Genomic DNA, 72,089 nt, shown 5'->3' on the forward strand with positions numbered 1-72,089 from the left:
AATTTATTCTATGGCAGCAGTGTTTGAAATAATGTTTGCTGCTATGTTATAAATAGTTGCAGACACTGCTTTCAGATAGCTAGACACATGCATGCTCCTGAGCTCACTTAGGATTACTCTTTAACAAAGGACAGCAAAATAACTAAGTAAAATTGATGATAGAATTAAATTAGAAAGCTGTTTTAAATGTTATGCTCTCTATTATTTTTATTTTACTGTCCCTTTAAAATTTTACATGTTATATAAAAAAAAGTGAAATGCACTTAGAGCAGATACATATGGGAGACTAAAAAAGTTTAGGCAAATAAGGGAGGTCTCTGGATCTCTGCTTTACATGATACAAATGTAAAAACACACACACAACAAGAATTGCTTGTAAAATACAGCCAAGTGGAAATTAGTAGAGGTTAAGGGTCTTCGATACTAAATCCTAGTCAATGCAAAGCTAATATATTTTTATAGAGCTAGTTACAGAATCAAACCTTACTTCAGGAAGATCTGATGGTTCCTGTAGCTTGGGGCTCCCTAGTTGCATCCAGAGAGGTCTGTGCTGAACATCATCAAGTAGTCATGTGTCTGGCTGTATTCAGCAAATAATAGTGTCAGCGTCATGTGATTGTGTTGGGGGAGAGAAAGCTGGCACTGAAAAAAGGGCATAAACTATCTAGTGGACAAGAGGGTGGACTAGATTGAGTACTCTTCTAAGGAAGGAAAAACATAGTGTACATGACAGAGTAGAGGGAACTGGAGATAATTGTGGAGGGCTACTGATGGGAGCTGGAAGAGGAACAGCAGGAGTGCATATGGCAAGTTAGTAAATCTTAGAGCAGGTAGGACTGTTATTTAAGAATATTGGGAGATAACAGTGGTAGTAACCAGTATATAAGGCCATAGGATAAAAAGAGGGCAGATAGTTCTCTCAGATATCAGAGAGCTGAACCCTGCACTGGCAATGCCTCACCGGAATGTCATCTTACCACCTGCAATGCCCCCCAGACATCACACCCTTGTGGTTTTACTCTGTGGGTTCCTGGCGCTGACATTGGATGTAGTGGCTCTGGTTAGCCCATCTTGGGTCACCTCAGATCATTTCTCTCAGTCTTTGTGGGAAATGTGTAGCTGCTTTAAGGATGCATGGTACTGCAGCTCTGTATTGCATAGCGGTGAGTGGTGCAAAGCTCTGCATGGGAAAGTGGGATTAAAAGCCTATGCAGATTTGAACAGCATTGTAATGAGCTGGTGCAAAGCTACACACAGCAGTTAGTGCAGAGCACAATAGTGAGTTGCTGCAGTTCTCTGAACAGTAGATAAAGGATGGATGTTTTTGCATGTCTAGTTGTAATATCTATAAAGTGGTGATGGTCTTACTTGCACAGTGTTGGTGCAATGCTATTACAATAGAACTTCAACACTGCTATCATGCATTTATGTGAAAATACCAGTGTTTAAAGGGACATTCTAGTCTAAAATGTACAGGTTTAGTTTATTTAGACTAATGTTTAGCCCTATCATAAAAATTGGAGCAAGTTTGTAATGTAACTTTATTTTTAAAAATGTCTATTAAAACCATTATTTAATTCACAGTAGCACCCTTTTTTGTGCCCTTAGGGACAAACTCATAACATGGTTAAATGCTATTTAAAATTACATATAGTCCCTGCTATAAAATGAACTGGTTAAACATTTTAGAGGTTAAATACTGAAATTGATAACTATAAAAATGTAAAAAATATATTTAATAAGACAGCTAGAGAGAGACACTATTACTCTCTCCTCTATTAACCTGAATATGTTATCCTTCTTTTATATCAACTTGCCTGCGGTGCTATATTCTGAAATAACACTGCTCTGGTGTGTGTATGTATGTATATATATGTATATATATATATATATATATATATATACACATACACACAATCTCATAGTTCTGTGTTGATATATTGATATAATACAATCTCTTTTTAGTAAGTAACAAGTTAATTGGATATCTTTAATACATAAAAGGTTGTGAAAGTTATCTCTCAGGGCCTGATGAAAAAACTTTCTACTGCTTGGAGAGAAATTGTAGTGCAGACTTCAGAGGGGCTGAACTCACTGGGGCAGATTTACCATTGTGCGGGCGGACATGATCCGCTGTCATTATTTCTCCAACATAGGTGTGTCCGGTCCACGGCGTCATCCTTACTTGTGGGGATATTCTCCTCCCCAACAGGAAATGGCAAAGAGCCCAGCAAAGCTGGTCACATGATCCCTCCTAGGCTCCGCCTACCCCAGTCATTCTCTTTGCCGTTGTACAGGCAACATCTCCACGGAGATGGCTTAGAGTTTTTTAGTGTTTAACTGTAGTTTTTCATTATTCAATCAAGAGTTTGTTATTTTCAAATAGTGCTGGTACGTACTATTTACTCAGAAACAGAAAAGAGATGAAGAATTCTGTTTGTATGAGGAAAATGATTTTAGCAACCGTAACTAAAATCCATGGCTGTTCCACACAGGACTGTTGAGAGCAATTAACTTCAGTTGGGGGAACAGTTTGCAGTCTCTTGCTGCTTGAGGTATGACACATTCTAACAAGACGATGTAATGCTGGAAGCTGTCATTTTCCCTATGGGATCCGGTAAGCCATGTTTATTACGATTGTAAATAAGGGCTTCACAAGGGCTTATTTAAACTGTAGACTTTTTTTGGGCTAAATCGATTGATATTAACACTTATTTAGCCTTGAGGAATCATTTATTCTGGGTATTTTGATTTAATAATATCGGCAGGCACTGTTTTAGACACCTTATTCTTTAGGGGCTTTCCCAAAGCATAGGCAGAGTCTCATTTTCGCGCCGGTGTTGCGCACTTGTTTTTGAGAGGCATGGCATGCAGTCGCATGTGAGAGGAGCTCTGATACTTATAAAAGACTTCTGAAGGCGTCATTTGGTATCGTATTCCCCTTTGGGTTTGGTTGGGTCTCAGCAAAGCAGATACCAGGGACTGTAAAGGGGTTTAAAGCTTAAAACGGCTCCGGTTCCGTTATTTTAAGGGTTAAAGCTTCCAAAATTGGTGTGCAATATTTTCAAGGCTTTAAGACGCTGTGGTGAAAATTTGGTGAATTTTGAACAATTCCTTCATGTTTTTTCGCAATTGCAGTAATAAAGTGTGTTCAGTTTAAAATTTAAAGTGACAGTAACGGTTTTATTTTAAAACGTTTTTTGTACTTTCTGATCAAGTTTATGCCTGTTTAACATGTCTGAACTACCAGATAGACTGTGTTCTGAATGTGGGGAAGCCAGAATTCCTATTCATTTAAATAAATGTGATTTATGTGATAATGACAATGATGCCCAAGATGATTCCTCAAGTGAGGGGAGTAAGCATGGTACTGCATCATTCCCTCCTTCGTCTACACGAGTCTTGCCCACTCAGGAGGCCCCTAGTACATCTAGCGCGCCAATACTCCTTACTATGCAACAATTAACGGCTGTAATGGATAATTCTGTCAAAAACATTTTAGCCAAAATGAACCCTTGTCAGCGTAAGCGTGGCTGCTCTGTTTTAGTTACTGAAGAGCATGACGACGCTGATATTAATATCTCTGAAGGGCCCCTAACCCAATCTGAGGGGGCCAGGGAGGTTTTGTCTGAGGGAGAAATTACTGATTTAGGGAACATTTCTCAGCAGGCTGAATCTGATGTGATTACATTTAAATTTAAATTGGAACATCTCCGCATTTTGCTTAAGGAGGTATTATCCACTCTGGATGATTGTGAAAATTTAGTCATCCCAGAGAAACTATGTAAAATGGACAAGTTCCTAGAGGTGCCGGGGCTCCCAGAAGCTTTTCCTATACCCAAGCGGGTGGCGGACATTGTTAATAAAGAATGGGAAAGGCCCGGTATTCCTTTCGTCCCTCCCCCCATATTTAAAAAATTGTTTCCTATGGTCGACCCCAGAAAGGACTTATGGCAGTCAGTCCCCAAGGTCGAGGGAGCGGTTTCTACTTTAAACAAACGCACCACTATTCCCATAGAGGATAGTTGTGCTTTCAAAGATCCTATGGATAAAAAATTAGAAGGTTTGCTTAAAAAGATGTTTGTTCAGCAGGGTTACCTTCTACAACCCATTTCATGCATTGTCCCTGTCACTACAGCCGCATATTTCTGGTTTGATGAACTGCTTAAGGTGCTCGATAGTGACTCTCCTCCTTATGAGGAGATTATGGACAGAATCAATGCTCTCAAATTGGCTAATTCTTTCACTCTAGACGCCTCTTTGCAATTGGCTAAGTTAGCGGCTAAGAACTCTGGGTTTGCTATTGTGGCGCGCAGAGCGCTTTGGTTGAAATCTTGGTCGGCTGATGCGTCTTCCAAGAACAAGCTACTAAACATTCCTTTCAAGGGGAAAACGCTGTTTGGTCCTGACTTGAAAGAGATTATCTCTGATATCACTGGGGGTAAGGGCCACGCCCTTCCTCAGGATCGGCCCTTCAAGGCAAAAAATAGACCTAATTTTCGTCCCTTTCGTAAAAACGGACCAGCCCAAGGTGCTACGTCCTCTAAGCAAGAGGGTAATACTTCTCAGGCCAAGCCAGCTTGGAGACCAATGCAAGGCTGGAACAAGGGAAAGCAGGCCAAGAAACCTGCCACTGCTACCAAGACAGCATGAAATATTGGCCCCCGATCCGGGACCGGATCTGGTAGGGGGCAGACTCTCTCTCTTCGCTCAGGCTTGGGCAAGAGATGTTCTGGATCCTTGGGCGCTAGAAATAGTCTCCCAGGGTTATCTTCTGGAATTCAAGGGACTTCCCCCAAGGGGGAGGTTCCACAAGTCGCAGTTGTCTTCAGACCACATAAAAAGACAGGCGTTCTTACATTTTGTAGAAGACCTGTTAAAAATGGGAGTGATTCATCCTGTTCCATTAAGAGAACAAGGGATGGGGTTCTACTCCAATCTGTTCATAGTTCCCAAAAAAGAGGGAACGTTCAGACCAATCCTAGATCTCAAGATCTTAAACAAATTTCTCAAGGTCCCATCGTTCAAGATGGAAACCATTCGAACTATCCTTCCTTCCATCCAGGAAGGTCAATTTATGACCACGGTGGATTTAAAGGATGCGTATCTACATATTCCTATCCACAAGGAACATCATCGGTTCCTAAGGTTTGCATTCCTGGACAAACATTACCAGTTCGTGGCGCTTCCTTTCGGATTAGCCACTGCTCCAAGGATTTTCACAAAGGTACTAGGGTCCCTTCTAGCGGTGCTAAGACCAAGGGGCATTGCAGTAGTACCTTACCTGGACGACATTCTGATTCAAGCGTCGTCCCTTCCTCAAGCAAAGGCTCACACGGACATTGTCCTGGCCTTTCTCAGATCTCACGGCTGGAAAGTGAACGTGGAAAAGAGTTCTCTATCCCCGTCAACAAGGGTTCCCTTCTTGGGAACAATTATAGACTCCTTAGAAATGAGGATCTTTCTAACAGAGGCCAGAAAAACAAAGCTTCTGGACTCTTGTCGGATACTTCATTCCGTTCCTCTTCCTTCCATAGCTCAGTGCATGGAAGTGATCGGGTTGATGGTGGCGGCGATGGACATAGTTCCTTTTGCGCGCATTCATCTAAGACCATTACAACTGTGCATGCTCAGTCAGTGGAATGGGGACTATACAGACTTGTCTCCGAAGATACAAGTAAATCAGAGGACCAGAGACTCACTCCGTTGGTGGCTGTCCCTGGACAATCTGTCTCAAGGGATGATGTTCCACAGACCAGAGTGGGTCATTGTCACGACCGACGCCAGTCTGATAGGCTGGGGCGCGGTCTGGGGATCCCTGAAAGCTCAGGGTCTTTGGTCTCGGGAAGAATCTCTTCTACCGATAAATATTCTGGAACTGAGAGCGATATTCAATGCGCTCCAGGCCTGGCCCCAGCTTGCGAGGACCAGGTTCATACGGTTTCAATCAGACAACATGACGACTGTTGCGTACATCAACCATCAGGGGGGAACAAGGAGTTCCCTAGCGATGGAAGAAGTAACCAAAATTATTCTTTGGGCGGAGTCTCACTCCTGCCACCTGTCTGCTATCCACATCCCAGGAGTGGAAAATTGGGAAGCGGATTTTCTGAGTCGTCAGACATTGCATCCGGGGGAGTGGGAACTCCATCCGGAAATCTTTGCCCAAGTCACTCACCTGTGGGGCATTCCAGACATGGATCTGATGGCCTCTCGTCAGAACTTCAAAGTTCCTTGCTACGGGGCCAGATCCAGGGATCCCAAGGCGGCTCTAGTGGATGCACTAGTAGCACCTTGGACCTTCAAACTAGCTTATGTGTTCCCGCCATTTCCTCTCATCCCCAGGCTGATAGCCAGGATCAAGCAGGAGAGGGCGTCGGTGATCTTGATAGCTCCTGCGTGGCCACGCAGGACTTGGTATGCAGATCTGGTGAATATGTCATCGGCTCCACCTTGGAAGCTACCTTTGAGACGAGACCTTCTTGTTCAGGGTCCGTTCGAACATCCGAATCTGGTTTCACTCCAGCTGACTGCTTGGAGATTGAACGCTTGATTTTATCGAAGCGAGGATTCTCAGATTCTGTGATCGATACTCTTGTTCAGGCCAGAAAGCCTGTGACTAGAAAGATTTACCACAAAATTTGGAAAAAATATATCTGTTGGTGTGAATCTAAAGGATTCCCTTGGGACAAGGTTAAGATTCCTAGGATTCTATCCTTCCTTCAAGAAGGATTGGAAAAAGGATTATCTGCAAGTTCCCTGAAGGGACAGATTTCTGCCTTGTCGGTATTACTTCACAAAAAGCTGGCAGCTGTGCCAGATGTTCAAGCCTTTGTTCAGGCTCTGGTTAGAATCAAGCCTGTTTACAAACCTTTGACTCCTCCTTGGAGTCTCAATTTAGTTCTTTCAGTTCTTCAGGGGGTTCCGTTTGAACCCTTACATTCCGTTGATATTAAGTTATTATCTTGGAAAGTTTTGTTTTTAGTTGCGATTTCTTCTGCTAGAAGAGTCTCAGAATTATCTGCTCTGCAGTGTTCTCCTCCTTATCTGGTGTTCCATGCAGATAAGGTGGTTTTACGTACTAAACCTGGTTTTCTTCCAAAAGTTGTTTCTAACAAAAACATTAACCAGGAGATTATCGTACCTTCTCTGTGTCCAAAACCAGTTTCAAAGAAGGAACGTTTGTTGCACAATTTGGATGTTGTTCGCGCTCTAAAATTCTATTTAGATGCTACAAAGGATTTTAGACAAACATCTTCCTTGTTTGTTGTTTATTCAGGTAAAAGGAGAGGTCAAAAAGCAACTTCTACCTCTCTCTCTTTTTGGATTAAAAGCATCATCAGATTGGCTTACGAGACTGCCGGACGGCAGCCTCCCGAAAGAATCACAGCTCATTCCACTAGGGCTGTGGCTTCCACATGGGCCTTCAAGAACGAGGCTTCTGTTGATCAGATATGTAGGGCAGCGACTTGGTCTTCACTGCACACTTTTACCAAATTTTACAAGTTTGATACTTTTGCTTCTTCTGAGGCTATTTTTGGGAGAAAGGTTTTGCAAGCCGTGGTGCCTTCCATTTAGGTGACCTGATTTGCTCCCTCCCTTCATCCGTGTCCTAAAGCTTTGGTATTGGTTCCCACAAGTAAGGATGACGCCGTGGACCGGACACACCTATGTTGGAGAAAACAGAATTTATGTTTACCTGATAAATTTCTTTCTCCAACGGTGTGTCCGGTCCACGGCCCGCCCTGGTTTTTTTAATCAGGTCTGATATTTTATTTTCTTTAACTACAGTCACCACGGTACCATATGGTTTCTCCTATGCAAATATTCCTCCTTAACGTCGGTCGAATGACTGGGGTAGGCGGAGCCTAGGAGGGATCATGTGACCAGCTTTGCTGGGCTCTTTGCCATTTCCTGTTGGGGAGGAGAATATCCCCACAAGTAAGGATGACGCCGTGGACCGGACACACCGTTGGAGAAAGAAATTTATCAGGTAAACATAAATTCTGTTTTATCATTGCACAAGCATTTCTAGTAAATTGCTTATGCAATGCCGCCCCCTGCAGATTTGCGGCCAATCGGCCACAAGCAGGTGGTGTCAATCAACCCGATCGTATCAGATCGGGTGGATTGCTGTCCACCGCCTCAGAGGTGGCGGACAAGTTAAGGAGCAGCGGTCTTAAGACCACTGCTTCTTAACTCCTTTTTCCGGCGAGCCTGAAGGCTTGTGCGGAAACAGCTGAAAATGAGGCTTTATAAATCGGCCCCACTGAATGCTAAAGAAAAAAAAGGGCGGAACCCTTTAGCACTGGGAGATCTCTTACAAGATTCTAGACAGCCAAATTTTGGTATACTTGTCTAAGGGATGTTCTCTGCATTTCTATATGTGGAGCGACAACCCCAGAGCAATAGAGCACTGCATGATATGAGAGTTTTGTTACACTTGGGTCCTTTCAGTATTATTACATTTAAGCTTTGTATTTTCTATTTTCAGCAAATGATAATGTTTTGAAAGTTATTTTAACAACGTATTACTTTGTATATTCCTGTGTATCTTTGACTTTGAATGCTTTAGCACAGTATGATTATCTTCTTTTTTAATGCAATTACAGCTTAGTTTTCAAATACAATGCCAATTTTTAAAAGTGTGTTTCTATTTATGACTTTATAGCTTTTAATATAAGGCATAATTGACCATCTAATTATATATTAATAAAAAGTAGGCATGTGCATTCAACAGTTTTGTGAGCTGCCAAATGCAGAAGATGGAGACCACTCCTGGCATTCGTCTCTTTTCGGAGCCATATTTCTTCTTGTGACAATGCAACACATTAAGATCTGTGCAAATCCAGATCTTAGTGTGTGGCTCTTTTCGGGCAGATTTCTTCCTGTAAAATTGCAAATCGCCATGAGTGGCTGCCTTCTTCAGCATTTGGTAATTTCTTTTTCTTTTTTTTTTTATATATATATTTTTATTGAGGTATTGATTCAGCATACAGACAAGGATTTGCAATACATACAATACAATAACATTTTGAAATTGCTTGTTACAAGTTACATCTTATGGGTTACTTATAAGGGTTGCACTAGTAATAAACAGTAGTTGCGATCTATATGGCACAAAACAATTAGTGCTAACAATTGCTGCAAAAAGAAAAACAAAAAATTCAGCAACATGCCAAGGCAAACGTTTTAAACCTTCATATCTTTTTAAGAGGTCACATTCGGGTCCTAAATCAACAAAAATATAGTACAACAACTGAAGGTTACACCTATTATAGTAGACCACTTACGGGTCTCTATATCAAGACCTCAAATTTTTATTTTAATATAGAATTAGTAGTGAAGCCTTCAAACTGATACAATGGGTCACTTTTGGGCCCTATCATGGACTTAATAGCTTCGTAGAAGGCAATTGAAAAACACTTTAAAAGTGCAGACTCAACTGTTAAGTTATATTAGTCATTCCTGCTGGGCTAGGTGTGATAGGTAGAGTCAACACTATAGTGACGGTTGCGGCATAGACAAGAGAAGCCGCAAATGTAGTCAAAAGTACAGTCCTCCACTCTGACATCTAGGCATTGCGGTGTGGCTGAGGGAGAGGCGCGCACTTGTCGGGTTAAATAGCCATCTGTCCCTGGCGGCTCTTGGTAATTTCTTTTAACATATTAAATTATTATTTTTAAAACAATGGTAGTCTCTAAATGCTAGGAATCTTCAAGTATTACTGAATATAATGACTCCTGTCTTTTTGTCCACAGGCTGGCAGGTCGCTGCTCTGGTTCTCGTGTTTGGTGCTACCTTAATTCTGGGTCTCTGGTTTGTGGTGTCAGTGTTGTGGATTTGCTATGTGAAGCAACCACTAAGGTTCCGCAGCCTCTCACTACTCCTACTAGTAGCAGGTAAATTACAGTAATTGGACTAAAGGAAAGGGACAGTGAAAAGGTCACAGACTGGATAAGGGGCGGACTGAAAACTTGTATTGCCACCAAACAGATGGATATAAATGCCCCCCACTCATACTTCATCCAACCATGACCTACCCCCATATGTTCCCCTTCATTTATTTTTAATGACACAATGAGTCCATGGATCATATTAATTACTATTGGGAATATCAACTCCCTTCCCTCCCAACTCAGTCATTCTCTTTGCCTATGTTAAGTGCAAGGAGGTGGTAAATTAGGTGTTAGAAAAAGATTCTTTAATCAAGAGTTTATTATTTTTAAAGTAGTACAAGATTGTGCTGCTTTGTTCTGGGGTGTATCCGTAGTCCATATCATTCTCTTCAGTAGAGCAGTGGTGGCTTTAGAGCAATGGAACTTGTGGGACATAATTCTCACTGCGCCTCCCATATATTGATGCTGCCCTAATCCGTATAGCCTAAGTAAAATTACTCAGGCTTTATCCTTTTTCCACAGGACTATGTGAGGGAGAGGACCTTTCAATCCTAGTGAGCTGCTCTGCTGTCGGGCAGATTTTAAAGGTAAGTGCTGACTTCTTATTGTGGGTCGGTGAAAAAGATCTCAGAGGAAGTGGAGCACTTTATTATATTGGGAAAAGAACTCATATATAAAAGGAGGGGATTTCAGTGACAGCACGTTATTAGCAGGCAATGGGGCTGAGGAGACTGATTAGGTGGCTATCTCTGGGGGCCTTTTATCACTTGGGCTGAGGGTAAGAACTCAGTGGGATTTTGGTTACATATATTTGGGCTAAGCTGCGATCTAGAATGCAGTAGCCATATTTGCCCCCAGGTTTGCTGAAGGTTCAGTTAGCTCCCGGTGGCGTAGTTGTTAAAACAATAATAATGGTGACCGGGAGCTTGATTGTTGTAATGCCCACGATGGGCGGAGCTACGTGTGGCGGCAGTTTGGGCTGCGCACTCTTCTCTCCAATTCCGATTCGGAAACGGAGGGACTGCTTAACACAGTATTTAGTGTTTACAGAGAAGTGGGTCCGGAAAGGGATACAGCTGCGTTCCGGACCTTTTATGATCAGTTTGTAAGCAGTAAAGTTTTTTTCTCCAACATTGGTGTGTCCGGTCCACGGCGTCATCCTTACTTGTGGGATATTCTCTTCCCCAACAGGAAATGGCAAAGAGTCCCAGCAAAGCTGGTCACATGATCCCTCCTAGGCTCCGCCCACCCCAGTCATTCTCTTTGCCGTTGCACAGGCAACATCTCCACGGAGATGGTTAAGAGTTTTTTGGTGTTTAAATGTAGTTTTTATTCTTCTATCAAGTGTTTGTTATTTTAAAATAGTGCTGGTATGTACTATTTACTCTGAAACAGAAAAGGATGAAGATTTCTGTTTGTAAGAGGAAGATGATTTTAGCAGACAGTAACTAAAATCGATTGCTGTTTCCACATAGGACTGTTGAGATGAAGTAAGTTCAGTTGGGGGAAACAGTTAGCAGACTTTTCTGCTTAAGGTATGACTAGCCATATTTCTAACAAGACTGTGTAATGCTGGAAGGCTGTCATTTCCCCTCATGGGGACCGGTAAGCCATTTTCTTAGTCAAAAACAAACAGAATAAAGGGCTTATTATGGGCTAAAAAACTGGTAGACATTTTTATGGGCTAAATCAATTGCTTTATTTGTGCATATTATTCAAATTTAGGCTAACAATTGACATTTATAATCTTGGGGAACGTTTATAAAACGGCAGGCACTGTATTGGACACCTTTTTCAGTCAGGGGGCCTTTCTAGTCATAGACTGAGCCTCATTTTTGCGCCATTAATGCACAGTTGTTTTCTTCTGTTAAGTGTGATCAGTCCACGGGTCATCATTACTTCTGGGATATTACTCCTCCCCAACAGGAAGTGCAAGAGGATTCACCCAGCAGAGCTGCATATAGCTCCTCCCCTCTACGTCACTCCCAGTCATTCTCTTGCACCCAACGACTAGATAGGATGTGTGAGAGGACTATGGTGATTATACTTAGTTTTATATCTTCAATCAAAAGTTTGTTATTTTAAAATAGCACCGGAGTGTGTTATTATCTCTCTGGCAGAGTTTGAGGAAGAATCTACCAGAGTTTTTGTTATGATTTTAGCCGGAGTAGTTAAGATCATATTGCTGTTTCTCGGCCATCTGAGGAGAGGTAAACTTCAGATCAGGGGACAGCGGGCAGATGAATCTGCATAGAGGTATGTAGCAGTTTTTATTTTCTGACAATGGAATTGATGAGAAAATCCTGCCATACCAATATAATGTCATGTATGTATACTTTACACTTCAGTATTCTGGGGAATGGTACTTCACTAGAATTACACTGTAAGAAATACATAAAGCTGTTTAATAACTAGAGATTATGTTTAACGTTTTTGCTGGAATGTAAAATCGTTTTCATTTGCTGAGGTACTGAGTGAATAAATGTTTGGGCACTATTTTTCCACTTGGCAGTTGCTTAATCTGTTTTCTGACAGTTTCTGTTTTCCCTCACTGCTGTGTGTGAGGGGGAGGGGCCGTTTTTTGGCGCTTTTACTACGCATCAAATATTTCAGTCAGCAACTCATTGTATTCCCTGCATGATCCGGTTCATCTCTACAGAGCTCAGGGGTCTTCAAAACTTATTTTGAGGGAGGTAATTTCTCTCAGCAGAGCTGTGAGAATTATAGTTTGACTGAGATAAAAAACGTTTATTCTGTAATTTGTTTCCTGCTTTCAGAATTTGTTATCTTTGCTAATGGGATTAAACCTTTGCTAAAGTTGTGTTGTTTACAAGGATTGAGGCTATAACTGTTTCAATTTATTAATTTTCAACTGTCATAGATCTTCTGTGCTTCTTAAAGGCACAGTACGTTTTAATATTATTCTAATTGAATTGTATTTCCAAGTTGCAAGTTTATTTGCTAGTGTGTTAAACATGTCTGATTCAGAGGATGATACCTGTGTCATTTGTTGCAATGCCAAAGTGGAGCCCAATAGAAATTTATGTACTAACTGTATTGATGCTACTTTAAATAAAAGTCAATCTGTACAAATTGAACAAATTTCACCAAACAACGAGGGGAGAGTTATGCCGACTAACTCGCCTCACGTGTCAGTACCTACATCTCCCGCTCAGAGGGAGGTGCGTGATATTGTAGCGCCGAGTACATCTGGGCGGCCATTACAAATCACATTACAGGATATGGCTACTGTTATGACTGAGGTTTTGGCTAAATTACCAGAACTAAGAGGTAAGCGTGATCACTCTGGGGTGAGAACAGAGTGCGCTGATAATATTAGGGCCATGTCAGACACTGCGTCACAGGTGGCAGAACATGAGGACGGAGAACTTCATTCTGTGGGTGACGGTTCTGATCCAAACAGACTGGATTCAGATATTTCAAATTTTAAATTTAAACTGGAAAACCTCCGTGTATTACTAGGGGAGGTGTTAGTGGCTCTGAATGATTGTAACACAGTTGCAATACCAGAGAAAATGTGTAGGTTGGATAAATATTTTGCGGTACCGACGAGTACTGAGGTTTTTCCTATACCTAAGAGACTTACTGAAATTGTTACTAAGGAGTGGGATAGACCCGGTGTGCCGTTCTCACCCCCTCCGATATTTAGAAAAATGTTTCCAATAGACGCCACCACAAGGGACTTATGGCAAACGGTCCCTAAGGTGGAGGGAGCAGTTTCTACCTTAGCTAAGCGTACCACTATCCCGGTGGAGGATAGCTGTGCTTTTTCAGATCCAATGGATAAAAAGTTAGAGGGTTACCTTAAGAAAATGTTTATTCAACAAGGTTTTATATTGCAACCCCTTGCATGCATTGCGCCGATCACGGCTGCAGCGGCATTCTGGATTGAGTCTCTGGAAGAGAACATTGGTTCAGCTACTCTGGACGACATTACGGACAGGCTTAGAGTCCTTAAACTAGCTAATTCATTCATTTCGGAGGCCGTAGTACATCTTACTAAACTTACGGCGAAGAATTCAGGATTCGCCATTCAGGCACGCAGGGCGCTGTGGCTAAAATCCTGGTCAGCTGATGTTACTTCTAAGTCTAAATTGCTTAATATACCTTTCAAAGGGCAGACCTTATTCGGGCCCGGGTTGAAAGAGATTATCGCTGACATTACAGGAGGTAAAGGCCATGCCCTGCCTCAGGCCAAAGCCAAGACTAGACAGTCTAATTTTCGTTCCTTTCGTAATTTCAAAGCAGGAGCAGCATCAACTTCCTCTGCACCAAAACAGGAAGGAGCTGTTGCTCGCTACAGACAAGGCTGGAAACCTAACCAGTCCTGGGAAACCTGCTGCTGCCCCTAAAACAGCATGAATTGAGGGCCCCCGATCCGGGATCGGATCTAGTGGGGGGCAGACTTTCTCTCTTCGCCCAGGCTTGGGCAAGAGATGTTCAGGATCCCTGGGCGCTAGAGATAATATCTCAGGGATACCTTCTGGACTTCAAATACTCTCCTCCAAGAGAGAGATTTCATCTGTCAAGATTGTCAACAATCCAGACAAAGAAAGAGGCGTTTCTACGCTGCGTACAAGAGCTCTTGTTAATGGGAGTAATCCATCCAGTTCCACGATTGGAACAGGGACAGGGGTTTTACTCAAATCTGTTTGTGGTTCCCAAAAAAGAGGGAACTTTCAGACCAATCCTGGACTTAAAGATCCTAAACAAATTCCTAAGAGTTCCATCGTTCAAGATGGAGACTATTCGGACAATTTTACCTATGATCCAAGAGGGTCAGTACATGACCACTGTAGATTTAAAAGATGCTTACCTTCACATACCGATTCACAAAGATCATTATCGGTACCTAAGGTTTGCCTTCCTAGACAGGCATTACCAGTTTGTGGCTCTTCCATTCGGATTGGCTACAGCTCCAAGAATCTTCACAAAGGTTCTGGGTGCTCTTCTGGCGGTACTAAGACCGCGGGGAATCTCTGTAGCTCCATACCTAGACGACATTCTGATACAAGCTTCAAGCTTTCAAACTGCCAAGTCTCATACAGAGTTAGTGCTGGCATTTCTAAGGTCACATGGATGGAAGGTGAACGAAAAGAAAAGTTCACTCGTTCCACTCACAAGAGTTCCCTTCCTGGGGACTCTTATAGATTCTGTAGAAATGAAGATTTACCTGACAGAGGACAGGCTAACAAGACTTCAAAGTGCTTGCCGCACCCTTCATTCCATTCAACACCCGTCAGTGGCTCAATGCATGGAGGTAATCGGCTTAATGGTAGCGGCAATGGACATAGTACCCTTTGCACGCTTACACCTCAGACCACTGCAACTGTGCATGCTAAGTCAGTGGAATGGGGATTACTCAGACTTATCCCCTTCTCTGAATCTGGATCAAGAGACCAGAAATTCTCTTCTATGGTGGCTTTCTCGGCCACATCTGTCCAGGGGGATGCCATTCAGCAGACCAGACTGGACAATTGTAACAACAGACGCCAGCCTTCTAGGTTGGGGTGCCATCTGGAATTCTCTGAAGGCTCAGGGACAATGGAGTCAGGAGGAGAGTCTCCTGCCAATAAACATTCTGGAATTGAGAGCAGTTCTCAATGCCCTCCTGGCTTGGCCCCAGTTGACAACTCGGGGGTTCATCAGGTTTCAGTCGGACAACATCACGACTGTAGCTTACATCAACCATCAGGGAGGGACAAGAAGCTCCCTAGCTATGATGGAAGTATCAAAGATAATTCGCTGGGCAGAGTCTCACTCTTGCCACCTGTCAGCAATCCACATCCCGGGAGTGGAGAACTGGGAGGCGGATTTCTTAAGTCGTCAGACTTTTCATCCGGGGGAGTGGGAACTTCATCCGGAGGTCTTTGCCCAAATACTTCGACGTTGGGGCAAACCAGAGATAGATCTCATGGCGTCTCGACAGAACGCCAAGCTTCCTCGTTACGGGTCCAGATCCAGGGATCCAGGAGCAGTCCTGATAGATGCTCTGACAGCACCTTGGGACTTCAGGATGGCTTACGTGTTTCCACCCTTCCCGTTGCTTCCTCGATTGATTGCCAGAATCAAACAAGAGAGAGCATCAGTGATTCTAATAGCACCTGCGTGGCCACGCAGGACTTGGTATGCAGACCTGGTGGACATGTCATCCTGTCCACCTTGGTCTCTACCTCTGAAACAGGACCTTCTGATACAGGGTCCCTTCAAACATCAAAATCTAACTTCTCTGAAGCTGACTGCTTGGAAATTGAACGCTTGATTTTATCAAGACGTGGGTTTTCTGAGTCAGTTATTGATACCTTAATACAGGCTAGGAAACCTGTTACCAGAAAGATTTACCATAAGATATGGCGTAAATACCTATATTGGTGTGAATCCAAAGGTTACTCTTGGAGTAAGGTTAGGATTCCTAGGATATTGTCTTTTCTACAAGAAGGTTTAGAAAAGGGTTTATCTGCTAGTTCATTAAAGGGACAGATCTCAGCTCTGTCCATTCTGTTACACAAACGTCTGTCAGAAGTTCCTGACGTCCAGGCTTTTTGTCAGGCTTTGGCCAGGATTAAGCCTGTGTTTAAAACTGTTGCTCCACCATGGAGTTTAAACCTTGTTCTTAATGTTTTACAGGGCATTCCGTTTGAACCCCTTCATTCCATTGATATAAAGTTGTTATCTTGGAAAGTTCTATTTTTAATGGCTATTTCCTCGGCTCGAAGAGTCTCTGAATTATCAGCCTTACATTGTGATTCTCCTTATTTGATTTTTCATTCGGATAAGGTAGTCCTGCGTACTAAACCTGGGTTCTTACCTAAGGTAGTTACTAACAGGAATATCAATCAAGAGATTGTTGTTCCTTCTTTATGCCCAAATCCTTCTTCGAAGAAGGAACGTCTACTGCACAACCTGGATGTAGTCCGTGCTCTAAAATTTTACTTACAGGCAACTAAGGAATTTCGACAAACGTCTTCTCTGTTTGTCATTTACTCTGGGCAGAGGAGAGGTCAAAAAGCTTCCGCTACCTCTCTTTCTTTTTGGCTTCGTAGCATAATTCGTTTAGCTTATGAGACTGCTGGACAGCAGCCTCCTGAAAGAATTACAGCTCATTCTACTAGAGCTGTGGCTTCCACTTGGGCCTTCAAGAATGAGGCCTCTGTTGAACAGATTTGCAAGGCTGCAACTTGGTCTTCGCTTCATACTTTTTCCAAATTTTACAAATTTGACACTTTTGCTTCATCGGAGGCTATTTTTGGGAGAAAGGTTCTTCAGGCAGTGGTTCCTTCTGTATAAAGAGCCTGCCTATCCCTCCCGTCATCCGTGTACTTTTGCTTTGGTATTGGTATCCCAGAAGTAATGATGACCCGTGGACTGATCACACTTAAAAGAAGAAAACATAATTTATGCTTACCTGATAAATTCCTTTCTTCTGTAGTGTGATCAGTCCACGGCCCGCCCTGTTTTTAAGGCAGGTAAATATTTTTTAATTTATACTCCAGTCACCACTTCACCCTTGGCTTTTCCTTTCTCGTTGGTCCTTGGTCGAATGACTGGGAGTGACGTAGAGGGGAGGAGCTATATGCAGCTCTGCTGGGTGAATCCTCTTGCACTTCCTGTTGGGGAGGAGTAATATCCCAGAAGTAATGATGACCCGTGGACTGATCACACTACAGAAGAAAGGAATTTATCAGGTAAGCATAAATTATGTTTTTTGAGAGCAGGGCATGCAGATGCATGTGTGAAGATCTAAGAATCTCTGAAAAAGCTTTTAGAAGGCGTCATTTGGTATCGTATTCCCCTCAGGGCTTGGTTGGGTCTTAGCAAAGAATGTATCTGGGACTGTATAGGGGTTAAATTGAAAAACGGCTCCGGTTCCGTTATTTTAAGGGTTAAAGCAGGGCTCTGGTGTGCAATACTTTTAAGGCTTTAAGACACTGTGGTGAAAATTTGGTAATTTTTTAACAATTCCTTCATACTTTTTCACATATTCAGTAATAAAGTGTTTTCTGTTTGAAATTTAAAGTGACAGTAACGGTTTTATTTTAAAACGTTTTTTGTGCATTGTTGACAAGTTTAAGCCTGTTTAACATGTCTGTACCTTCAAATAAGCTATGTTCTATATGTATGAAAGCCAATGTGTCTCCCCATTTAAATTTATGTGATAATTGTGCCATAGCGTCCAAACAAAGTAAGGACAGTACTGCCACAAATAATGATATTGCCCAAGATGATTCCTCAAATGAGGGGAGTAAACATGATACTACATCATCTCCTACTGTGTCTACACCAGTTTTGCCCATGCAGGAGGCCCCTAGTACATCTAGTGCGCCAATACTTATTACCATGCAACAATTAACGGCTGTAATGGATAACTCCATAGCAAATCTTTTATCCAAAATGCCTACTTATCAGAGAAAGTGCGATTGCTCTGTTTTAAACACTGAAGAGCAAGAGGACGCTGATGATAATTGTTCTGTCATACCCTCACACCAATCTGAAGGGGCCATGAGGGAGGTTTTGTCTGAGGGAGAAATTTCAGATTCAGGAAAAATTTCTCATCAAGCTGAACCTGATGTTGTGACATTTAAATTTAAATTAGAACATCTCCGCGCACTGCTTAAGGAGGTGTTATCTACTCTGGATGATTGTGACAATTTGGTCATTCCAGAGAAATTATGCAAGATGGACAGGTTCCTAGAGGTTCCGGTGCCCCCCGACGCTTTTCCTATACCCAAGCGGGTGGCGGACATAGTAAATAAAGAGTGGGAAAAGCCTGGCATACCTTTTGTTCCTCCCCCTATATTTAAGAAATTATTTCCTATGGTCGACCCCAGAAAGGACTTATGGCAGACAGTCCCCAAGGTCGAGGGGGCAGTTTCTACTCTAAACAAACGCACTACTATTCCTATCGAAGATAGTTGTGCTTTCAAAGATCCTATGGATAAAAAATTGGAAGGTTTGCTTAAAAAGATTTTTGTACAGCAAAGCTACCTTCTACAACCAATTTCATGCATTGTTCCTGTCACTACGGCAGCGTGGTTCTGGTTCGAGGAACTAGAAAAGTCGCTCAGTAGAGAAACTCCATATGAGGAGGTTATGGACAGAGTTCACGCACTTAAATTGGCTAACTCTTTTATTTTAGATGCCGCTTTGCAATTAGCAAAATTAGCGGCGAAAAATTCAGGGTTTGCTATTGTGGCGCACAGAGCGCTTTGGCTAAAGTCTTGGTCAGCGGATGTGTCATCCAAGACAAAATTACTTAACATTCCTTTCAAAGGTAAAACTTTATTTGGACCTGATTTGAAAGAGATTATTTCAGACATCACTGGGGGAAAGGGCCACGCCCTTCCACAGGATAGGTCTTTTAAGGCTAAAAATAAACCTAATTTTCGTCCCTTTCGCAGAAATGGACCAGCCTCTAATTCTGCATCCTCTAAGCAAGAGGGGTAATGCCTCACAACCCAAACCAGCCTGGAAACCAATGCAAGGCTGGAACAAGGGTAAGCAGGCCAAGAAGCCTGCCACTGCTAAAAAGACAGCATGAAGGAGTAGCCCCCGATCCGGGACCGGATCTGGTCGGGGGCAGACTCTCTCTCTTTGCTCAGGCTTGGGCAAGAGATGTTCAGGATCCTTGGGCGCTAGAAATAGTTTCTCAAGGTTATCTCTTGGAATTCAAGGAACTACCCCCAAGGGGAAGGTTCCACAAGTCTCACTTATCCTCAAACCAAATAAAGAGACAGGCATTCTTACATTGTGTAGAAGACCTGTTAAAGATGGGAGTGATACACCCAGTTCCAATAAAGGAACAAGGAATGGGATTTTATTCCAATCTGTTCGTAGTTCCCAAAAAAGAGGGAACGTTCAGACCAATTTTGGATTTGAAGATCCTAAACAAATTTCTCAGGGTACCATCGTTCAAAATGGAAACTATTTGAACGATTCTACCCACCATCCAGGAAAGTCAATTTATGACTACCGTGGATCTAAAGGATGCGTACCTACATATCCCTATCCACAAGAAACATCATCAGTTCCTAAGGTTTGCTTTTCTGGACAAACATTACCAGTTTGTGGCTCTTCCATTCGGATTAGCCACTGCTCCAAGGATTTTCACAAAGGTGTTAGGGTCCCTTCTAGCGGTTCTAAGACCAAGGGGCATTGCAGTAGTACCTTACTTGGACGACATTCTAATACAAGCGTCGTCCCTGTCAAAGGCAAAGGCTCATACGGACATCGTTCTAGCCTTTCTCACATCTCACGGATGGAAGGTGAACAAAGAAAAGAGTTCTCTGTCCCCGTCAACAAGAGTTCCCTTCTTGGGAACAATAATAGATTCCTTAGAAATGAGGATTTTTCTGACAGAGGTCAGAAAATCAAAACTTCTAAGCTCTTGTCAAGTGCTTCATTCTGTTCCTCGTCCTTCCATAGCGCTGTGCATGGAAGTAATAGGATTGATGGTTGCAACAATGGACATAGTTCCTTTTGCACAAATTCATCTAAGACCATTACAACTGTGCATGCTCAAACAGTGGAATGGGGATTATACAGACTTGTCTCCAATGATTCAAGTAGATCAAAAGACCAGAGATTCACTCCGTTGGTGGCTGACCCTGGACCATCTGTCCCAGGGAATGAGCTTCCGCAGGCCGGAGTGGGTCATTGTCACGACCGACGCCAGTCTAGTGGGCTGGGGTGCGGTCTGGGAATCCCTAAAAGCTCAGGGTCTATGGTCTCGGGAAGAGTCTCTTCTCCCGATAAACATTCTGGAACTGAGAGCGATATTCAATGCTCTCATAGCTTGGCCTCAACTAGCAAAGGCCAAATTCATAAGGTTCCAATCAGACAACATGACGACTGTTGCTTATATCAATCATCAAGGGGGAACAAAGAGTTCCCTGGCGATGAAAGAAGTGACCAAAATAATTCAATGGGCGGAGGATCACTCCTGCCACTTGTCTGCGATCCACATCCCAGGAGTGGAAAATTGGGAAGCGGATTTTCTGAGTCGTCAGACATTTCATCCGGGGGAGTGGGAACTCCATCCGGAAATCTTTGCCCAAATAACTCAATTATGGGGCATTCCAGACATGGATCTGATGGCGTCTCGTCAGAACTTCAAGGTTCCTTGCTACGGGTCCAGATCCAGGGATCCCAAGGCGACTCTAGTAGATGCACTAGTAGCTCCTTGGACTTTCAACCTAGCTTACGTATTCCCACCGTTTCCTCTCATTCCCAGGCTGGTAGCCAGGATCAATCAGGAGAGGGCCTCGGTGATCTTGATAGCTCCTGCATGGCCACGCAGGACTTGGTATGCAGACCTGGTGAATATGTCATCGGCTCCACCATGGAAGCTACCTTTGAGACAGGACCTTCTTGTTCAAGGTCCATTCGAACACCCAAATCTGGTCTCCCTCCAACTGACGGCTTGGAGATTGAACCCTTGATTCTATCAAAGCGTGGGTTTTCAGATTCGGTGATAGATACTCTGGTTCAGGCCAGAAAACCTGTAACTAGAAAAATTTACCATAAAATATGGAAAAAATATATCTGTTGGTGTGAATCCAAAGGATTCCCATGGAATAAGATAAAAATTCCTAAGATTCTCTCCTTTCTTCAAGAAGGTTTGGAGAAAGGATTATCTGCAAGTTCTCTAAAGGGACAGATCTCTGCTTTATCTGTCTTACTACACAAAAGACTGGCAGCTGTGCCAGATGTTCAAGCATTTGTTCAGGCTCTGGTTAGGATCAAGCCTGTTTACAGACCTTTTGACTCCTCCCTGGAGTCTAAATCTAGTTCTTTCAGTTCTTCAAGGGGTTCCGTTTGAACCCTTACATTCCATAGATATTAAGTTACTATCTTGGAAAGTTTTGTTTTTGGTTGCAATTTCTTCTGCTAGAAGAGTTTCACAGTTATCTGCTTTGCAGTGTTCTCCTCCTTATCTGGTGTTCCATGCAGATAAGGTGGTTTTGCGTACTAAGCCTGGTTTTCTTACTAAAGTTGTTTCTAACAAAAATATTAACCAGGAGATAGTTGTACCTTCTTTGTGTCCGAATCCAGTTTCAAAGAAGGAACGTTTGTTACACAATTTGGACGTTGTCCGTGCTCTAAAGTTCTATTTAGAGGCTACTAAAGATTTCAGACAAACATCTTCCTTGTTTGTTGTTTATTCTGGTAAAAGGAGAGGTCAAAAAGCGACTTCTACCTCTCTTTCCTTTTGGCTTAAAAGCATCATCCGATTGGCTTATGAGACTGCCGGACGGCAGCCTCCTGAAAGAATCACAGCTCACTCCACTAGGGCTGTGGCTTCCACATGGGCCTTCAAGAACGAGGCTTCTGTTGACCAGATATGTAAGGCAGCGACTTGGTCTTCACTGCACACTTTTGCCAAATTTTACAAATTTGATAGTTTTGCTTCTTCGGAGGCTATTTTTGGGAGAAAGGTTTTGCAAGCTGTGGTTCCTTCCGTTTAGGTGACCTGATTTGCTCCCTCCCTTCATCCGTGTCCTAAAGCTTTGGTATTGGTTCCCACAAGTAAGGATGACGCCGTGGACCGGACACAACAATGTTGGAGAAAACAGAATTTATGCTTACCTGATAAATTACTTTCTCCAACGGTGTGTCCGGTCCACGGCCCGCCCTGGTTTTTTAATCAGGTCTGATTAATTATTTTCTTTAACTACAGTCACCACGGTATAATATGGTTTCTCCTATATATATTTCCTCCTGTCCGTCGGTCGAATGACTGGGGTGGGCGGAGCCTAGGAGGGATCATGTGACCAGCTTTGCTGGGACTCTTTGCCATTTCCTGTTGGGGAAGAGAATATCCCACAAGTAAGGATGACGCCGTGGACCGGACACACCGTTGGAGAAAGTAATTTATCAGGTAAGCATAAATTCTGTTTTTTTATGTTAAATAACTTCTGCATACAAAAACAAAGAGTTGGCGTGAAATAAAGTTTGGGTAATAGAAGGGCAGATGGGCACCTCAGCAAGGTTTAGCTGAGGTGTAGATGGGTTCTGCAGTAATTGTGTACTATTTTAATTTCCTTCTGCACACAAAAACAAAAAGTTATATTTTAAAATTTAAAGAGACAATAACGTTTTTTATGTGTTCATTTTTATTAAAAAATGTCACACTTTTCTGAACCTACTCCTAAGGCGTATGCTGTTAGGAAGTCTGTTGACAATGGTCAAGCTATGCCATAAATTTCTCCTATAGTGTCCCAAAAAAATTATGGTCCACATACAGTGCCCTGCTCTTCCTCTCACACTCCACCTGGAGTTACTATGCATTTCATGCATTGTCTGTTTTTCCCACGCTGTAGGAAAGAGTACAAGAGGACATATTTTCAATCATTTAGTGTGATTGATTCAGTAGTTACTTTTCCAAATGTTTCTTCCCTGTAACCTGAAAGAGGAAGATACTTCAGTAGTATCTGGGAGGGGGGAGGGGGGGGGAATACTCACACTCGGATGGGGTAATATCTTTACCTGATCCTGAGGTTGTTGTCTTTCAAGTTTTAGCTAAATACCTCCGTTTGTTACTTGAGGAGGTTTTAGCTACCCTGGGCGACTCCAACACTACGGCGTAGTCTATCCTAGAGAGTCCAGAGAGTCTTAAGTTATAAGGAGTGGGAGAGTCCGGGTATACCTTTTTTTTCTCCATCCCCTATATTTATAAGATGTTTCCCATAGCCGACTCAGTTAAGGAGGCTTGGCAAACAGTCCCCAAGGTGGAAGGAGCTGTTTCCACTTTAGCTAAGAGATCTACTATACCCATAGGGGATAGTTGTGCTTTCAAAGATCCTATGGACAAAAAATTAGTGGGATTACTTAAGAAGATGTATGTACACCAGGGCTTACAATGGCAGCCAACTGTGTGCATTGCTACCGTCACTAGTGCGGCAGCATATTGGTTTGATGCGTTGTCTGATGCTATTAGGACAGAAACTCCCCTGGATGAAATCCAGGACAGGATAAAAGTTCTTAAATTGGCTAATTCCTTTATTACGGATGCTTCCCTTCAAGTTATCAAACTGGGAGCAAAGATTTCAGGTTTCTCTGTTCTAGCTTGCAGAGCCCTATGGTTAAAATCTTTGGTCTGCGGATGTATCCTCTAAGTCTAAGCTTCTGGCAATTCCTTACAAGGGGAAGACCTTGTTTGGACCTGGCTTGACTGAAATAATCTGATATTACGGGAGGTAAGGTTCACCTTCCTCAGGACAAGAGAAACAAACAAAAGGGACGACAGAGTAATTTTCGTTCCTTTCGAAATTTCAAAGGAAATTCTTTCTCTTCCCCCTCCAAGCAGGAACAGGCTAAACCTTCATGGAGACCCAATCAGTCTTGGAATAAGGGGAAACAAGCCAAGAAGCCTGCCATTGAATCAAAGTTAGCATGAAGGGTCTGCCCCCGATCCGGGACCGAGATCTTGTAGGGGGCAGACTTTCCTTCTTTGCGTAGGCTTGGGTTCAAGATGTTCAGGATCCCTGGGCGAGTATAATTAGTGTCCCACTAGAGTTCAAAAGTTTTCCTCCCATAGGCCAGGGTTTCTAGATATATATTTCTCTTCCCCCTCCAAGCAGGAACAGGCTAAACCTTCATGGAGACCCAATCAGTCTTGGAATAAGGGGAAACAAGCCAAGAAGCCTGCCATTGAATCAAAGTTAGCATGAAGGGTCTGCCCCCGATCCGGGACCGGATCTTGTAGGGGGCAGACTTTCCTTCTTTGCGTAGGCTTGGGTTCAAGATGTTCAGGATCCCTGGGCAGTATAATTAGTGTCCCACTAGAGTTCAAAAGTTTTCCTCCCATAGGCAGGTTTCTGCTTTCAAGATTATCTGTAGAACAGACAAAAAGAGAGGCGTTCTTACACTGCGTAAGAGACCTCTCCGACCTGGGAGTGATAGTTCCTGTTCCGAATCAGGAACGGGGTCTGGAATTTTATTCCAATCTGTTTGTGGTTCCCAAAAAAAGGGAACCTTCAGGCCTATTTTAGATCTCAAGAGTCTAAACAAATTCCTCAGAGTACCGTCCTTCAAGATGGAAACTATTCGTTCCATTCTACCTTTGGTCCAAGAGGGTCAATTTATGACAACTGTAGATTTAAAGGACGCATACTTGCATGTTCCCATTCACAGGGATCATCACAGATTTCTAAGGTTTGCCTTTCTAGACAAACACTTCCTTTCTTTCATGTAATTAGCAAGAGTCCATGAGCTAGTGACGTATGGGATATACATTCCTACCAGGAGGGGCAAAGTTTCCCAAACCTCAAAATGCCTACAAATACACCCCTCACCACACCCACAATTCAGTTTTACAAACTTTGCCTCCGATGGAGGTGCTGAAGTAAGTTTGTGCTAGATTCTACGTTGATATGCGCTCCGCAGCAAGTTGGAGCCCGGTTTTCCTCTCAGCGTGCAGTGAATGTCAGAGGGATGTGAGGAGAGTATTGCCTATTTGAATGCAGTGATCTCCTTCTAAGGGGTCTATTTCATAGGTTCTCTGTTATCGGTCGTAGAGATTCATCTCTTACCTCCCTTTTCAGATCGACGATATACTCTTATATATACCATTACCTCTGCTGATTCTCGTTTCAGTACTGGTTTGGCTATCTACTATATGTAGATGAGTGTCCTGGGGTAAGTAAGTCTTATTTTCTGTGACACTCCTAGCTATGGTTGGGCACTTTGTTTATAAAGTTCTAAATATATGTATTCAAACATTTATTTGCCTTGACTCAGAATGTTCAACTTTCCTTATTTTCAGACAGTCAGTTTCATATTTGGGATAATGCATTTTAACATTTTTCTTACCTTAAAATTTGACTTTTTCCCTGTGGGCTGTTAGGCTCGCGGGGGCTGAAAATGCTTCATTTTATTGCGTCATTCTTGGCGCGGACTTTTTTGGCGCAAAAATTCTATTTCCGTTTCCGGCGTCATACGTGTCGCCGGAAGTTGCTTCATTTTTTTGACGTTATTTTGCGCCAAAAATGTCGGCGTTCCGGATGTGGCGTCATTTTTGGCGCCAAAAAGCATTTAGGCGCCAAATAATGTGGGCGTCTTATTTGGCGCAAAAAAATATGGGCGTCACTTTTGTCTCCACATTATTTAAGTCTCATTTTTTATTGCTTCTGGTTGTTAGAAGCTTGTTCTTTGGCATTTTTTCCCATTCCTGAAACTGTCATTTAAGGAATTTGATCAATTTTGCTTTATATATATGTTGTTTTTTCTCTTACATATTGCAAGATGTCTCACGTTGCATCTGAGTCAGAAGATACTACAGGAAAATCGCTGTCAAGTGCTGAATCTACCAAAGCTAAGTGTATCTGCTGTAAACTTTTGGTAGCTATTCCTCCAGCTGTTGTTTGTATTGATTGTCATGACAAACTTGTTAAAGCAGATAATATTTCCTTTAGTAAAGTACCATTGCCTGTTGCAGTTCCTTCAACATCTAAGGTGCAGAATGTTCCTGATAATATAAGAGATTTTGTTTCTGAATCCATAAAGAAGGCTATGTCTGTTATTTCTCCTTCTAGTAAACGTAAAAAATCTTTTAAAACTTCTCTCCCTACAGATGAATTTTTAACTGAACATCATCATTCTGATTCTGATGATTCCTCTGGTTCAGAGGATTCTGTCTCAGAGGTTGATGCTGATAAATCTTCATATTTATTTAAAATGGAATTTATTCGTTCTTTACTTAAAGAAGTCCTAATTGCTTTAGAAATAGAGGATTCTGGTCCTCTTGATACTAAATCTAAACGTTTAAATAAGGTTTTTAAATCTCCTGTAGTTATTCCAGAAGTTTTTCCTGTCCCTGATGCTATTTCTGCAGTAATTTCCAAAGAATGGGATAATTTGGGTAATTCATTTACTCCTTCTAAACGTTTTAAGCAATTATATCCTGTGCCGTCTGACAGATTAGAATTTTGGGACAAGATCCCTAAAGTTGATGGGGCTATTTCTACCCTTGCTAAACGTACTACTATTCCTACGTCAGATGGTACTTCGTTTAAGGATCCTCTAGATAGGAAAATTGAGTCCTTTCTAAGAAAAGCTTATCTGTGTTCAGGTAATCTTCTTAGACCTGCTATATCTTTGGCTGATGTTGCTGCAGCTTCAACTTTTTGGTTGGAAACTTTAGCGCAACAAGTAACACATCGTGATTCTCATGATATTATTATTCTTCTTCAACATGCTAATAATTTTATCTGTGATGCCATTTTTGATATTATCAGAGTTGATGTCAGGTTTATGTCTCTAGCTATTTTAGCTAGAAGAGCTTTATGGCTTAAAACTTGGAATGCTGATATGGCTTCTAAATCAACTTTACTTTCCATTTCTTTCCAGGGTAACAAATTATTTGGTTCTCAGTTGGATTCCATTATTTCAACTGTTACTGGTGGGAAAGGAACTTTTTTACCACAGGATAAAAAATCTAAAGGTAAAAACAGGGCTAATAATCGTTTTCGTTCCTTTCGTTTCAACAAAGAACAAAAGCCTGATCCTTCATCTTCAGGAGCAGTTTCAGTTTGGAGACCATCTCCAGTTTGGAATAAATCCAAGCCAGCTAGAAAGGCAAAGCCTGCTTCTAAGTCCACATGAAGGTGCGGCCCTCATTCCAGTTCAGCTGGTAGGGGGCAGGTTACGTTTTTTCAAGGAAATTTGGATCAATTCTGTTCACAATCTTTGGATTCAGAGCATTGTTTCAGAAGGGTACAGAATTGGTTTCAAGTTGAGACCTCCTGCAAAGAGATTTTTTCTTTCCCGTGTCCCAGTAAATCCAGTAAAAGCTCAAGCATTTCTGAAATGTGTTTCAGATCTAGAGTTGACTGGAGTAATTATGCCAGTTCCAGTTCCGGAACAGGGGATGGGGTTTTATTCAAATCTCTTCATTGTACCAAAGAAGGAGAATTCTTTCAGACCAGTTCTGGATCTAAAAATATTGAATCGTTATGTAAGGATACCAACGTTCAAGATGGTAACTGTAAGGACTATCTTACCTTTTGTTCAGCAAGGGAATTATATGTCCACAATAGATTTACAGGATGCATATCTGCATATTCCGATTCATCCAGATCATTATCAGTTCCTGAGATTCTCGTTTCTGGACAAGCATTACCAGTTTGTGGCTCTGCCGTTTGGCCTAGCTACAGCTCCAAGAATTTTTACAAAGGTTCTCGGTGCCCTGCTGTCTGTAATCAGAGAACAGGGTATTGTGGTATTTCCTTATTTGGACGATATCTTGGTACTTGCTCAGTCTTTACATTTAGCAGAATCTCATACGAATCGACTTGTGTTGTTTCTTCAAGATCATGGTTGGAGGATCAATTTACCAAAAAGTTCTTTGATTCCTCAGACAAGGGTAACCTTTCTGGGTTTCCAGATGGATTCAGTGTCCATGACTCTGTCTTTAACAGACAAGAGACGTCTAAAGTTGATTACAGCTTGTCGAAACCTTCAGTCACAATCATTCCCTTCGGTAGCCTTATGCATGGAAATTCTAGGTCTTATGACTGCTGCATCGGACGCGATCCCCTTTGCTCGTTTTCACATGGGACCTCTTCAGCTCTGTATGCTGAAGCAATGGTGCAAGGATTACACGAAGATATCTCAATTAATATCTTTAAAACCGATTGTTCGACACTCTCTAACATGGTGGACAGATCACCATCGTTTAATTCAGGGGGCTTCTTTTGTGCTTCCGACCTGGACTGTAATTTCAACAGATGCAAGTCTCACAGGTTGGGGAGCTGTGTGGGGATCTCTGACGGCACAAGGAGTTTGGGAATCTCAGGAGGTGAGATTACCGATCAATATTTTGGAACTCCGTGCAATTTTCAGAGCTCTTCAGTTTTGGCCTCTTCTGAAGAGAGAATCGTTCATTTGTTTTCAGACAGACAATGTCACAGCTGTGGCATACATCAATCATCAAGGAGGGACTCACAGTCCTCTGGCTATGAAAGAAGTATCTCGAATTTTGGTTTGGGCGGAATCCAGCTCCTGTCTAATCTCTGCGGTTCATATCCCAGGTGTAGACAATTGGGAAGCGGATTATCTCAGTCGCCAAACGTTGCATCCGGGCGAATGGTCTCTTCACCCAGAGGTATTTCTTCAGATTGTTCAAATGTGGGAACTTCCAGAAATAGATCTGATGGCGTCCCATCTAAACAAGAAACTTCCCAGGTATCTGTCCAGATCCCGGGATCCTCAGGCGGAGGCAGTGGATGCATTATCACTTCCTTGGAAGTATCATCCTGCCTATATCTTTCCGCCTCTAGTTCTTCTTCCAAGAGTAATCTCCAAGATTCTGAAGGAATGCTCGTTTGTTCTGCTGGTAGCTCCGGCATGGCCTCACAGGTTTTGGTATGCGGATCTTGTCCGGATGGCCTCTTGCCAACCGTGGACTCTTCCGTTAAGACCAGACCTTCTGTCACAAGGTCCTTTTTTCCTTCAGGATCTGAAATCCTTAAATTTAAAGGTATGGAGATTGAACGCTTGATTCTTGGTCAAAGAGGTTTCTCTGACTCTGTGATTAATACTATGTTACAGGCTCGTAAATCTGTATCTCGAGAGATATATTATAGAGTCTGGAAGACTTATATTTCTTGGTGTCTTTCTCATCATTTTTCCTGGCATTCTTTTAGAATACCGAGAATTTTACAGTTCCTTCAGGATGGTTTAGATAAGGGTTTGTCCGCAAGTTCTTTGAAAGGACAAATCTCTGCTCTTTCTGTTCTTTTTCACAGAAAGATTGCTATTCTTCCTGATATTCATTGTTTTGTACAAGCTTTGGTTCGTATAAAACCTGTCATTAAGTCAATTTCTCCTCCTTGGAGTTTGAATTTGGTTCTGGGAGCTCTTCAAGCTCCTCCGTTTGAACCTATGCATTCATTGGACATTAAATAACTTTCTTGGAAAGTTTTGTTCCTTTTGGCCATCTCTTCTGCCAGAAGAGTTTCTGAATTATCTGCTCTTTCTTGTGAGTCTCCTTTTCTGATTTTTCATCAGGATAAGGCGGTGTTGCGAACTTCTTTTGAATTTTTACCTAAAGTTGTGAATTCCAACAACATTAGTAGAGAAATTGTGGTTCCTTCATTATGTCCTAATCCTAAGAATTCTAAGGAGAAATCGTTGCATTCTTTGGATGTTGTTAGAGCTTTGAAATATTATGTTGAAGCTACGAAATCTTTTCGTAAGATTTCTAGTCTATTTGTTATCTTTTCCGGTTCTAGAAAAGGCCAGAAAGCTTCTGCCATTTCTTTGGCATCTTGGTTAAAATCTTTAATTCATCTTGCCTATGTTGAGTCGGGTAAAACTCCGCCTCAGAGAATTACAGCTCATTCTACTAGGTCAGTTTCTACTTCCTGGGCGTTTAGGAATGAAGCTTCGGTTGACCAGATCTGCAAAGCAGCGACTTGGTCCTCTTTGCATACTTTTACTAAATTCTACCATTTTGATGTATTTTCTTCTTCTGAAGCAGTTTTTGGTAGAAAAGTACTTCAGGCAGCGGTTTCAGTTTGAATCTTCTGCTTATGTTTTTCGTTAAACTTTATTTTGGGTGTGGATTATTTTCAGCAGGAATTGGCTGTCTTTATTTTATCCCTCCCTCTCTAGTGACTCTTGTGTGGAAAGATCCACTTCTTGGGTAGTCATTATCCCATACGTCACTAGCTCATGGACTCTTGCTAATTACATGAAAGAAAACATAATTTATGTAAGAACTTACCTGATAAATTCATTTCTTTCATATTAGCAAGAGTCCATGAGGCCCGCCCTTTTTTTGTGGTGGTTATGATTTTGTATAAAGCACAATTATTCCAATTCCTTATTTTATATGCTTTCGCACTTTTTTATCACCCCACTTCTTGGCTATTCGTTAAACTGAATTGTGGGTGTGGTGAGGGGTGTATTTGTAGGCATTTTGAGGTTTGGGAAACTTTGCCCCTCCTGGTAGGAATGTATATCCCATACGTCACTAGCTCATGGACTCTTGCTAATATGAAAGAAATGAATTTATCAGGTAAGTTCTTACATAAATTATGTTATTCGTGGCTATGCCATTCGGTCTTGACACAGCTCCCAAAATTTTCTCAAAGGTTCTGGGTTTGCTGTTGGCGGTGCTTTGGTTACGGGGCATTGCAGTGGCACCCTATCTGGACGACATCCTAGTCCAGGTGCCGTCTTTACAACAAGCAAGATTCCACACGGAAATACTGTTATACTTCCTGCGATCTTACGGATGGAAGGTAAATTTGTAAAAGAGCCAGTTTGCTCGGTTCCACCTCAGACCTCTGCAGTTAAACATGCTCAGACAATGGAACGGAGATTATGCAGACTTGTCTCCTCGAATACTACTTGAGGAGGAGACAAGGGATTCTCTTCAATGGTGATGTCTCTAGATCAGTGCTTTCCAAACTGTGTGTCGGGACACACTAGTGTGTCGGCAGCAGTGTGTAGGTGTGTCCCTGCTTCAGCACAATTTCTTTTAAATTTAATTTCTCTTGTAAGGTGTATCCAGTCCACGGATCATCCATTACTTGTGGGATATTCTCATTCCCAACAGGAAGTTGCAAGAGGACACCCACAGCAGAGCTGTAATATAGCTCCTCCCCTAACTGTCATAGCCAGTCATTCTCTTGCAACTCTCAACAAGCTAGGACGTTGTAGGAGAGAGTGGTTAAATATAGCTAGTTTATTTTCTTCAATCAAAAGTTTATTTTTAAATAGTACCGGAGTTGTGCTATTTTATCTCAGGCAGTAAATAGAAGAAGAATCTGCCTGAGGTTTCTATGATCTTAGCAGGTTGTAACTAAGATCCATTGCTGTTCTCATATGTCTGAGGGGATTACACAGATGAGGTAAAACGTCAGCGAGAGAATGGCGTGCAGTTTATTCTGCTATCAGGTATGTGCAGTTATAATTTTTTCTAGAGATGGAAAACACTAGAAAATGCTGCTGATACCGGATTAATGTAAGTTAAGCCTGAATACAGTGATTTAATAACGACTGGTATCATGCTTACTCCCAGGGGTAATACCCTTATGATATTGCAATATAAAACATTTGCTGGCATGTTTAATCGTTTGTATATATGCTTTGGTGATAAAACTTTATTGGGGCCTAGTTTTTTCCAAATGGCTGGCTTAAATTTAAACTAGAAACAGTTTCCTGAGGCCTTCCACTGTTGTAGTATAAAAGTTACAGTTGGTGCAGTTAAAATTACAAACTGTGACATCCAGCTTCCCTCAAAGGCCCTCTGAATGCAATAGGACATCTCTAAAGGGCCCAAAGGCTTTCCAAAGTCATTTATTGGGGAAGGTAGGGCCACAGCTTGCTGTGGCAGTTGGTTGTGACTGTTAAAAAACGTCTATTTCGTTTTTTTGATCCGTTTTTTGAACTAAGGGGTTAATCATCCATTTGCAAGTGGGTGCAATGCTCTGTTAGCCTATTATACACACTGCAAAAATTTCGTTTGATTTACTGCATTTTTTTCACTGTTTTTCAAATTCTGACAAAATTTGTTTCTCTTAAAGGCACAGTACCGTTTTTTTATATTTGCTTGTTAACTTGATTTAAAGTGTTTTCCAAGCTTGCTAGTCTCATTGCTAGTCTGTATAAACATGTCTGACATAGAAGAAACTCCTTGTTTATTATGTTTAAAAGCCATGGTGGAACCCCCTCTTAGAATGTGTACCAAATGTACTGATTTCATTTTATGCAATAAAGATCATTTTTTTTTTTTTTTTTTTAGATCCAATGGATAAAAAATTAAAGGTTACCTTAAGAAAATATTTATTCAACAAGGTTTTATCCTACAGCCCCTTACATGCATTGCCCCTGTCACTGCTTCTGCGGCGTACTGGTTTGAGTCTCTGGAAGAGGCTTTACAGGTAGCGACTCCATTGGATGACATACTTGGCAAACTTAGAGCACTTAACCTAGCCAATTCTTTTATTCTGATGCCATTGTTCATTTGACTAAACTAACGGCTAAGAATTCTGATTTTGCTATACAGGCGGGCAGAGCGCTATGGCTTAGATCATGGTCAGCTGACGTGACTTCAAAATCTAAGCTACTTAACATTCCCTTCAAGGGGCAGACCCTATTCGGGCCTGGTTTGAAGGAGATTATTGCTGATATCACTGGAGGAAAAGGTCATGCCCTTCCTCAGGACAGGTCCAAATCTAGGGACAAACAGTCTAATTTTCGTGCCTTTCGAAACTTCAAGGCAGATGCGGCATCAACTTCCTCTAATGCTAAACAAGAGGGAACTTTTGCTCAATCCAAGACGGTCTGGAGACCAATCCAGACCTGGAAAAAAAGTAAGCAGGCCAAAAAGCCTGCTGCTGCCTCTAAGACAGCTTGAAGGAACGGCCCCCTATCCGGTAACGGATCTAGTAGGGGGCAGACTTTCACTCTTCGCCCAGGCGTGGGCAAGAGATGTTCAGGATCCCTGGGCGTTGGAAATTATATCCCAGAGATATCTCCTGGACTTCAAAGCTTCCCCCCCAAAAGGGAGATTTCACCTTTCACAATTATCTGCAAACCAGATAAAGAGAGAGGCATTCTTACACTGTGTACGAGACCTCCTAGTTATGGGAGTGATCCATCCAGTTCCAAAGGAGGAACAGGGACAGGGTTTTTACTCAAATCTGTCTGTGGTTCAGAAAAAAGAGGGAACCTTCAGACCAATTTTGGATCTAAAGATCTTAAACAAATTCCTCAAAGTTCCATCATTCAAGATGTAAACTATTCGTATCATCCTACCAATGATCCAGGAGGGTCAATATATGACTACAGTGGATCTAAAGGATGCTTATCTTCACATTCCGATACACAAAGATCATCATCGGTTTCTCAGGTTTGCCTTTCTAGACAGGCATTACCAGTTTCTAGCTCTTCCCTTTGGATTAGCTACAGCCCCAAGAATCTTTATAAAGGTTCTAGGGTCGCTTCTGGCGGTCCTAAGGCCGCGGGGCATAGCAGTAGCCCCTTATTTAGACGACATCCTAATACAGGCGTCAAACTTCCAAATTGCCAAGTCTCATACGGACGTAGTATTGGCATTTCTGAGGTCGCATGGGTGGAAAGTGAACGAGGAAAAGAGTTCTCTATCCCCACTCACAAGAGTTTCCTTTCTAGGGACTCTGATAGATTCTGTAGAAATGAAAATTTACCTGACGGAGTCCAGGTTATCAAAGCTTCTAAATTCCTGCCAGGTTCTTCATTCCATTCCGCGCCCTTCGGTGGCTCAGTGTATGGAAGTAATCGGCTTAATGGTAGCGGCAATGGACATAGTGCCGTTTGCACGCTTACATCTCAGACCGCTGCAACTATGCATGCTCAGTCAGTGGAACGGGGATTACACAGATTTGTCCCCTCAACTGAATCTGTACCAAAAGACCAGGGATTCTCTTCTCTGGTAGCTATCTCGGGTCCATCTGTCCAAAGGTATGACCTTTCGCAGGCCAGATTGGACAATTGTAACAACAGATGCCAGCCTTCTAGGTTGGGGTGCAGTCTGGAATTCCCTGAAGGCTCAGGGATCGTGGACTCAGGAGGAGTCTCTCCTTCCAATAAATATTCTGGAACTAAGAGCAATATTCAATGCTCTTCAGGCTTGACCTCAGTTAGCAACTCTGAGGTACATCAGATTTCAGTCGGACAACATCACGACTGTAGCTTACATCAACCATCAAGGGGGAACAAGAAGTTCCCTAGCGATGTTAGAAGTTTCAAAAATAATTCGCTGGGCAGAGATTCACTCTTGCCACCTATCAGCTATCCATATCCCAGGTGTAGAGAACTGGGAGGCGGATTTTCTAAGTCGTCAGACTTTTCATCCGGGAGAGTGGGAACTTCATCCGGAGGTTTTTGCACAACTGATTCATCGTTGGGGCAAACCAGAACTGGATCTCATGGCATCTCGCCAGAACGCCAAGCTTCCGTGTTACGGATCCAGGTCCAGGTTTTCCAAGGCGACACTGATAGATGCTCTAGCAGCGCCCTGGTCTTTCAACCTGGCTTATGTGTTTCCACCGTTTCCTCTGCTCCCTCAACTGATTGCCAAGATCAAGCAGGAGAGAGCATCAGTGATTCTGATAGCACCTGCGTGGCCACGCAGGACCTGGTATGCAGATCTAGTGGACATGTCATCCTTTCCACCATGGTCTCTGCCTCTGAGACAGGACCTTCTACTTCAGGGTCCTTTCAACCATCCAAATCTAATTTCTTTGAGGCTGACTGCCTGGAGATTGAACGCTTGATTTTATCAAAGCGTGGCTTCTCCGAGTCAGTTATTGATACCTTAATACAGGCACAAAAGCCTGTCACCAGGAAAATTTAACATAGGATATGGCGTAAATATCTTTATTGGTGTGAATCCAAGGGTTACTCATGGAGTAAGGTCAGGATTCCCAGGATATTATCTTTTCTCCAAGAAGGTTTGGAAAAAGGATTGTCAGCTAGTTCCTTAAAGGGACAGATTTCTGCTCTGTCTATTCTTTTGCACAAGCGTCTGGCAGATGTTCCAGACGTTCAGGCATTTTGTCAGGCTTTAGTTAGAATCAACCCTGTGTTTAAACCTGTTGCTCCACCATGGAGCTTAAATTTGGTTCTTAAGGTTCTTCAAGGAGTTACGTTTGAACCTCTTCATTCCATAGATATCAAACTTTTATCTTGGAAAGTTCTGTTTTTGGTAGCTATTTCCTCGGCTCGTAGAGTCTCTGAGCTATCTGCCTTATAATGTGATTCTCCTTATCTGCTTTTTCATACGGATAAGGTAGTCCTGCGTACTAAACCTGGGTTCTTACCTAAGGTGGTATCTAACAAGAATATCAATCAAGAGATTGTTGTTCCATCCTTGTGTCCTAATCCTTCTTCGAAGAAGGAACGTCTATTACACAATCTGGACGTGGTCCGTGCTTTAAAGTTTTACTTACAAGCTACTAAAGATTTTCGTCAAACATCTGCTTTGTTTGTTGTCTACTCTGGACAGAGGAGAGGTCAAAAGGCTTCGGCAACCTCTCTTTCTTTTTGGCTAAGAAGCATAATCCGCTTAGCCTATGAGACTTCTGGACAGCAGCCTCCTGAAAGGATTACAGCTCATTCCACTAGAGCTGTGGCTTTCTACTTGGGCCTTTAAAAATGAGGCTTCTGTTGAACAGATTTGCAAGGCGGCGACTTGGTCTTCGCTTCATACGTTTTCAAAATTTTACAAATTTGATACTTTTGCTTCTTCGGAGGCTATATTTGGGAGAAAGGTTTTACAGGCAGTGGTTCTTTCCATTTAAGTACCTGCCTTGTCCCTCCCTTCATCCGTGTACTTTAGCTTTGGTATTGGTATCCCACAAGTAATGGATGATCCGTGGACTGGATACACCTTACAAGAGAAAACACAATTTATGCTTACCTGATAAATTTATTTCTCTTGTGGTGTATCCAGTCCACGGCCCGCCCTGTCATTTTAAGGCAGGTAACTTTTAAATGTAAACTACAGTAACCACTGCACCCTATGGTTCCTCCTTTCTCGGCTTGTTTTCGGTCGAATGACTGGCTATGACAGTTAGGGGAGGAGCTATATTACAGCTCTGCTGTGGGTGTCCTCTTGCAACTTCCTGTTGGGAATGAGAATATCCCACAAGTAATGGATGATCCGTGGACTGGATACACCACAAGAGAAATAAATTTATCAGGTAAGCATAAATTGTGTTTTTGTTAAAGAATTTTTTTTGGGTTTCTGACTTTCCGCCTGCCTGCTATGCATATCACATGGTTGACACATGATTGATACCTAGTGGGTCACAGATCATCTTAACCAATTGGCGCAGCTTAGTGGGAACTGAAACTATTCCCATTGGCGGATTTGGCGGCAAATTGGCTCCTGACTGCACGTGTAGTCTCCTTAATCGGCTCGTGACTGCATGTGTAGTCAGTGAGTGGGACAGCAGTGTGTTTGCAGCAAGGGCAGTAGTCATTAGGGCTCACGGAGCTCTGAGGGCGGCAGCTTAAATGCTTAGCTGAAGTCAAAGGGTTGTTTTGCAGCTAGCTCCCAGTAGTGCATTGCTGCTCCTGCTATTGATATATGGATAGGAAGTGGAAGCTTAAAAATGCTTGATGATGAAATGTGAGTATCTTTAACTAATATTCCACTAAATATTCAGAAATTGTGTTCATCCCATCAACCTCATAAATCCCATTAAAATAGTAAGTAGCTATTGGTGTTATTAAACTTTTTTTTAATTCTTGCACATACATACTGTTACTTATAAATACATATTATTATATAATTTATGTATGTGTCCGTATATTTTAAAACAAGTTAGTTTAACCTCCTTTTTGCTAGTACAACTGAATTAATTACCGTGTCGCGAAATGATGTAGGTCTAAAAAGTGTGTCACCAACATGAAAAGTTTGGAAAGCTCTGCTCTAGATCATCTATCCCAGGGAACCTGCTTTCGTAGACCATCTTGGGTGATTGTGACAACAGACGCCAGCCTTCTAGGATGGGGAGCAGTCTTGGGCTCCCTAAAGGCTCAAGGAGTTTGGACTCAGTCAGACTCTGTTCTACCTATCAACATTTTGGAGCTGAGAGCGATCTTCAATGCTCTTCCGGCCTGGCCCCAGTTAGCCTCAGTCCAGTTTATCAGGTTCCAGTCGGACAACATTTCATCATCGGTCATAGAGACTACGATTCAGGCTCTTAAACCTGTAACTCGAAGGATTTACCATAAGATATGGTGTAAATATCTCTATTGGTGTGAATCCAAGGGCTACTCCTGGAGTAGAGTTAGGATTCCTAGAATTTTGTCTTTTCTCCAGGAGGGTTTGGAGAAAGGATTATCGACAAGTTCACTAAAGGGTCAAATTTCTGCTTTATCTATTCTCTTACACAAACGTCTGGCAGATGTTCCAGATGTACAATCTTTTTGCCAGGCCTTGGTCAGGATAAGGCCTGTGTCAAGCCAGTTACTCCTCCATGGAGTCTTAATTTGGTTCTCAAAGTTGTTCAAGGGGCTCTGTTTGAGCCTATGCATTCCTTAGATATTAAGTTATTATCTTGGAAAGTTTTATTTCTTGTTGCTATTTCTTCTGCTCGCAGAGTGTCAGAGCTCTCGGCTTTGCAGTATGAGTTCCTTTACCTTATTTTTGATTCGGATGAGGTAGTTTTTTGGACTAAATTAGGATTTCTTCCTAAAGTTGTTTCTGATCAGAACATTAACCAGGAGATTGTTGTTCCTTCATTGTGTCCTAATCCTACTTCTCAGAAGGAAAGGCTTCTGCACAATTTGAATGTGATCCATGCTTTAAAGTTTTACCTGCAGGCAACTAGAGAATTTCGTCAGTCTTCTGCCTTGTTTGTGGTTTTCTCAGGAAAACTTAAGGGACAGAAAGCTACGGCTACTTCTTTTTCTTTTTGGCTGAAGAGTATCATAAGTTTTGCATATGAGACTGCTGTACAGCAGCCTTCAGAGAGAGTTACAGCTCATTCCACGAGGGCTGTTGTTTCCTCATGGGCATTCAAAAATGAAGCTACTGTGGAACAGATTTGCAAGGCTGCAACTTGGTCCTCTCTTCACACTTTTTCAAAATTTTACAAATTTGACACACTTGCCTCGGCTGAGGCCGCTTTTAGGAGAAAGGTTCTTCAAGCAGTGGTGCCTTTCGTTTAGGTTCCCTGTCTTGTCCCTCCCGTATAATCTGTGTACTCTAGCTTGGTTATTGATTGCCAATAGTAATTAAGATGATCTGTGGACTCTGTGAATTTATGCTTACCTGATAAATGTATTTCTTTTTTGACACAATGAATCCACGGCCCGCCCTGTTTTTGAGTAGACAGGTTGTTGGTTATTATAAACTTCAGACACCTCTGCACCTTGTTACTTCCTTTCTCTCCTTTAGTTCGGTCGAATGACTGGGTTGGGAGGGAAGGGAGGTGATATTTAACAGCTTTGCTGTGGTGATCTTTGCCGCCTCCTGCAGGACAGGAGTGGTATTCCCAATAGTAATTAAGATGATCCGTGGACTCATCATGTCAAAAAATAAATACATTTATCAGGTAAGCATAAATTTTCTTTTTTGTATTACAAAAACTAATATGTCTTTAATCTTGTTTACATTTTGGCTGTCAGTAACATACCAATTAGTAATAAGGTCTTAAAAGAACATTGTACTATAAAATGGGTTTCCTTTTTATGTGTTCCAAATGACTTGTTATACTCGCTTTAGATACTTAAATATACGATAAATTGTTCCTTCATGTTTATTTTTGTATTCCAAATAGTTTGTTTTGCTCATTAAAAAATCACCTGTTTTCAAAGACATGCCCAAGAAATGGGCTGAGCCTGCAGGTAAAGCAGGCCTGCTAATGTTATCTATGCCTAAACACACAGGGGCCGATTTATCAAGTGTCTGGCAGACATGATCCACTGTAGCGATCATGTCCGCCAAACATAAATAAATGCTGACAGCATACTCTGTAGGCATTTATCATTGCACAAGCAGTTCTGGTGAACTGCTTGTGCCGTCTATCAGGGGGTGTCAATCAACCCAATCATATGAGATTGGGCGTATTGATGTCCACAGCCTCAGAGGCACTGCTTCTTAACTCCTGTTTCTTTTGCATGATGTACCGAGTCCACGGATTCATCCTTACTTGTGGGATATTATCCTTCCTAACAGGAAGTGGCAAAGAGAGCACCACAGCAGAGCTGTTTATATAGCTCCCCCTTAACTCCACCCCCCAGTCATTCTCTTTGCCGGCTCTAAACAGGAAGGGTAAAGTGAAAGAGGTGTTAAGCTGTTAGTTTTATTTTATCTACAATCAAGAGTTTTTTATTTTTAAATGGTACCGGTGTTGTATTATTTACTCTCAGGCAGGACATAGATGAAGATTTCTGCCTGGAGGATTATGATCTTAGCATTTGTAACTAAGGTCCACTGCTGTTCCCACAGAAACTGAGGAGTACAGGAAAACTTCAGTGTGAGGAACGGTTTCTTGCTATACAGCAATGAGGTATGTTCAGTCATATTTTCTGCAGAGACTGTGTTAACTCAGAAAGGCTGACAGTATCCCCATTAGGGGAAGGGGAAGCAGTAATCCTAGTGTTATAAAAGGCTTTACTAGCTTGCATAAAGGGCTAATTTCTTTTGGGCACTCAGTTTGTTTATGAGAGAAATTGGGACAAACGTTTGTGTGTTTTGGGAGTCACGTTTTTTATTTTGTTGTTATAACCCACATGGCTTTCAGACAAGGTTTGTTAGATTTGTGTAGGCCCCAGCAACATTTTCGCGCCTCAGTTGCGCATTTAGTTTTACATTCAAGCAGCAAGCAACTTCTCCAGAGGTCCTGATAGTCTTCTGAGGGCTTAATTGAAGCTTTAATCCCATATTTTTGTTCTCTAAGGGCAGGTAGGGCCACAGGCAAGGTGCTATAGGGGTTTTTAACCGGTTTTAGATAATTATCAATCCGGTTTGTTCATTTGGGGGTTTATTGCTTATTTACTTGTGGTGCAATCCTTCTAAAGCTTAGTGGGTATACTGTTAAAATTTTGGAAAATGTTAACCTGTTTTGCAGTTTGTGTATGCCTTTTTTTCTCTTAAAGGCACAGTACTGTTTTTGCAAATTGTGTTTTTTTCATGAAATAAAGTGTTTTCCAAGCTTGCTTGCCTCATTACTAGCCTGTTAAACATGTCTGACACTGAGGAAACTCATTGCTCAATTTGTTTAGAAGCCATTGTGGAACCCCCTCTTAGAATGTGTCCCACTTGTACTGATCCTATATTATAAAAGGCCAAGTGTGTTTGTCTGAAGCCGTCATGCGCAGTAGAGACTGCGTGCGGACAAACACACCTGGCCTTCAGCTGCAGAGTAGTGCGCACTGCGGAAGCTGCCTGGTGGGGGCGTGACTGGCGTCGGGCGTGCCGTGATGGGGGCGTGGCGGGCTTGACAAGGGGCGTGGCCGTCGGGCGTGACAAGGGGGTGTGGCCTTGCGGGAGAGCGCGGGAGGGGCGTGGCCGGCGGGAGAGACCAAAGAAAGCGAGCAGAAGAGGGGGGAAGAGCAAAAGAGGGAGAGAGAGAGAGCGCAAGAGAGTGGGAGAGAAAGAGCTCAAAAGAGAGGGGGGAGAGAGCGCTTAAGAGAGGTGAGAGAGAGAGCGCAAAAGAGAGGGGGAGAGAGTGCAAGAGAGGGGGAGAGAGAGCGCACAAAAGAGGGGGAGAGAGAGAGCTCAAAAGAGAGGGGGGAGAGAGCGTAAAGAGAGGGGGAGAGTTTAAAAGAGAGCGCAAAAGAGGGGGGAGAGAGTGCAAAAGAGGGAGAGAGAGAGAGCAAAAGAGGGAGAGAGAGAGCAAAAGAGGGAGAGAGAGAGCGCAAAAGAGAGGGGGAGAGAGCGCAAAAAAGGGGGAGAGAGCGCAAAAAAGGGGGAGAGAGCGCAAAAAAGAGGGGGAGAGAGAGCTCAAAAGAGAGGGGGGAGAGAGTGCACAAAAGAGGGGGAGAGAGAGTGCAAAAGAGAAGGGGGAGAGAGCAAAAGAGAGGGGAAGAGAGAGTGCAAAAGAGAGGGGGAGAGAGAGCAAAAGAGAGGGGGAGAGAGAGCAAAAGAGAGGGAGGGAGAGAGAGCAAAAGAGAGGGAGGGAGAGAGAGCAAAAGAGAGGGAGGGAGAGAGAGCAAAAGAGAGGGAGGGAGGGAGGGAGAGAGAGCAAAAGAGAGGGGGAGAGAGAGAGCAAAAGAGAGGGGGAGAGAGAGAGCAAAAGAGAGGGGGAGAGAGAGAGCAAAAGAGGGGGGAGAAAGCAGATGAGGGGGGGAAGAGAGAGAGCGAGCAAAAGAGGGGAGAGAGAGCAAAAGAGGTGGGAGAGAGAGAGCAAAAGAGGTGGGAGAGAGAGAGCACAAGAGGGGAGAGAGAGCAAAAGAGGGGGGAGAGTGCAAAATAAGGGGGAGAGAGAGAACTCAAAAGAGAGAGGGGGAGAGAGAGGGAGCAAGAGTTGGAACCGCGGTACCTAAAAAATTTGCCCGTGTACACGGGCTTTAGGACTAGTATGTCTATAAATTACAAACAGCATATTTTGACTTATAAAAATTTGGCATTAAATGATTCTCAGACAGAAGGAAATCAGGATTTCCCATCTAGTTCTCCCCATGTGTCACAACCAGTAACGCCCGCACAAGCGACGCCAAGTACTTCCAGTGCGTCTAATTCTTTCACCTTGCAAGATATGGCTTCAGTTATGAATACTACCCTCACAGAGGTTTTATCTAAACTGCCAGGGTTGCAAGGGAAGCGCAGTAGCTCTGGGTTAAGAACAAATGCTGAGCCTTCTGATGCTTTAGTAGCCGTATCTGATATTCCCTCACAATGTTCTGAGGTAGGGATGAGGGATTTGCTGTCTGAGGGAGAGATTTCTGATTCAGGAAAGATGTTCCCTCAGACAGATTCAGATATGACGGCATTTAAATTTAAGCTAGAGCACCTCCGCTTATTGCTTAGGGAGGTTTTAGCTACTCTGGATGATTGTGACCCTATTGTAGTTCCAGAGAAATTGTGTAAAATGGACAAATATTTAGAGGTTCCTGTTTACACTGATGTTTTTCCGGTCCCTAAGAGGATTTCGGACATTGTTACTAAGGAGTGGGATAGACCAGGTATTCCGTTCGCTCCCCCTCCTGTTTTTAAGAAAATGTTTCCCATTTCTGACACCATAAAGGACTCATGGCAGACGGTCCCTAAGGTGGAGGGAGCTATTTCTACTCTGGCTAAGCGTACAACTATACCTATTGAAGACAGTTGTGCTTTCATTGATCCTATGGATAAAAAATTAGAGGGTCTCCTAAAGAAATTTTTTGTTCATCAAGGTTTTCTTCTTCAACCTATAGCATGCATTGTTCCTGTAACCACTGCAGATGCCTTTTGGTTTGAGGCTCTAGAAGAGGCTCTTCAGATGGAGACCCCACTAGATGATATTCTGGACAGAATTAAGGCTCTCAAGTTAGCTAATTCTTTTATTACAGACGCCGCTTTTCATCTTGCTAAGTTAGCGGCAACAAATTCTGGTTTTGCCATTTTAGCGCGTTATGGCTTAAGTCCTGGTCAGCTGATGTTTCATCTAAATCTAAGCTTTCGTCCATCCCTTTCAAAGGTAAGACCTTATTTGGGCCTGCACTGAAAGAGATCATTTCAGACATTACTGGAGGGAAGGGTCATACCCTCCCTCAGGATAAGTCAAATAAGACAAGGACCAAACAAAATAATTTTTGTTCCTTTGAAGCTTCAAGAGTGGTCCCACTTCCTTCTCCTCTGCTGCAAAGCAAGAGGGGAACTTTTCTCAATCCAAGCCAACCTGGAGACCTAATCAGGCTTGGAACAAGGGTAAACAGGCCAAAAAGCCTGCTGCTGCCACTAAGTCAGCATGAAAGGGTAGCCCCCGATCCGACACCGGATCTAGTAGGGGGCAGACTCTCTCTCTTTGCTCAGGCCTGGGCAAGAGACGTTCAGGATTCCTAGGCAGTAGAAATTGTAACCCAGGGATACCTTCTAGATTTCATGGATTCTCCTCCAAGGGGGAGGTTCCATCTGTCTCAATTATCAGTTTGTGGCTCTTCCTTTCGGGTTGGCCACAGCGCCACAAATCTTCACAAAGGTGCTAGGGTCATTTTTGGTGGTTTTAAGGCCACGCGGCATAGCAGTGGCGCCTTATCTAGACGACATTTTAATTCAAGCGTCGACTTTCCAACTAGCCAAGTCTCACACGGACTTAGTGTTGACCTTTCTAAGATCTCACGGGTGGAAGGTGAACGTAAAAAAGAGTTCTCTTTCCCCCCTCACAAGAGTTTCATTTCGAGGGATTCTGATAGACTCAGTGGACATGAAAATATTTCTGACGGTTGTCAGGAAATCAAACATTTTGTCCACCTGCCGAGCTCTTCACTCCATTCCTCGGCCGTCATTGGCTCAGTGTATGGAGGTAATCGGTCTAATAGTAGCGGCAATGGACATAGTTCCATTTGCTCGCTTGCATCTCAGACCACTGCAACTATGCATGCTCAATCAGTGGAATGGGGATTATGCGGATTTATCTTCTCAGATAAATCTGGATCAAGAGACCATAGACTCTCTTCTTTGGTGGTTATCACAGGATCATCTGTCCCAGGGAATGTGTTTCCGCAGGCCAGAATGGGTTATAGTGACGATAAATGCTAGCCTTCTGGGCTGGGGTGCAGTCTGGAATTTCCTGAAAGCACAGGGTTTGTGGACTCGGGAGGAGGCTCTCCTACCGATAAATATTCTGGAATTGAGAGCGATATTCAATGCTCTCCAGGCATGGCCTCAGCTGGCTTCGGCCAGATTCATCAGGTTTCAGTCGGACAACATCACGACTGTGGCTTATATCATCAGGGCGGAACAAAGAGTTCCTTAGCGATGATAGAGGTCTCAAGGATAATCCGATGGGCAGAGGCTCACTCTTGCCATCTGTCAGCGATCTATATCCCAGGTGTAGAGAACTGGGAGGCAGATTTTCTAAGTCGTCAGACTTTTCATCCGGGGGAGTGGGAACTCCATCCGGAGGTGTTTGCTCAACTGGTTCAACTATGGGGCACACCAGAATTGGATCTCATGGCGTCTCGTCAGAACGCCAAACTTCCTTGTTACGGCTCCAGGTCAAGGGATCCTCAGGCTGTACTGATAGATGCTCTAGCAGTACCCTGGTCGTTCAACCTGGCTTATGTGTTTCCACTTTTCCCTCTCCTTCTGCGTCTGATTGCCAGAATCAAACAGGAGAGAGCATCAGTGATTTTGATAGTGCCTGCGTGGCCACGCAGGACTTGGTATGCAGACCTGGTGGACATGTCATCTCTTCCACCATGGTCTCTGCCAATGAGGCAGGACCTTCTAATCCAAGGTCCGTTCAAGCATCCAAATCTAAATTTCTCTGCAACTGACTGCTTGGAGATTGAACGCTTGATTCTATCAAAGCGGGGTTTCTCTGAGTCGGTCATAAATACCTTGATTCAGGCTCGAAAGCCTGTTACCAGGAAAATCTATCATAAGATATGGCATAAATATCTTTTCTCTTGTAAGATGTATCGAGTCCACGGATTCATCCATACTTGTGGGATATTCTCCTTCCCTACAGGAAGTGGCAGAGAGAGCACCCACAGCAGAGCTGTCTATATAGCTCCACCCCCCAGTCATTCTCTCTGCCTGCTTAACTGCTAGGAAGGGCAAAGTGAGTGTGGTGACAAAAATGTTAGTTTTTATTTTCTCAAGCAAAAGTTTATTTTAAATGGTACCGGTGTGTACTATTTACTCTCTGGCAGAAAAGGGATGAAGATTTCTGCAAGGAGGATGATGATCTTAGCATTTTGTAACTAAGATCCACTGCTGTTCTCACAAGGGCTGAAGAGTACAGGAAAACTTCAGTTGGGGGAACAGTTTGCAGGCTAAACTGCATTAAGGTATGTTCAGTCTATTTTTTTCTAGACAGACTGTGTTATTTCTAGAAAAGGCTGGCAATATCCCCATGAGGGAAAGGTAAGCTGTATTCAGTAAAAGAGGAATCCAAGCTTGCATAAAGGGCTCATAGTTACTGGTGACACTAATAGGAAAAAACGTTTTGGTTTAGTTACAAATAAAACGTTTTTTGAGGGACTTTAAGGGGTCTTTGTGGCTTGTTTAAGGGTTATTAACCCACATGGCTAGTTTAAGAAACACTCTGTGGTGTTTTTTAGGCCCCATAACGTCGAGTGAGGTGGGAGGGGCCTATTTTCAGTTGCACAGTTTATTTACCTCAGAAGCATCCAGCTACTTCTCCAGAGATTCCTGTTGTATTTGAGGGCTGTAAAGAGGTTTTTTTCCCCACAAATCGTTCCTAAAGGGCAGGTAGGTGCCACAGCAGAGTGCTGAACGTTATTTTACCGGTTTTGAAGTTTTTTCAATCTGTTTTTTACATTAAGGGGTTAATTGTTTATTTGCATAGTTGTGCAAAGTTACTAAGGCTTTATGATGCTACTGTAAACATTTTGTTGTGTTTACTGCTTTTTTACACTGTTTTGCAGAGTTTGTGCAGCTTTTTTTCTCTTAAAGGCACAGTACCGTTTTTGTTTAAAGTGTTATTTACTTTGATTAAAGTGTTTTCCAAGCTTGCTTGTTACATTACTAGCCTGTTTAACATGTCTGACACCAAGGAGAATCCCTGTTCTATGTGTTTAGAAGCCATTGTGGAACCCCCTCTTAGAATGTGTCCCACTTGCACTGATATGTCTATAATTTATAAAGAGCATATTTTAGCACTTAAAAATATTGCAATAGATGATTCTCAGTTAGAAGGAAATGAGGGTTTAGCATCTAGCTCTCCCCAAGTGTCACAACCAGTAACGCCCACAGAAGTGATGCCAAGTACCTCTAGTGCGTCTAATTCATTTACTTTACAAGACATGGCCACAGTTATGAATAAAACCCTCACAGAGGTTTTCTCTAAACTGCCTGGTTTACAAGGAAAGCGTGTCAGCTCTGGGTTAAGAACAAATGCTGAGCAGTCTGATGCTTTAATAGCCGTATCCGATATACCCTCACAATGTTCTGAAGTAGGGGTAAGGGATTTGTTATCTGAGGGAGAGATTTCTGATTCAGGAAAGACGCTCCCTCTGATATGACGGCCTTTAAATTTAAGCTTGAACACCTCCGCTTATTGCTCAAGGAGGTATTAGCTACTCTAGACAATTGTGACCCTATAGTGGTCCCAGAGAAATTGTGTAAAATGGACAGATACTTAGAGGTTCCTGTTTACACTGATGTTTTTCCAGTCCCTAAGAGGATTGTGACTATTGTTACTAAGGAGTGGGATAGACCAGGTATTCCGTTCGCTCCCCCTCCTGTTTTTAAGAAAATGTTTCCCATATCTGACACCATACAGGACTCGTGGCAGACTGTTCCTAAGGTGGAGGGAGCTATTTCTACTATTGCTAAGCGTACAACTATACCTATCGAAGACAGTTGTGCTTTCAAAGATCCTATGGTTAAAAAATTAGAGGGTCTCCTAAAGAAAATTTTTGTTCATCAAGGTTTTCTTCTCCAACCTATTGCATGCATTGTTCCTGTAACTACTGCAGCTGCCTTCTGGTTTGAGGCTCTAGAAGAGGCTCTCCAGGTGGAGACTCCATTAGAGGATATTATGGATAGAATTAAGGCCCTTAAGTTGGCTAATTCTTTCATTACAAATGCCGCTTTCCAAATGGCTAAATTAGTGGCAAAGAATTCAGGTTTTGCCATTTTAGCATGCAGGGCGTTATGGCTTAATTCCTGGTCTGCTGATGTGTCATCAAAATCTAAATTGTTGAACATCCCTTTCAAAGGAAAGACCCTATTCGGGCCTACACTGAAAGAAATTATTTCAGACATCACTAGAGGGAAAGGCCATGCCCTCCCTCAGGTTAAAACAAATAAGATGAGGACCAAACAAAATAATTTTCGTTCCTTTCGGAACTTCAAGGGTGGTCCCGCTTCAGCTTCCCTTGCAGCAAAGCAAGAGGGGAATTCTGTCCAATCCAAGTCAGTCTGGAGACCTAACCAGGCTTGGAACAAAGGTAAACAGGCCAAGAAGCCTGCTGCTGCCTCTAAGACAGCATGAAGGGGTAGCCCCCGATCCGGGACCAGATCTAGTAGGGGGCAGACTCTCTCTCTTTGCTCAGGCTTGGGCAAGAGATGTTCACGATTCCTGGGCTTTAGAAATTGTGTCCCAAGGATATCTTCTGGACTTCAAAGACTCCCCCCCCCCCCAAGGGGGAGATTTCACATTTCTCAATTGTCTGCAAACCAGACAAAGAGAGAGGCGTTCTTATGCTGTATAGAAGACCTACATACCATGGGAGTGATTCGCCCAGTTCCAAGAGCGGAACAAGGGCTAGGTTTTTACTCCAACCTGTTTGTGGTTCCCAAAAAAGAGGGAACTTTCAGACCAATCTTGGATCTCAAAATTCTAAACAAATTCCTCAGAGTACCATCTTTCAAGATAGAGACTATTCGGACTATTCTTCCTCTGATCCAGGAGGGTCAATATATGACTACCGTGGACTTAAAGGATGCGTATCTACACATCCCTATTCACAGAGATCATCATCAATTCCTCAGATTCGTTTTTCTGGACAGGCATTACCAGTTTGTGTCCCTTCCCTTCGGGTTGGCCATGGCTCCCAGAATTTTCACAAAGGTGCTAGGGTCCCTTTTGGCGGTTCTAAGACCGCGGGGTATAGCAGTGGTGCCTTATCTAGATGACATCTTAATTCAGGAGTCGACTTTCCAGCTAGTCAAGTCTCACACGGACATCATGTTGGCTTTTCTGAGATCTCATGGGTGGAAGGTGAACATAAAAAAAGAGTTCTCTCGTCCCTCTCACAAGAGTTTCCTTCCTAGGGATTCTGATAGACTCGGTAGAAATGAAAATATTTCTGACGGACGTCAGAAAATCAAAACTTTTAATCACTTGCCGAGCTCTTCATTCCATTCCTTGGCCATCAGTGGCTCAGTGTATGGAGGTAATCGGACTTATAGTAGCGGCAATGGACATAGTTCCTTACGCCCACCTACACCTCAGACCACTGCAACTATGCATGCTCAAACAGTGGAATGGGGATTATGCAGATTTATCTCCTCAACTGCATCTGGACCAAGAGACCAGAGATTCTCTTCTCTGGTGGTTGTCTCAGGACCACCTGTCTCAGGGAATATGTTTCCTCAGGCCAGAGTGGCTCATAGTAACGACAGATGCCAGCCTGCTAGGCTGGGGTGCACTCTGGAAATCCCTGAAAGCACAGGGCTTATGGTCTCAGGAGGAATCTCTCCTCCCGATAAACATTCTAGTACTGAGAGCGATATTCAATGCGCTTCAGGCGTGGCCTCAGCTAGCTGCGGCCAAATTCATCAGATCTGACTGTAGCCTATATCAATCATCAAGGAGGAACACGGAGTTCTCTAGCGATGATGGAGGTAACCACAATTATCCGATGGGCGGAGGATCACTCTTGCGATCTCTCGGGAATCCATATCCCAGGGGTAGAGAACTAGGAGGCGGATTTCCTAAGTCGTCAGACTTTTCATCCGGGGGAGTGGGAGCTCCATCCGGAGGTATTTGCCCAGCTGACTCAGCTATGGGGCACACCAGAATTGGATCTGATGGCGTCCCGACAGAACGCCAAACTTCGCGTTACGGGTCCAGGTCCCGGGATCCCCAGGCGGTACTGATAGATGCTCTAGCAGTGCCCTGGTCCTTCAATCTGGCTTATGTATTTCCACCGTTTCCTCTCCTCTAACGTCTGGTTGCCAGAATCAAGCAGGAGAGAGTTTAGGTGATTCTGATAGCGCCTGCGTGGCCACGCAGGATTTGGTATGCAGACCTGGTGGACATGTCATCTGTTCCACCGTGGACTCTGCCAATGAGGCAGGACCTTCTAATCCAAGGTCCGTTCAAGCATCCAAATCTAATTTTTCTGCGTCTGACTGCTTGGAGATTGAACGCCTGATTCTATCAAAGCATGGTTTCTCTGAGTCGGTCATTGATACCCTGATTCAGGCTAGAAAGCCTGTCACCAGGAAAATCTATCATAAGATTTGGCGCAAATATCTTTGTTGGTGTGAATCCAAGGGTTACTCATGGAGTAAGATTAGGATTCCTAGAATTTTGTCTTTTCTCCAAGAAGGATTGGAGAAGGGATTATCAGCTAGTTCCTTAAAGGGACAAATATCTGCTTTGACTATTCTTTTACACAAACCTCTGGCAGATGTCTCAGACGTTCAAGCGTTTAGTCAGGCCTTGGTCAGGATCAAGCCTGTATTTAAACCTGTTGCTCCGCCATGGAGCCTAAACTTGGTTCTTAAAGTTCTTCAAGGGGTTCCGTTTGAACCTATGCATTCCATAGATATTAAGCTTCTATCTTGGAAAGTTTTGTTTTTAGTAGCTATCTCTTCGGTCGAAGAGTTTCTGAGTTATCTGCTTTACAGTGTGACTCACCTTATCTTATTTTCCATGCAGATAAGGTGGTTTTACGTACCAAACCTGGATTCCTTCCTAAGGTTGTTTCTAATAGGAATATCAATCAGGAAATTGTTGTTCCTTCGCTGTGTCCTAATCCTTCTTCAAAGAAGGAACGTCTGTTGCACAATCTTGATGTGGTTCGTGCTTTAAAGTTCTACTTACAAGCAACCAAAGATTTCTGTCAAACATCTTCATTGTTTGTTGTCTATTCTGGTAAGCTGAGAGGTCAAAAGGCTACGGCTACCTCTCTTTTTGGCTGCAAAGCATCATCCGTATGGCTTATGAGACTGCTGGCCAGCAGCCTCCTGAAAGAATTACTGCTCATTCTACTAGAGCAGTGGCTTCCACATGGGCTTTTAAAAATGAGGCTTCTGTTGAACAGATTTGTAAGGCGGCGACTTGGTCTTCGCTTCATACTTTTTCCAAATTTTACAAATTCGATTCTTTTGCTTGTTCGGAGGCTATTTTTGGGAGAAATGTTCTACAAGCAGTGGTGCCTTCCGTTTAAGGAACCTGTCTTGTCCCTCCCTTCATCCGTGTCCTAAAGCTTTGGTATTGGTATCCCACAAGTATGGATGATTCCGTGGACTCGATACATCTTACAAGAGAAAACAGAATTTATGCTTACCTGATAAATTTCTTTCTCTTGTGATGTATCGAGTCCACGCCCCCCCCCCCCTGTCTATTTAAGACAGGTAGTATATTTTTATTTAAAAAATTTCAGTCACCACTGCACCCTATAGTTTCTCCTTTTTCTTCCTAGCCTTCGGTCGAATGACTGGGGGGTGGAGCTAAGGGAGGAGCTATATAGACAGCTCTGCTGTGGGTGCTCTCTCTGCCACTTCCTGTAGGTAAGGAGAATATCCCACAAGTATGGATGAATCCGTGGACTCGATACATCACAAAAGAGAGAAATTTATCAGGTAAGCATAAATTCTGTTTTTTGGTGCAAATCCAAAGGCTTCTCCTGGAGTAAAATCAGGATTCCTAGGATTGTGTCTTTTCTCCAAGAGGGATTGGAGAAAGGATTGTCAGCTAGTTCCCTAAAAGGACAGATATCTGCTCTGTCTATTTTGTTGCACAAGCGTCCGGCAGATGTTCCAGACATTCAGGCTTTTTGTCAGGCTTTAGCCAGATTTAAGCCTGTGTTTAAACCTGTTGCTCTGCCATGGAGTCTAAATTTGGTTCTTAGAGTTCTTCCGTTTGAACCCATGCATTCCATAGATATTAAGCTTTTATCTTGGAAAGTTTTGTTCCTAGTTGCTATCTCTTCAGCTCGAAGAGTTTCTGAACTATCTGCATTACAATGTGACTCACCTTATGTTGTGTTCCATTCTGATAAGGTGGTTTTGCGTACCAAGCCTGGGTTCCTACCTAAGGTTGTTACTAACAGGAATATCAATCAGGAAATTGTTGTTCCTTCTCTGTGTCCTAATCCTTCTTGTAAGGATTTGAATTGAAATTTTATTTGCAGGCAACCAAAGATTTTCGTCAAACAGCCTCCTGAAAGGATTAAAGCTCATTCTACTAGAGCGGTGGCTTCCACATGGGCTTTTAAAAATGATGCTTCTGTTGAACAGATTTGTAAGGCTGCGACTTGGTCTTCGCTCCATACCTTTTCAAAATTTTACAAATTTGATACTTTTGCTTCTTTGGAGGCTATTTTGGTGAGAAAGGTTTTGCAAGCAGTGGTGCCTTCCGTTTAGGTTCCTGTCTTGTCCCTCCCTTCATCCATGTCCTAAAGCTTTGCTTTTGGTATCCCACAAGTAAGGATGAATCCGTGGACTCGGTACATCATGCAAAAGAAAACAAAATTTATGCTTACCTGATAAATTTCTTTCTTTTGCGATGTATCCAGTAAACGGCCCGCCCTGTCTATTCAAGACAGATGGTATTTTTTCTTAAAAACTTCAGTCACCTCTGCACCTTATAGTTTCTCCTTTTTCTTCCTTGACCTTCGGTCAAATGACTGAGGGGTGGAGTTAAGAGGGGAGCTATATAGACAGCTCTGCTGTGGTGCTCTCTTTGCCACTTCCTGTTAGGATGGATAATATCCCACAAGAAAGGATGAATCCGTGGACTCGGTACATCGCAAAAGAAAGAAATTTTATCAGGTAAGCATAAATTTTGTTTTCCGACAAGCCTGAAGGCTCGCTCGGAAACAGGTGCATTAGGCACAATACAGGCAATGATAAATCGGCCCCACAGCCTTTATTGAAATGCTATATATCCAGCAATATCGGATACATAAAAAAAAAATCTTTCATACCTCCCCCTGGGAGATTTGGTAGTGCTATTGTCTGCTGTTTAAATAACTTTTCTACATAGAAAAAGTTTGTTATTCATATTTTCAGTAAAGGTGGCAGTTTCTATAGGAAAAAAATAGCAATTTCAAATAACACAATAAATGTAAAGGATCAGTTTCCAATCAATTAAATAAACTACAGCAGCAAGTACAATAGACCATTGGAACAAGACATCAATATGGCTATGTTTTTGTTTGACTTGGTAAGAATCAGTTCAGTTCATGCCAGATAAAAATGTGTAAACATCTTAAAGTGGTTGAGGATCCCAGCTCCCTTGGTTTTTGCATTTCAAGAGGTTACAGAGGTCACTTCAGTTACTGGTTGGCCTAAAGTTTCCAGCGGTGCAATGCTCCATGTCAGCTAATCAGTTAAATACCATTATTAGCTCTAAATTCCACCACCATTTATCTTATTGCAGGCAGCACAAGCCATTCTCTGGGTGTCAGTCTTATAAGCTTGAGGAGAACCTGTATATCCTACAATTACAAAAAAAAATGCTGTAGTCTTGCAAGAAATGAATATATTAATATCAAGCAAGCGAATACCATAAAGGAAAGTACTCACAGGAAGGAAAATTATCCAACAATATATATCCACAGCACTTTGCGGATTTTAATTTTCTCTTGATAAAGGCATATTCACAGCTCTACGATGAAGAATTTGTTTATTTTAGCAGTTTTTAAAGTTTTAATACAACTTTATTAAACCGTAGTTATTGAAATTCAAGTTCACCTAAGTTATGCTTTCTGTGTGTACCTGTGAGGATGAATCCTTCCTGCGATGCCTTTCCTTTTTAGTATTCATTTGCTTTAGGATATTACACTATTCTTGGTTTCCTATAGCTTTTGGAAGCTCAGTCTTTTGCTGAAGAGTGAAGCACTTTCATTCCACTATTGACATTTAGTAATGAATATCTATATACATAATACAATGCAGAGGGAAATGACATCTGTTCTGTGTCTCAGCCCATGACTGAATTCCAAACAGGTGGTGCCTGGCCTGGGTGAGGCACAAACATGAAGAAGTTATTGAAGTTAGATGACAGAAACAGGACAATAATATTAGGATGACTGGTGGTAAAAAAATAATAATATTATTATTATCTAACTTTCACATCATCTGTCAGCTTTTTAATCTACTGTCTATTTAACTTCACCTTTTTTTCCTATATTCTACTCTTGTACCTGTTTTTTTACTTGCATCTGTTCCAGTCCTGTTACAGGTCAGCACCCTCATGCTGTTTCCTTTGTGGTTCCTGCCAGAACCATCCATGCCGCGCTCCTCACAGTTTGGTTGGGGTTATGGAGTGGGCTGGGGATCTTGTATCTTCATGATTGGAGGGATTGTTCTCAGCTGCCTCCGAACAGATATCCCAGAGGTGTGATCTTAGTGCCCAACAAGCAGCAATTACTGGCTGATGCCTACATGTAAAGATAAATAAAGATACAGACTTTCAGTGTGTATGCGTTTAATATGTAAGCCTGACTGTTTTGATGTTTATGACATTTACAGGCAGGTGTGTTGTCTGCAATTACTATTCAAAAACCATGTGAACATGTCTCACTCTACAAAAGTTCTTTATATGTGTCCTGGAGAATTCTTTTATAAGTAATGGGGCAAACAGAACCAAAGACAGAGGCATACATAGAACAAATATGTACACTTTGTTTGCAGTACTTATTCTTCATCAGAACATCTAACAACAGTTATATATAACAGTAGCACAAAAGGAAGCAGTTTTGTATATTTTACATGCATAAAATATTGTTTTCCTTAAAATAACGATTAAATTACAAACATACACGTTTTTCATATGTAGCACTGAGTTTTCTACAATGCACATCCATATAGGTGACTTACAGGTCTTTTTGAATAAGCATGGCTCATCAGTACGGACATGCATTTTAGCATAATGAGGATGCACTCACAAGGCAGAGCTTTTTTTTTTTTATCTAGTGGTAAGATTATGGTGGATAGTGGAGATTTAAGCAGTTACAAGCAAACTGATTTGGTTGTAGCTAAATCAACTGTATACATTAGTCACAGGATCACAAGCTTGTATTGTTACCCTATGATCCTAGCATTCTATTTATGAGGCAATGACAGAACAATAATCTCCATATTGGTACCAAAAACAATATAAGATATAGCCCTCTAGATAATTTTATGTGCTATTTTATAATCTGTAATGTATGAGACCACAGAGAAACTTTATACAGAGAGAAGCCAAAATATTTACTGTACAACACAATAAGCATGCCTAACTTTATCTTCTATAGTTTTGAGGCATCTCTAATAAGTATACCACAATGGGCTAGATTTCAAATGGAGCACAAAAATATTAGCATTATTGAGCACTAACAACGATCAAGTTAAATCAGTAGCGCTCCTATTCTTGCTCTCATTTTAGAAGTTGAAAGTAAAACGTTTTCACTCAAGAGAAAGCTTCAGACACCCTAACATCTTGAGGTCAGATAGCATGGCTGTGCTAACTTATTTCTCCTACACTTCTATAGGGCACGCTAAAGAAGCCTGTTCTGGATTTCGCTCACATGCTAATCCAAAGGTGTTGTATGCGAAGTGAGCTAAAGCTGATAATGCTTTAAGAAATACTTAGCATTGTTCTTGAGCTGTCTCTGAAGAAAATGTTAATTTAAATATCTATCTATATCCATATGGGACAAGCACTCTCATAAAAATACAGAGACTCAGTACATTCCACATAAATAAAACCATAGATGGTTCAGCTCTTCAATTCTACAAAAATAAATTTATGCCATTGCAACGTTTCGGCCTCCACCTACGTTACAAACAATCCCACGATTACTTTATTTTAACCCCGGTAGCTCACAAACAACCACTTTCTCAAAAACTTGCCGGCATGGAGAGAAATCTTGCAAAATCTTTGTTGCCTTTTTTGAGCATTATATTGCAATGTATGTGTGTCTCCTTCTCATCCACAATCTTGCATAGCAAGATAAACAGCTCTCATGCTAAAATGTACTTTTAAAAAAATGTTTGAGGGACATTGCAGTGCTGATGAGACATCTTAGATAATCTGGTCCCAAGTGATACATACAATTTTCTGCCATCCAGTGGTAACAAGTGTACATTGCAGATTTCTTTCATGTAATTAGCAAGAGTCCATGAGCTAGTGACGTATGGGATATACATTCCTACCAGGAGGGGCAAAGTTTCCCAAACCTCAAAATGCCTATAAATACACCCCTCACCACACCCACAAATCAGTTTTACAAACTTTGCCTCCTATGGAGGTGGTGAAGTAAGTTTGTGCTAGATTCTACGTTGATATGCGCTCTGCAGCAAGTTGGAGCCCGGTTTTCCTCTCAGCGTGCAGTGAATGTCAGAGGGATGTGAGGAGAGTATTGCCTATTTTGAATACAGTGATCTCCTTCTACGGGGTCTATTTCATAGGTTCTCTGTTATCGGTCGTAGAGATTCATCTCTTACCTCCCTTTTCAGATCGACGATATACTCTTATTTATATACCATTACCTCTGCTGATTTTCGTTTCAGTACTGGTTTGGCTTTCTACAAACATGTAGATGAGTGTCCTGGGGTAAGTAAATCTTATTTTCTGTGACACTCTAAGCTATGGTTGGGCACTTTGTTTATAAAGTTCTAAATATATGTATTCAAACATTTATTTGCCTTGACTCAGGATGTTCAACATTCCTTATTTTCAGACAGTCAGTTTCATATTTGGGATAATGCATTTGAATCATTCATTTTTTCTTACCTTAAAAAATTTGACTCTTTTTTCCCTGTGGGCTGTTAGGCTCGCGGGGGCTGAAAATGCTTCATTTTATTGCGTCATTCTTGGCGCAGACTTTTTTGGCGCAAAAAATCTTTTCTGTTTCCGGCGTCATACGTGTCGCCGGAAGTTGCGTCATTTTTGACGTCCTTTTGCGCCAAAAATGTCGGCGTTCCGGATGTGGCGTCATTTTTGGCGCCAAAAAGCATTTAGGCGCCAAATAATGTGGGCGTCTTATTTGGCACTAAAAAATATGGGCGTCGCTTTTTTCTCCACATTATTTCAGTCTCATTTTTTCTTTGCTTCTGGTTGCTAGAAGCTTGTTTATTGGCATTTTTTCCCATTCCTGAAACTGTCATTTAAGGAATTTGATCAATTTTGCTTTATATGTTGTTTTTTCTCTTACATATTGCAAGATGTCTCACGTTGCATCCGAGTCAGAAGATACTTCAGGAAAATCGCTGTCTAGTGCTGGAACTACCAAAGCTAAGTGTATCTGCTGTAAACTTTTGGTAGCTATTCCTCCGGCTGTTGTTTGTATTAATTGTCATGACAAACTTGTTAATGCAGATAATATTTCCTTTAGTAATGTACCATTGCCTGTTGCAGTTCCTTCAACATCTAAGGTGCAGAATGTTCCTGATAATATAAGAGATTTTGTTTCTGAATCCATCAAGAAGGCTATGTCTGTTATTTCTCCTTCTAGTAAACATAAAAAATCTTTTAAAACTTCTCTCTCTACAGATGAATTTTTAAATGAACATCATCATTCTGATTGTGATGACTCTTCTGGTTCAGAGGATTCTGTCTCAGAGATTGATGCTGATAAATCTTCATATTTATTTAAAATGGAATTTATTCGTTCTTTACTTAAAGAAGTACTAATTGCTTTAGAAATCGAGGATTCTGGTCCTCTTGATACTAATTCTAAACGTTTAGATAAGGTCTTTAAATCTCCTGTGGTTATTCCAGAAGATTTTCCTGTTCCTAATGCTATTTCTGAAGTAATTTCCAGAGAATGGGATAAATTGGGTAATTCATTTACTCCTTCTAAACATTTTAAGCAATTATATCCTGTGCCGTCTGACAGATTAGAATTTTGGGACAAGATCCCTAAGGTTGATGGGGCTATTTCTACCCTTGCTAAACGTACTACTATTCCTACGTCAGATGGTACTTCGTTTAAGGATCCTTTAGATAGGAAAATTGAATCCTTTCTAAGAAAAGCTCATCTGTGTTCAGGTAATCTTCTTAGACCTGCTATATCATTGGCTGATGTTGCTGCAGCTTCAACTTTTTGGTTGGAAACTTTAGCGCAACAAGTAACAGATCATGATTCTCATAATATTATTCTTCTTCTTCAACATGCTAATAATTTTATCTGTGATGCCATTTTTTATATTATCAGAGTTGATGTCAGGTTTATGTCTCTAGCTATTTTTAGCTAGAAGAGCTTTATGGCTTAAAACTTGGAATGCTGATATGGCTTCTAAATCAACTCTACTTTCCATTTCTTTCCAGGGTAACAAATTATTTGGTTCTCAGTTGGATTCTATTATCTCAACTGTTACTGGTGGGAAAGGAACTTTTTTACCACAGGATAGAAAATCTAAGGGTAAAACAGGGCTAATACTCGTTTTCGTTCCTTTCGTTTCAACAAAGAACAAAAGCCTGATCCTTCATCCTCAGGAGCAGTTTCAGTTTGGAAACCATCTCCAGTCTGGAATAAATCCAAGCCTTCTAGAAAGGCAAAGCCAGCTTCTAAGTCCACATGAAGGTGCGGCCCTCATTCCAGCTCAGCTGGTAGGGGGCAGGTTACGTTTTTTCAAAGAAATTTGGATCAATTCTGTTCACAATCTTTGGATTCAGAACATTGTTTCAGAAGGGTACAGAATTGGTTTCAAGATGAGACCTCCTGCAAAGAGATTTTTTCTTTCCCGTGTCCCAGTAAATCCAGTGAAAGCTCAAGCATTTCTGAATTGTGTTTCAGATCTAGAGTTGGCGGGAGTAATTATGCCAGTTCCAGTTCTGGAACAGGGGATGGGGTTTTATTCAAATCTCTTCATTGTACCAAAGAAGGAGAATTCCTTCAGACCAGTTCTGGATCTAAAAATATTGAATCGTTATGTAAGGATACCAACGTTCAAAATGGTAACTATAAGGACTATTTTGCCTTTTGTTCAGCAAGGGCATTATATGTCCACAATAGATTTACAGGATGCATATCTGCATATTCCGATTCATCCAGATCATTTTCAGTTCCTGAGATTCTCTTTTCTGGACAAGCATTACCAGTTTGTGGCTCTGCCGTTTGGCCTAGCTACAGCTCCAAGAATTTTTACAAAGGTGCTCGGTGCCCTTCTGTCTGTAGTCAGAGAACAGGGTATTGTGGTATTTCCTTATTTGGACGATATCTTGGTACTTGCTCAGTCTTTACATTTAGCAGAATCTCATACGAATCGACTTGTGTTGTTTCTTCAAGATCATGGTTGGAGGATAAATTCACCAAAAAGTTCATTGATTCCTCAGACAAGGGTAACCTTTCTGGGTTTCCAGATAGATTCAGTGTCCATGACTCTGTCTTTGACATTCAAGAGACGTCTAAAATGGATTTCAGCTTGTCGAGACCTTCAGTCACAATCATTCCCTTCGGTAGCCTTATGCATGGAAATTCTAGGTCTTATGACTGCTGCATCGGACGCGATCCCCTTTGCTCGTTTTCACATACGACCTCTTCAGCTCTGTATGCTGAATCAATGGTGCAAGGATTACACAAAGATATCTCAATTAATATCTTTAAAACCGATTGTACGACACTCTCTAACGTGGTGGACAGATCGCCATCGTTTAATTCAGGGGGCTTCTTTTGTGCTTCCGACCTGGACTGTAATTTCAACAGATGCAAGTCTCACAGGTTGGGGAGCTGTGTGGGGATCTCTGACGGCACAAGGAGTTTGGGAATCTCAGGAGGTGAGATTACCGATCAATATTTTGGAACTCCGTGCAATTTTCAGAGCTCTCCAGTCTTGGCCTCTTCTAAAGAGAGAATCGTTCATTTGTTTTCAGACAGACAATGTCACAACTGTGGCATACATCAATCATCAAGGAGGGACTCACAGTCCTCTGGCTATGAAAGAAGTATCTCGAATTTTGGTTTGGGCGGAATCCAGCTCCTGTCTAATCTCTGCGGTTCATATCCCAGGTATAGACAATTGGGAAGCGGATTATCTCAGTCGTCAAACGTTACATCCGGGCGAATGGTCTCTTCACCCAGAGGTATTTCTTCAGATTGTTCAAATGTGGGAGCTTCCAGAAATAGATCTGATGGCCTCTCATCTAAACAAGAAACATCCCAGGTATCTGTCCAGATCCCGGGATCCTCAGGCGGAAGCAGTGGATGCATTATCACTTCCTTGGAAGTATCATCCTGCCTATATCTTTCCGCCTCTAGTTCTTCTTCCAAGAGTAATCTCCAAGATTCTGAAGGAATGCTCGTTTGTTCTGCTGGTAGCTCCGGCATGGCCTCACAGGTTTTGGTATGCGGATCTTGTCCGGATGGCCTCTTGCCATCCGTGGACTCTTCCGCTATGACCAGACCTTCTGTCGCAAGGTCCTTTTTTCCATCAGGATCTCAAATCCTTAAATTTAAAGGTATGGAGATTGAACGCTTGATTCTTGGTCAAAGAGGTTTCTCTGACTCTGTGATTAATACTATGTTACAGGCTCGTAAATCTGTATCCAGAGAGATATATTATAGAGTCTGGAAGACTTATATTTCTTGGTGTCTTTCTCATCATTTTTCTTGGCATTCTTTTAGAATTCCGAGAATTTTACAGTTTCTTCAGGATGGTTTAGATAAAGGTTTATCCGCAAGTTCTTTGAAAGGACAAATCTCTGCTCTTTCTGTTCTTTTTCACAGAAAGATTGCTAATCTTCCTGATATTCATTGTTTTGTACAAGCTTTGGTTCGTATAAAACCTGTCATTAAGTCAATTTCTCCTCCTTGGAGTTTGAATTTGGTTCTGGGGGCTCTTCAAGCTCCTCCGTTTGAACCTATGCATTCTTTGGACATTAAATTACTTTCTTGGAAAGTTTTGTTCCTTTTGGCGATCTCTTCTGCCAGAAGAGTCTCTGAATTATCTGCTCTTTCTTGTGAGTCTCCTTTTCTGATTTTTCATCAGGATAAGGCGGTGTTGCGAACTTCTTTTGAATTTTTACCTAAATTTGTGAATTCCAACAACATTAGTAGAGAAATTGTGGTTCCTTCATTATGTCCTAATCCTAAGAATTCTAAGGAGAAATCGTTGCATTCTTTGGATGTTGTTAGAGCTTTGAAATATTATGTTGAAGCTACTAAGTCTTTCCGAAAGACTTCTAGTTTATTTGTTATCTTTTCCGGTTCTAGAAAAGGCCAGACAGCTTCTGCCATTTCTTTGGCATCTTGGTTGAAATCTTTAATTCATCTTGCCTATGTTGAGTCGGGTAAAACTCCGCCTCAAAGGATTACAGCTCATTCTACTAGGTCAGTTTCTACTTCCTGGGCGTTTTGGAATGAAGCTTCGATTGATCAGATTTGCAAAGCAGCAACTTGGTCCTCTTTGCATACTTCTACTAAATTCTACCATTTTGATGTATTTTCTTCTTCTGAAGCAGTTTTTGGTAGAAAAGTACTTCAGGCAGCGGTTTCAGTTTGAATCTTCTGCTTATGTTTTTCATTAAACTTTATTTTGGGTGTGGATTATTTTCAGCAGGAATTGGCTGTCTTTATTTTATCCCTCCCTCTCTAGTGACTCTTGCGTGGAAAGATCCACATCTTGGGTAATCATTATCTCATACGTCACTAGCTCATGGACTCTTGCTAATTACATGAAAGAAAACATAATTTATGTAAGAACTTACCTGATAAATTCATTTCTTTCATATTAGCAAGAGTCCATGAGTCCCGCCCTTTTTTTGTGGTGGTTATGATTTTTTTGTATAAAGCACAATTATTCCAATTCCTTATTTTATATGCTTTCGCACTTTTTTCTTATCACCCCACTTCTTGGCTATTCGTTAAACTGAATTGCGGGTGTGGTGAGGGGTGTATTTATAGGCATTTTGAGGTTTGGGAAACTTTGCCCCTCCTGGTAGGAATGTATATCCCATACGTCACTAGCTCATGGACTCTTGCTAATATGAAAGAAATGAATTTATCAGGTAAGTTCTTACATAAATTATGTTTTTGCTTTTTATTATTATTATTATTATTCTTTATTTATAAATAGCCAACAGATTCCGCAGCGCTGCCCATGGGTAATGGAGAAACAATACATTAAAAGACTAAATTTTACAGACAAATACAGACGGAATTGAGGGCCCTATTCCCGTGGGAACTTACAATCTTTTCCTTGCTAGAAAAAAACAAACACAGGGTTACAATTGGTAAACTCAGTTACATAATTATCATGTAAAAAGCAGCTTAATTAACTATTACTATTACTGCCAGTTAAAGCTGCTGATTAGTCATCAATATAAATCAATTTTATAAATTTGCACCAAACATATATATTTTTTTGTTTGTTATATATTTTGTATTTGCACATGCTAAAAAATAAAAAAAATGTTCAGAGTTTGTCAATAATTTTTAAGAGATTAAGAGCATTAAACATCTCTTTCTTTCTAATGACACAGTGAGTCCACGGATCATCATCAATTACTGTTGGGAATATCATATCACTCCTGGCCAGCAGGAGGAGACAAAGAGCACCACAGTAAAGCTGTTAAGTATCACTTCCCTTCACACAAACCCCAGTCATTCTCTTTGCCTGCGGTGTCTGAGAATTTTCTTCAATCAAGATTTTTTTTATTTTAAAGTAGAGTAGGTTTGCTCTGTTCTTTCCTGGGCTCTAGCCATAGCCCACGTCAGTCTCTTCAGTAGGGCAGTGGTGGCTTTTAAGCATTTGGGAACTTGTGGGGTACAATTCTCACGTTTTCTCCCCTAATCAGAAAGCCTGAGTATGCTTACTCGGTTCTTTCTCCACAGGTCCATGTGAGGGATGGTGCCCTCTCAAACCAGGTGAGCTGTCCTGCTGGACAGATTACATTCAGGTAAGTGCCAAGAATATTTTTTCTTTTTATTTAGAGAGAAAATCTGGCACTTTAGCAGTTTAATGCTGTATGGGACGTTAAAAAGTTTATTACCCTATAAAGGGTTAATTACTTGGGCAGATTTGTGGGCACTGTAGACGATGGGGAGATCTTAGTTAAATTTTATGGTGGCTCAGTCTGTGTCCTTAGCTCCGGTTTAATAACCCAGTCAAGGACTATGTAACAAGTGTGGTGCAGACAGTGTATGTTTAACGGTCAAGCTATGTGTTAAAAACTTTTCTTAATGGTTGTCTGGACCGCCCCTGATTAAGAGAGGTGGTTCCTTTTCAGAGGCGGCAGTCAATTTTAAAAGCGCTTTCCGGACTCACTTCCTGTGAGCTCCGGAATGGTGACGCAGTTTGTATTGGCTGCGCTGTTATAGATACGCTCAGCCAACAGATAGTCACACTTCCGGTTTAGGAGCCAGATCGTTGGGTAAAAGTATCGATCTCAGGCAGCATGACAGGTAGGCACCTCAGCAAGTTGCTGAGGTGTAGAGGGTTGCCTGGGGGTTGTGACAGGATCGCTGCTCCATTTTAGTTTTACAAGATTTAAAGGAACAGTATAATTTTTTCTAATAATTTTTTAAGGTGATAATAAAAATTTATTTTTTTTAATTTTTTACTTAATTAAGTTTCTTGCTGATAAAGATGGACCAAGAGACTTTGCAAAATGTTACATGTAGCTTATGTTTTGACGCACAGGTGGAACCACCAGTACCTTATTGTTCTTAATGTATTGAAAGAACTTTGTGTTATAGAGAGAGACTTTTTTATCCTGACCCATAATTAGTGGCTTTTCCTATGCTACTGGGAAAGTGCAAGAAGAAATTTAAAGGAGTCAGAGAGTAAGGTTTCTGATCCATTTGTGGTTATCCAGGGTACTTCCTCCTAGAAGTTGGAGGAGGAAGACACTTCGGTAGCGTCTGAGGGTGAAATCTCAGGCTCGGACAGTATAATTCCTTCTGATGCTGAAGTTGTACCCTTCAGGTTTAACCTGGAGCACCTCCGTCTGTTACTTAAGGAGGTGTTGGCTACCTTGGACGACTCTGATACGACTGTCATAGTCAACCCTGAGAAGTCTAGTAAACTAAACAAGTACTTTGATGTCCCCTCCGCGGTGGAGGTATTCCCTGTACCGGACCGTGCTACAGAGATTATTGCATGGGAGTGGAAGAGACCTGGCATTCCTTTTTCCCCCATCTCCAATTTTCAAGAAAATGTTTCCAATAGCTGATTCCATTAAGGAGTCGTGGCAGACAGTTTCTAAGGTGGAAGGGGCGATCTCCACTTTGGCTAAGAGAACCACTATTCCCATAGAGGATAGCTGTTCCTTTAAGGATCCAATGGATAAGAAGTTGGAGGCATTACTAAAGAAAATGTATGTTCACCAGGGTCTCCAATGGCAGCCTGCGGTGTGTATTACGACGATCACCAGTGCGGCAACCTATTGGTTTGATGCATTGTCTGATTCTATTCAGACAGATACTCCACTTGAGGAGATCCAGGACAGGATTAAGGCTCTTAAGTTAGCCAATTTCTTTATCACGGATGCTTCCTTACAAGTCATTAAAGGGACATTCTACACCAGAATTTTTATTGTTTTAAAAGATAAATAATCCCTTTATTACCCATTCCCCAGTTTTGCATAACCAACACAGTTATATACTTTTTACCTCTGTGATTATCTTGTATCTAAGCCTCTGCAAACTGCCCCTTTACTTCAGTTCTTTTGACAGACTTGCAGTTTAGCCAATCAGTGCTGGCTCCCAGATAACTTCACATGCATGAGCACAGTGTTATCTATATGAAACACATAAAATAACACCCTCTAGTGGTGAAAAACTGTTAAAATGCATTCTTAAAAGAGGTGGCCTTCAAGGTCTAAGAAATTAGCATATGAACTTCCTAGGTTAAGCTTACAACTAAGAATACCATGAGAACAAAGCAAAATTGGTGATAAAAGTAAATTGGAAAATTGTTTAAAATTACATGTCCTATCTGAATCATGAAAGTTTATTTTGGACTAGTCTGTCCCTTTAAGTTGGGAGCAAAAATCTCTGGTTTTGCTGTTCTAGCTCGCAGACCCTTATGGTTGAAATCTTGGTCTGCGGATGTTTCATCTAAGTCCAAGCTTTTGGCAATTCCCTACAAGGGTAAGACTTTGTTTGGGCCTGGATTGGCTGAAAAAATTTCAGATATTGCAGGAGGAAAGGGATCCTTTCTTCCTCAGTATAAGAGGAATAAGCAGAAAGGACGTCAGAGTAATGTTCGTTCCTTTCGTAACTTCAGAGGTAATCCTTCCTCTCCCTCTTCCAAGCAGGAACAGTCCAAGCCTTCTTGGAAGCCCGATCAGTCTTGGAACAAAGGGAAGCAATCTAAGAAGCCTACAGCTGATTCCAAGTCAGCATAAAGGGTCAGCCCCTGATCCGGGAACGGATCAAGTAGAGGGCAGACTTTCCCAATTCGCTCAAGCCTGGATACGGGATGTCCCGGATCCCTGGGTGGTGGACATTGTATCCCAGGGGTACAAGCTAGAATTCAAGACTTTTCCTCCCAGATGCCGATTCCCCCTCTCAAAATTATCTGTAGACCAGAAACAAAGAGAGGCGTTCTTAAATTGTGTCCAGGATCTTTCCGCTCTGGGAGTAATAGTTCCAGTTCCAATGCAGGAACAAGGTCTCGGATTCTACTCCAATCTGTTCCTGGTTCCCGAAAAAGAGGGAACTTTCAGACCAATTTTAGACCTGAAGTGCCAAAACAGGTTTCTCAGAGTACCGTCCTTCAAGATGGAGACTATGCGCTCCATTCTTCCCTTGGTTCAAGAGGTTCAGTTCATGACAACCATAGATCTAAAGGATGCGTACCTTCATGTTCCCATTCACAAGGCTCATTACAAGTTTCTGAGATTCGCCTTCTTGGACAATCACTTTCAGTTTGTAGCTCTTCCGTTTGGCCTTTCCAACAGCTCCCAGAATTTTTTCAAAGGTTCTGGGGGCTCTACTGGCGCGGTGGTATGTTCTCGGGGCATTTCAGTGGCGCCTTATCTGGACGATATTCTGGTTCAGGCGCCGTCATTTCAACAAGCAAACTCTCATATGGAGATATTGTTGTCTTTTCTTCGCTCCCATGGATGGAAGGTGAATCTGGAAAAAAGTTCTCTGGTTCCAGCTAAAAAGGTAGTGTTCTTAGGGACCATAATAGATTCCCTGTCAATGAAGATATTTCTGACAGAGGTCAGAAAATCCAAGATTTTCAACTCTTGTCTTGTCCTTCAGTCTTCTCCTTGGCTGTCAGTGGCTCAATGTATGGAGGTAATTGGTCTGCTGGTAGCTTCCATGGACATCATCCCGTTCGCTCAGTTCCATCTCAGAGCTCTGCAGTTATGCATGCTAAGACAATGGAACGGGACTATGCAGATCTGTGTCCACGTATAGATCTGGATCAGGCGACAAGAGACTCTCTTCCATGGTGGTTGTCTCAGGAACACCTCTCCCAGGGAACTTGCTTCTGCAGACCTTCCTGGGTGATTGTGACCATGGATGCAGCCTGCTGGGCTTGGGAGCAGTCTGGGGCTCGTTGAAGGCTCAGGGTCTATGAACTCATGAGGAGTCAGATCTCCCCATAAACATCCTAGAGCTGAGAGCGATCTTCAATGCTCTACTGGGCTGGCCTCAGCTTTAGCCCGGTTTATCAGGTTCCAGTCAGACAACATATCATCGGTGGCATACATCAACCACCAGGGAGGAACTCTGAGTTCCTTGGCCATGACAGAGGTGGCCCAAATTATTCATTGGGCGGAGGCCCACAACTGCTGTCTATCTGCGATCCACATTCCAGGAGTGGACAATTGGGAAGCGGATTTTCTGAGCAGACAGACTTTTCATCCTGGGGAGTGGGAACTCCATCCGGAAGTGTTTTCCAGCTTGACCCTCAAATGGGGCGGCCAGAGCTGGATCTCATGGCATCTCGGCAGAATGCCAAGCTCCGAGGTACGGTTTGAGGTCAAGGGATCCACAGGCCGTCCTGATAGATGCTCTGGCGGTCCCTTGGAATTTCACTCTAGCATACCTGTTTCCTCCATTCGCTCTCCTTCTACGAGTCATTGCTCTGATCAAGCAGGAGAGGGCATCAGTTATTCTCATAGCACCAGCGTGGCCTTGCAGGATCTGGTATGCAGATCTAGTGGAAATGTCATCTCTTCCACCTTGGAGACTACCTCTGAGGAAGGACCTTCTACTTCAGGGTCCTTTCCTTCATCCAAATCTTGTTTCTCTGAAGCTGACTGCTTGGAGATTGAACGCTTAATTCTATCTAAGCGTGGGTTTTCAGAGTTGGTTATTACAACAGGCTCTGTTTTAGCCTATGGATTCCTTAGATATTAAGATTTTATCTTGGAAGGTTTTGTTTCTTGTTGCTATTTCTTCTGCTCGGAGAGTCTCAGAACTCTCGGCGCTGCAATGTTATTCCCCTTATCTTTCATTCTGATAAGGTGGTTCTGCGTACTAAGTTAGGTTTCCTTCCTAAAGTTGTTTCGGACAGGAATATTATTAAGGAAATGTTGTCCCTTCGTTGTGTCCTAATCCTTCTCATAAGGAGCATTTGTTATACAACCTAGATGTTGTGCGTGCGCTGAAATTCTATTTGCAGGCGACTAAGGACTTTCATCAGGCTTCTGCTTTGTTTGTTTGTTTCTCTGGGAAACGCAAGGGTCAGAAAGCTACGGCTTCTTCTCTTTCCTTTTGGCTGAAGAGTATTATTCGTTTGGCCTATGAGACTGCTGGACAGCAACCTCCTGAGAGAATCACAGCTCATTTCACGAGGGCTGTTTCTTCTTCTTCCTGGGCCTTCAAAAATTAAGCTTCTGTGGAACAGATTTGCAAGGCTGCAACTTGGTCCTCTTTGCATACTTTTTCTAAATTTGATACTTTTGCCTCGACTGAGGCTTCTTTCTTTCATGTAATTAGCAAGAGTCCATGAGCTAGTGACGTATGGGATATACATTCCTACCAAGAGGGGCAAAGTTTCCCAAACCTCAAAATGCCTATAAATACACCCCTCACCACACCCACAACTCAGTTTTACAAACTTTGCCTCCTATGGAGGTGGTGAAGTAAGTTTGTGCTAGATTCTACGTTGATATGCGCTCCGCAGCAAGTTGGAGCCCGGTTTTCCTCTCAGCGTGCAGTGAATGTCAGAGGGATGTGAGGAGAGTATTGCCTGTTTGAATTCAATGATCTCCTTCTACGGGGTCTATTTCATAGGTTCTCTGTTATCGGTCGTAGAGATTCATCTCTTACCTCCCTTTTCAGATCGACGATATACTCTTATATATATATACCATTACCTCTGCTGATTTTCGTTTCAGTACTGGTTTGGCTTTCTACAAACATGTAGATGAGTGTCCTGGGGTAAGTAAGTCTTATTTTCTGTGACACTCTAAGCTATGGTTGGGCACTTTTTTAATAAAGTTCTAAATATATGTATTCAAACATTTATTTGCCTTGACTCAGGATGTTCAACATTCCTTATTTTCAGACAGTCAGTTTCATATTTGGGATAATGCACTTGAATCAATTATTTTTCTTACCTTAAAAATATGACTTTTTCCCCTGTGGGCTGTTAGGCTCGCGGGGGCTGAAAATGCTTCATTTTATTGCGTCATTTTTGACGCAGACTTTTTTGGCGCAAAAAATCTTTTCTGTTTCCGGCGTCATACGTGTCGCCGGAAGTTGCGTCATTTTTTGACGTTCTTTTGCGCCAAAAGTGTCGGCGTTCCAAACGTGGCGTCATTTTTGGTGCCAAAAGCATTTAGGCGCCAAATAATGTGGGCGTCTTATTTGGCGCTAAAAAAATATGGGCGTCGCTTTTGTCTCCACATTATTTTAGTCTCATTTTTCTTTGCTTCTGGTTGCTAGAAGCTTGTTCCTTGGCATTTTTCCCATTCCTGAAACTGTCATTTAAGGAATTTGATCAATTTTGCTTTATATGTTGTTTTTCTCTTACATATTGCAAGATGTCTCACGTTGCATCTGAGTCAGAAGATACTTCAGGAAAATCGCTGTCTGGTGCTGGAACTACCAAAGCTAAGTGTATCTGCTGTAAACTTTTGGTAGCTGTTCCTCCAGCTGTTGTTTGTATTAATTGTCATGACAAACTTGTTAATGCAGATAATATTTCCTTTAGTAATGTACCATTACCTGTTGCAGTTCCATCAACATCTAATGTTCAGAATGTTCCTGATAACATAAGAGATTTTGTTTCTGAATCCATCAAGAAGGCTATGTCTGTTATTCCTCCTTCTAGTAAACATAAAAAATCTTTTAAAACTTCTCTTTATACAGATGAATTTTTAAATGAACATCATCATTCTGATTCTAATGACTCTTCTGGTTCAGAGGATTCTGTCTCAGAGGTTGATGCTGATAAATCTTCATATTTATTTAAAATGGAATTTATTCGTTCTTTACTTAAAGAAGTACTAATTGCTTTAGAAATTGAGGATTCTGGTCCTCTTGATACTAAATCTAAACGTTTAGATAAGGTCTTTAAATCTCCTGTGGTTATTCCAGAAGTTTTTCCTGTTCCTGGTGCTATTTCTGAAGTAATTTCCAGAGAATGGAATAATTTGGGTAATTCATTTACTCCTTCTAAACGTTTTAAGCAATTATATCCTGTGCCGTCTGAAAGATTAGAATTTTGGGACAAAATCCCTAAAGTTGATGGGGCTATTTCTACCCTTGCTAAACGTACTACTATTCCTACGTCAGATGGTACTTCGTTTAAGGATCCTTTAGATAGGAAAATTGAATCCTTTCTAAGAAAAGCTTATCTGTGTTCAGGTAATCTTCTTAGACCTGCTATATCATTGGCTGATGTTGCTGCAGCTTCAACTTTTTGGTTGGAAACTTTAGCGCAACAAGTAACAGATCATGATTCTCATAATATTATTATTCTTCTTCAACATGCTAATAATTTTATCTGTGATGCCATTTTTGATATTATCAGAGTTGATGTCAGGTTTATGTCTCTAGCTATTTTAGCTAGAAGAGCTTTATGGCTTAAAACTTGGAATGCTGATATGTCTTCTAAATCGACTCTACTTTCCATTCTTTCCAGGGTAACAAATTATTTGGTTCTCAGTTGGATTCTATTATCTCAACTGTTACTGGTGGGAAAGGAACTTTTTTACCACAGGATAAAAAATCTAAGGGTAAAAACAGGGCTAATAATCGTTTTCGTTCCTTTCGTTTCAACAAAGAACAAAAACCTGATCCTTCATCCTCAGGAGCAGTTTCAGTTTGGAAACCATCTCCAGTCTGGAATAAATCCAAGCCTTCTAGAAAAGCAAAGCCAGCTTCTAAGTCCACATGAAGGTGCGGCCCTCATTCCAGCTCAGCTGGTAGGGGGCAGGTTACGTTTTTTCAAAGAAATTTGGATCAATTCTGTTCACAATCTTTGGATTCAGAACATTGTTTCAGAAGGGTACAGAATTGGTTTCAAGATAAGACCTCCTGCAAAGAGATTTTTTCTTTCCCGTGTCCCAGTAAATCCAGTGAAAGCTCAAGCATTTCTGAAATGTGTTTCAGATCTAGAGTTGGCTGGAGTATTTATGCCAGTTCCAGTTCTGGAACAGGGGCTGGGGTTTTATTCGAATCTCTTCATTGTACCAAAGAAGGAGAATTCCTTCAGACCAGTTCTGGATCTAAAAATATTGAATCGTTATGTAAGGATACCAACGTTCAAAATGGTAACTGTAAGGACTATCTTGCCTTTTGTTCAGCAAGGGCATTATATGTCCACAATAGATTTACAGGATGCATATCTGCATATTCCGATTCATCCAGATCATTATCAGTTCCTGAGATTCTCTTTTCTGGACAAACATTACCAGTTTGTGGCTCTGCCGTTTGGCCTAGCTACAGCTCCAAGAATTTTTACAAAGGTTCTCGGTGCCCTTCTGTCTGTAATCAGAGAACAGGGTATTGTGGTATTTCCTTATTTGGACGATATCTTGGTACTTGCTCAGTCTTTACATTTAGCAGAATCTCATACGAATCGACTTGTGTTGTTTCTTCAAGATCATGGTTGGAGGATCAATTCACTAAAAAGTTCATTGATTCCTCAGACAAGGGTAACCTTTCTGGGTTTCCAGATAGATTCAGTGTCCATGACTCTGTCTTTGACAGACAAGAGACGTCTAAAATTGATTTCAGCTTGTTGAAACCTTCAGTCACAATCATTCCCTTCGGTAGCCTTATGCATGGAAATTCTAGGTCTTATGACTGCTGCATCGGACGCGATCCCCTTTGCTCGTTTTCACATGCGACCTCTTCAGCTCTGTATGCTGAACCAATGGTGCAGGGATTACACAAAGATATCTCAATTAATATCTTTAAAACCGATTGTACGACACTCTCTGACGTGGCGGACAGATCACCATCGTTTAGTTCAGGGGGCTTCTTTTGTTCTTCCGACCTGGACTGTAATTTCGACAGATGCAAGTCTTACAGGTTGGGGAGCTGTGTGGGGGTCTCTGACAGCACAAGGGGTTTGGGAATCTCAGGAGGTGAGATTACCGATCAATATTTTGGAACTCTTCTGAAGAGAGAATCGTTCATTTGTTTTCAGACAGACAATGTCACAACTGTGGCATACATCAATCATCAAGGAGGGACTCACAGTCCTCTGGCTATGAAAGAAGTATCTCGAATTCTGGTTTGGGCGGAATCCAGCTCCTGTCTAATCTCTGCGGTTCATATTCCAGGAATAGACAATTGGGAAGCGGATTATCTCAGTCGCCAAACGTTGCATCCGGGCGAATGGTCTCTTCACCCAGAGGTATTTCTTCAGATTGTTCAAATTTGGGAACTTCCAGAAATAGATCTGATGGCTTCTCATCTAAACAAGAAACTTCCCAGGTATCTGTCCAGATCCCGGGATCCTCAGGCGGAGGCAGTGGATGCATTATCACTTCCTTGGAAGTATCATCCTGCCTATATCTTTCCGCCTCTAGTTCTTCTTCCAAGAGTAATCTCCAAGATTCTGAAGGAATGCTCGTTTGTTCTGCTGGTAGCTCCAGCATGGCCTCACAGGTTTTGGTTTGCGGATCTTGTCCGGATGGCCTCTTGCCAACCGTGGACTCTTCCGTTAAGACCAGACCTTCTGTCGCAAGGTCCTTTTTTCCATCAGGATCTCAAATCCTTAAATTTAAAGGTATGGAGATTGAACGCTTGATTCTTGGTCAAAGAGGTTTCTCTGACTCTGTGATTAATACTATGTTACAGGCTCGTAAATCTGTATCTAGAGAGATATATTATAGAGTCTGGAAGACTTATATTTCTTGGTGTCTTTCTCATCATTTTTCCTGGCATTCTTTTAGAATTCCGAGAATTTTACAGTTTCTTCAGGATGGTTTAGATAAAGGTTTGTCCACAAGTTCCTTGAAAGGTCAAATCTCTGCTCTTTCTGTTCTTTTTCACAGAAAGATTGCTAATCTTCCTGATATTCATTGTTTTGTACAAGCCTTGGTTCGTATAAAACCTGTCATTAAGTCAATTTCTCCTCCTTGGAGTTTGAATTTGGTTCTGGGGGCTCTTCAAGCTCCTCCGTTTGAACCTATGCATTCATTGGACATTAAATTACTTTCTTGGAAAGTTTTGTTCCTTTTGGCCATCTCTTCTGCCAGAAGAGTCTCTGAATTGTCTGCTCTTTCTTGTGAGTCTCCTTTTCTGATTTTTCATCAGGATAAGGCAGTGTTGCGAACTTCTTTTGAATTTTAACTAAGGTTGTGAATTCCAACAACATTAGTAGAGAAATTGTAGTTCCTTCATTATGCCCTAATCCTAAGAATTCTAAGGAGAAATCATTGCATTCTTTGGATGTTGTTAGAGCTTTGAAATATTATGTTGAAGCTACTAAGACTTTCCGAAAGACTTCTAGTCTAT

The 72,089-nt window shown here is 42.0% G+C and overlaps 1 protein-coding gene across 1 annotated transcript; it reads left to right on the forward strand.

Moving 5' to 3' along the window:
* Positions 1 to 686: 686 nt before the first annotated feature.
* LOC128645714 (transmembrane protein 47-like) lies at positions 687 to 53,695 on the forward strand. Its single transcript, XM_053698919.1, has 3 exons — positions 687 to 1,163; positions 9,762 to 9,902; positions 53,451 to 53,695. The coding sequence occupies exons 1-3, from the start codon at positions 953 to 955 to the stop codon at positions 53,621 to 53,623; spliced, it is 525 nt and encodes a 174-aa protein (XP_053554894.1). The 5' UTR covers positions 687 to 952; the 3' UTR covers positions 53,624 to 53,695.
* The last annotated feature ends 18,394 nt before the right edge of the window (positions 53,696 to 72,089 follow it).

This window comes from Bombina bombina, chromosome 1, assembly GCF_027579735.1.
Source record: "Bombina bombina isolate aBomBom1 chromosome 1, aBomBom1.pri, whole genome shotgun sequence".
NCBI lineage: Eukaryota > Metazoa > Chordata > Amphibia > Anura > Bombinatoridae > Bombina > Bombina bombina.

Excerpts from the sequence above, each read along its gene's own strand:
- LOC128645714 (XM_053698919.1), top strand. The coding sequence starts at position 953 with ATGCCTCACCGGAATGTCATCTTACCACCTGCAATGCCCCCCAGACAT. Across the intron at positions 1,164-9,761 it reads CAGCTCTGTATTGCATAGCG|GCTGGCAGGTCGCTGCTCTG; the intron begins GTGAGTGGTGCA and ends TTTTGTCCACAG. Across the intron at positions 9,903-53,450 it reads ACTACTCCTACTAGTAGCAG|TCCTGTTACAGGTCAGCACC; the intron begins GTAAATTACAGT and ends CATCTGTTCCAG.